At 39.0% G+C, this 72,089-nt stretch overlaps 1 protein-coding gene across 1 annotated transcript; it reads right to left on the reverse strand.

Annotated features, from left to right (window-relative positions):
- Positions 1-3,346: 3,346 nt before the first annotated feature.
- LOC106092845 (DNA-directed RNA polymerase II subunit RPB9) lies at positions 3,347-52,092 on the reverse strand. The gene is made up of 3 exons (XM_013259773.2): positions 51,756-52,092; positions 40,152-40,188; positions 3,347-3,951 (listed from the first exon to the last, which is right to left on the reverse strand). The coding sequence occupies exon 3, from the start codon at positions 3,900-3,902 to the stop codon at positions 3,513-3,515; it is 390 nt and encodes a 129-aa protein (XP_013115227.1). The 5' UTR covers positions 3,903-3,951; positions 40,152-40,188; positions 51,756-52,092; the 3' UTR covers positions 3,347-3,512.
- Positions 52,093-72,089: the final 19,997 nt, after the last annotated feature.

The following is a 72,089-nucleotide window of genomic DNA, read 5'->3' on the forward strand; positions in this document are numbered from 1 at the left end:
TTTCATGCATTAGTATTTGACAGATCACGTGGGATTTCAGACATGGTGTCAAAGAGAAAGATGCTCAGTATGCTTTGACATTTCATCATGAATAGACTTACTAACGAGCAACGCTTGCAAATCATTGAATTTTATTACCAAAATCAGTGTTCGGTTCGAAATGTGTTCAAATTTTGACAAATTTTGTTCAGCGATGAGGCTCATTGCTGGTTGAATGGCTACGTAAATAAGCAAAATTGCCGCATTTGGAGTGAAGAGCAACCAGAAGCCGTTCAAGAACTGCCCATGCATCCCGAAAAATGCACTGTTTGGTGTGGTTTGTACGCTGGTGGAATCATTGGACCGTATTTTTTCAAAGATGCTGTTGGACGCAACGTTACGGTGAATGAACACATTTCGAACCGAACACTGATTTTGGTAATAAAATTCAATGATTTGCAAGCGTTGCTCGTTAGTAAGTCTATTCATGATGAAATGTCAAAGCATACTGAGCATCTTTCTCTTTGACACCATGTCTGAAATCCCACGTGATCTGTCAAATACTAATGCATGAAAATCCTAACCTCAAAAAAATCACCCTTTATATAAAGCTTTTATGGGCTTCAGACTCTTAATCGGGAGATCGGTCTATATGGCAGCTATATCTAAATATAGTCCGATCTGAAGCATATTTGGGTCCTATATTAGTAGGCGTAAAACTACCCACTGTTTTAAATTTCACCCAAATAGGTTAAAAAATAAAGATTTTATGTGCTTCAGACACTTAATCGGGAGATCGGTCTATATGGCCGCTATATTTAAATATAGTCAGATTTAATCCATATTTTGATCAGATGTCAGGAGGCTTAAGATTACCCTTAGCATCAAATTTCAGCGAAATCCGGTTATAAATAAAGTTTTTATTCGCTTCAGACCCTATATCGGGATATCGGTCTGTATGGCAGCTGTATCTAAATTTAGTCCGACCCGACCCATATTTGGGACGGATGTCGGAAGAACTAAGACTACCCACTGTTTCAAATTTCAACGAAATCGGGTAACAAATAGAGCTTTTACGGGCATCAGACCCTTTATCGGCAGATCGGTCTATATGGCAGCTATATCTAAATATAGTCCGATCTGATCCATATTTGAGTCCTATGTTAGGAAGCGTAAAACTACTCAATGTTTCAAATTTCAGCGGAATCGGTTAAAAAATAAAGGTTTTAATAGCTTTAGACCCTTTATCGGCAGATCGGTCTATATGACAGCTATATCTAAATATAGTCCGATCTGAAGCATATTTGGGTCCTACATTAGGAGGCGTAAAACTACTCACTGTTTTAAATTTCAGCCAAATCGGTTAAAAAATAAAGATTTTATGGGCTTCAGACACTTAATCGGGAGATCGGTCTATATGGCAGCTATATTTAAATATAGTCAGATTTAATTCATATGTTGATCAGATGTCAGGAGGCTTAAGATTACCCTCAGCTTCAAATTTCAGCGAAATCGGGTTATAAATAAAGTTTTTATTCGCTTCAGACCCTATATCGGGATATCGGTCTGAATGGCAGCTGTATCTAAATATAGTCCGATCCGACCCATATTTGGGACGGATGTCGGAAGAACTAAGACTACCCACTGTTTCAAATTTCAACGAAATCGGGTAACAAATAGAGCTTTTACGGGCATCAGACCCTTTATCGGCAGATCGGTCTATATGGCAGCTATACCTAGATTTAGCCCGATTTGATCCATATTCAGGTCAGATATCAGGAGGCTTAAGATAACCCTCTGTTTCAAATTTCAGCCAAATCGGTTAAAAAATAAAGATTTTATGGGCTTTAGACCCTAAATCGGGAGATCGGTCTATATGGCAGCTATATATAAATATAGTCCGATATGTACCATATTTGGGTCAGATGTCGGGAAGCCTTAAACTACTCACTGTTTCAAATTTGAGAGAAATCGGATGAAAAATAAAGCATTTAAAAGCATTAGACCCTTTATCGGAAAATCGGTCTATTTAACAGCTATATCCAAATTTGGTCCGATTTGGCCCGTTCAAGATTTTAACCAGCGTGAATCTCAAAATAGTATCTGTGCCAAATTTCAATTATTTTGTTTTTATTTTTAACCGATTTCGCTGAAATTTGAAACAGTGAGTAGTTTTAGGCCTCTCAACATAGGATCCAAATATGGTTCAGATCGGACTATCTTTAGATATAGCTGTCATATAGACCGATCTGCTGATAAAGGGTCTGAAGCCCATTAAAGCTTTATTTATTGCCCGATTTCGCTGAAATTTTAGACAGTGAGTAGGTTAAGGCCTTCCAACGTTCGACCCAAATATGGTTCTGATCGGACTATATTTAGATATAGCTGTCATATGGACCGATCTGCTGATAAGGAGTCTAAAGCCCATAAATGCGTCAAATTTTAACCTAAACCGCTGAAATTTTAAACAGTAGGTTATTTTAAACCTCCCGACATCTGACCTAAATATGGTTCAGAACGGACTATATTTAGATATAGCTGTCATATAGACCGATCTCCCGATAAAGGGTCTGAAGCATATAAATGCTCTAATTTTTAACCGATTTCGCTGAAATGTGAAACAGTGAGTTGTTTTAGGCCTTCCAACATAGGATCCAAGTATGGTTCAGATCGGACTATATTTAGATATAGCTGCTATATACACCGATCTCCCGATGAAGGGTCGGAAGCCCATAAATGCTTTAATTTATAACCGATTTCGCCGAAATTTGAAGCAGTGAGTTGTTTTAGGCCTCCGAACATAGGACCCAAATATGGTTCAGATCGGACTTTATTTAGCTATAGCTCTCATATAGACCGATCTCCCAATAAAGGGTCTGAAGCCCATAAATGATTTATTTATTACCCAATTTCGTTGAAATTTAAGATAGTGAGTAGGTTAAGGCCCCCCAACATTCGAATCAAATATGGTTCTAATCAGACTATATTTAAATATAGCTGCCATTTAGACCGATTTGCCTATAAAGGGGCTGAAGCCCATTGAAGCTTTATTTATTACCCGATTTCGTTGAAATTTGATGTAGTGAGTTGTATTGAGCCTCCCGATATCCGACCTTAATATGGTTCAGATCGGTTTATATTTGGATATAGCTGCTAAAAAGACCAATATTTTGTTCTACAAAATCGAACAGTTTATTAGACCACTCAATATCCGTGCCGAATTTGAGTGCTTAAGTTATCTAATTTTCACCGAATTGTTACGAAAGGGGCTTAACATATATACTCGAGGTGGTGGCTATCTAAAGTTCGGCCCGGACGAACATAATGCCTTTTTAATCGTTTTTTTATTAATAAAACGCAGATGCTCTTTCAATGTCCAAAAGGTGTTTATTTATTGATTTTAAAAGAAAATAAAAAGAAATGTAATTAGCTGGAAAATAAGGTTTATATGCATGAGGTAGCTTTCCAAATAGCTTGACAGATTTAAAGGAAAGAAATTCTGCAAACTTGTAAATCACGGCTACCCGGCTCCTTTATTCTGTCCAGCGATGGGTGCAATTCTGATTGGTGCACACATAGTACAGTCTCATTTCCTCTTCAGCACGTCGAGTCTGGGCCTGGAAAAATACTGACTCGCGATGTCCACATTTGGGGCACTCATGATCTTCAGTGCGCGGCAGTGTTGGATCTGATATGACATCAGGACAGATGTGAGTCAACTCATCGATTTCGTGCATAATTTTGTTCACATAAATGCAATTGGAGTCGGCTTCCTGGCGATAATCACAATTGCGGCAGGCATACATAAGAACTTTGGCCTCCTTGTCCTCTTTGGGGTACAACATGTTGTTGCACTCTTGACAGAAACGAATGCCAACATAGCCGGGACCTTCACTGGCAGCAGCATCAAATGACAAAGACATTGTTGTAATGCGTATGGGTTTAAGGTCAAAAAGTGTTGATCTCCAAGGTCTGCAATTGAAAAAAGAACATAATTGCCAATTTTATTTGTATGATAGTTGTGAATATGGTAAACTGATTCCGCTGGCATTGATTTGTCTTTCCATAATGACTAAATCTTCTTGATAGTTTTTGAGAGTATCGGTCTTGAATTCGGAAAACTTGCTTCTTAATGAATTATTGAATTTTTTTGGCTTTTTGAGTGCACATTTTCTTCCCAATTTTGTTTGCAATATTGAATGTAAAGTTATGTTGCAAATGCTAACAATTTATACAATTCACTTCTTGCCTTTGTAGAGACTTCAATTTTCATTTAATTCGGTGGCTATTATATTCGTAGCGAACAAGATCCACTAACATAATTCTCCTTCTTTAGAAACTCATCTTCCAACTTGACTTGCTGGTCCCTAGAGTACATTCTTATGTGTGTTTCAGTGTAATATTGAATGTGATGTCTTGTTACGAACTTTGAACTTTCAACTTGTTTGAATAAGTCCTCCTTTCAAAATGGTTTTCTTGAGTAAATCTTCTTAGCCCCCGAAAAAGCAGCTTCTACGAGTATTTCATTTGACAGACATTTTGCATATGAAACTGTGTTCCCAACGCATTCACTATTTCCGCCTAAAGAGGTCGTTTATTCTGATTTAGACCACTAGATAGCACAATTCATATATGATTTTTCTGCAACTTTTTTCGGTGGTTATCCTCGGCGGAATTCCATTCACACTCGGCTGTTAATAGAACATTTTTTAATATCGGAAGGGGGGGCGGACCCTCCCCCATACCACAAAGGTACTAATCAAAAATAAAAGTGAAACGATCGGGATAATATGGGATTCAAATGAAAGGTATTGAAGAGTAGAGTACGAATTTCATATTAAACAAGTAAAAAGGCATTAAGTTCGGCCGGGCCGAACTTTGGATATCCACCATCTCGGGAGTATATGTAAACTCCCTTTTGCCACATAAATTATGCACCCAAATTCGGCACGGCCATTGAGTGGTCTACTAAATAAAAGTCACTGATGAATTTTGTATTTCAAATTTCAACAAAATCGGGTAATAATGAAAGCTTTTATGAGCTTCAGACCCTTAACTGGTGTATCGGTCTATATGATAGCTATATCTTAATACAGTCCGATCTTTACCATATTTGGGTCGGATGGCGGGTGGCCTAAAACTACTCACTATTTAAAATTTCAGTGAAATCGGGTAAAAAATAAAGCTTTTATGGCCTTCAGACCCTTTATCGGGAGATCGGTCTATATGGCAGCTATATCTATATATGGACCGATCTAATCCATATTTCGGTCAGATGTCGGGAGGCTTAAAATAACTCACTGTTGCAAATTTCAGCGGAAAGGGTTAATAAATAAAGCTTTTATGGTCTTCAGACCCTTTATCGGGAGATCGGTGTATATGGTAGCTATATCTAAAAATAGTCCGATCTAATCCATATTCAGGTCAGATATCGAGAGGCTTAAAATAACTCACTGTTGGAAATTTCAGCGTAATCGGGTAATAAATACAGCTTTTATGGCCTTCAGACCCTTTATCGGGAGATCGGTCTATATGGTAGTTTAGATCGGACTATATCTAAATATATTCCGATCTAAACCATTTTTGGGTCAGTTGTCGGAAAGCCTTAAGCTACTCAATGTTTAAAATTTCAGCAAAATCGGATGAAAAATAAAGCTTTTATGGCCTTCAGACCCTTTATCGGGAGATCGGTCAATATGGCAGCTATATCTAAATATAGTCCGATCTAAACCATATTTAGGTCAGATGTCGAGAGGCTTAAAATAACTCACTGTTGCAAATTTCAGCGAAATCGGATAATAAATATAGCTTCTATGGTCTTCAGACCCTTTATCGGAAGATCGGTCTATATGGTGGCTATATCTAAATATAGTCCGTTCTAAACCATATTTGGGTCAGTTGTCGGGAGGCCTTAAACTACTCAATGTTTCAAATTTCAGTAAAATCGGATGAAAAATATGGTTTTTATGGGCATTAGACTCTTTATCGGAAGATCGGTCTATATGGCAGCTATATCTAAATATAGTCCGATCTGAGCCATATTTGGGTCAGATGTCGAGAGGCTTTAAATAACTTACTGTTACAAATTTCAGCGAAATCGGGTAATAAATAAAGATTTTAATAAATAAAGCTTTTATGGCCTTCAGACCCTTTATCGGGAGATCGGTCTATATGGCAGCTATATCTATATATGGACCGATCTAATCCATATTTCGGTCAGATGTCGGGAGGCTTAAAATAACTCACTGTTGCAAATTTCAGTGAAATCGGGTAATAAATAAAGATTTTATGGTTTTCAGACCCTTTATCGGGAGATCGGTCAATATGGCAGCTATATCTAAATATAGTCCGATCTAAACCATATTTAGGTCAGATGTCGAGAGGCTTAAAATAACTCACTGTTGCAAATTTCAGCGAAATCGGATAATAAATATAGCTTCTATGGTCTTCAGACCCTTTATCGGAAGATCGGTCTATATGGTGGCTATATCTAAATATAGTCCGTTCTAAACCATATTTGGGTCAGTTGTCGGGAGGCCTTAAACTACTCAATGTTTTCAAATTTCAGCAAAAACGGTTAATATATAAAGCTTTTATGGTCTTCAGACCCTTTATCGGGAGATTGGTCTATATGGTAGCTATATCTAAATATAGTCCGATCTAAACCATTTTTGGGTCAGTTATCGGGAAGCTTTAAACTACTCAATGTTTCAAATTTCAGCAAAATCGAATGAAAAATAAAGTTTTAATGGGCATTAGACCCTTTATCAAAAATTGGTCTATATTAGCAGCTATATTAAAATATGGTCCGATTTGGCTCGTTCAAGGCTCAATATATCAATTTTTTAAGGCTCTAGAGTGATTACAACAGACGGAGGGACAGACGACCAGACACATGGACATCGTTATATCGTCTTAGAATTTTAAGACGATCCGAAATATATATTTTTTGCAGGGTCGGAAATTGATATTTCAGTGTGGTGCAAACGAAATGACTAAATGAATATACCCCCTATCCTACGGTGGTGGCTATAAAAATGGGTACATGTAACAGGGGGCCGCCCCAACCCCAAAAAACTCTAAAATAGGGTTTTTGACAATATGGGACTCAAATGAAAGGTGTTCGGGAGTAGATTGCGAATATGGACAGGAAGGAGAAATAGGCTTTATAATTTGTTGATTTCGGAAAGGGGCGGGCGGGTTCTCCCCCGTTACCCAAAAACACCACCCAAAATCAAAGTGGACCGATCGGAACAATATGGGTATCAAATGAAAGGTATTGGAAAACAGAATACGAATATGGTATTAAAATTTGGGTCTAAGTACCCGCCGGGCCGCTCCAATCCTAAAATTCCCCCAAACAAACATATTGGATGTTCATGTCAATATGGGCCTCCAATGAAAGGTATTCGGGAGTAGATAACGAATCTGGCATACAAAATCAGTTTAAAATATAGGGCGTCACCCTACCCTCCAAAAAGGCCTTAAATGGGCATATGACTCATCATGACTATATGGGACTCGGTTTGTTCCGTAGAATCAAACACGGCTGGACCGATTTTCTTAAAATTGTCACAGATTGTGTAAGTTTGTCAGGAAGAAAACATAGGTTATATAATTGTTACATATCGGAGGGGGCAGTCCCTCCCTTACACCAACAACGCCATCCAAAACTAAAAGTGGACCCATGGGCACAATATGGTTATCAAATCAAAGGTATTGGAGACTAGAAAACGAATATCGTATAAAAATTTGGGTCCAAGTACCCAGCGGGCACCTCCAACCCATAAACTCCTCTAAACAGATATATTGGGCTTTTCTATCCATATGGGACTCAAATGAAAAGTATTCGGCATTAGATTACAAATATGGCATAAAAAATTTGGTTCAAGTTATGGCAGGTGGCCCCACCTCCTAATACCCCCAAATGGGCATATTACCCAACCAGGGCTATATGAGACTCAAATGAAAGGTATTTTGGAGTAGATTACAATATGACATTAAAATTTGTGTTCAAGTCCAGGTGGTGTTTTTTCTCCTAAAAATACGTCAAATAGGTTAATTTGACCCATTATGACAATATGAGAGGTATTTGAGAGTAGACAACGAATTTGATATCCAATTTTGGAGCCAAGCGTTTGGGGGGATATGAAGTTTAGTTAAGGGGGTGCTTTAGTGCGTCACCCCCTAAACTGAACTTCATATCCGGCATGGCAATTTTGCAAATTGGAGCTCAAATCAAAAGTATTTGGGGGTAAAGAACGAATTTGATATCTATTTTCAGGGCAAAGTATGGGTGGCCGCCCCAGCCCCAAAACACCCTCCAAAAGGTTCATGTTTACCGACCATGGTAATATGGGGCTCAAATTAAAGGGATTTGGAAGTGTTGCACACATTTTATATCTATATTTGAGTTGAAATGTCCGAGCTGCCATCGCTCCCCTAAAAAGCACTTCTCATTACCCTAATTTTTAGAAACACCAGATATCGGAGATTGGTGATGCGATTCATTCGAAATTTTTTTGCATTCTTACAGTCACCAAGGAGTGTAAGAAGGAGATTGAAACCCTCTCTGAGGATGATACAATCCGCATCGTTTGAGTGCTGGGCCATAACGGAGTAAGAGAGAATGAAAGGGCAGACGATTTGGGTGAAGCCGAAGCCTTTCGGATCGACGCAGTCCGATTTAACCGCGTGGGCGAAAAACGCATGTAACACTGTGAAACAGCGAAACAGTCGGTAGGACGGCGAAAATCTTATGAGGTGATCCGGATCGTGAGAGGACGAGGCTATTACTGAAAGGAAGTAAGAAGGAGGTCAGTATAGCTTTTGGTGTCATAACGGGACATAAGACTACGAGCTCACTTACGCAAAATCGGTGCGGCAAATGATAGCATGTGTATGATGTAGGGAAAATGATGAGGCGTTGGAGCATTTCCTACAAATTAAAATTTTCTTCTTTGAGTTTACTTTGTAGTGTTTAGAGCGCACAACAAGCCGATTACTGGCTAAGGTGTTTGTCTATAATGGCATGGGACAGATTAATATCTGCATCCTTTTTCCGACCTAACCTAACGTCACCAAAAACACAAAATGGTTTCCATTGTTGTAGTCTGGTGCCTCGGGGGCCGCATAAAACTCGCCAAATAGATATATAGACCAATCACGACAATTCAGCGTCATAGGCGGACATATGCTACAATGGCACGAATTCGAAATCCACATTCAGGGCGAAGTGTCCCCACTGTTAAAAGATATTAGAGAGTTAAAGAAGGCGCAGCGGAGCAGAGAGACCAGTTTGGCTAGTTTAGAATAAAACAACTAAAAACGAGCTAAGTTCGCCCCGGGCCGAATCTTGGGTATCCAAGATATCAGAATATTATTTTTGTCTCAAAATATCAGGATAACGGCCTATATCACCATATCGACCGATTCGGATATAACTTGGCACTCATATATCTGTTTATGCAACGAGTCGGATCATACTTGAAGTGGATGTTGAAAGTCATAACTCAAGTCTTTGTTTCAAATTTCAGCCACATCGGTTGAAAATTGAGTCTTCTCAGGGCTTAAGAAGTCAAATCCAGGGATCAGTTTATATGTTGGCTATATCTGTTTATAGACCGATTCGGATCCTACTTGGCATGGATGTTGGAAATCATAACACAAAAAATCAAATCCGGAGATCGGTTTATATGGGGTCTATATCTGTTTATAGACCCATTCGGATCATACTTGGCACGCATGTTGGAAGTAGCAACACAAGTCTTTTTTCCAAATGTTATCCTCTTCGGATGAAAATTGAGGCATCAAGGGGCTGAAGAAATCAAATCGAGGGATCGGTTTATATGGCAGCTATATACAATACAAATCTGAACCGATATGGGCCATTTGCAACCCCAACGATCTACATCAATAGGAAGTATCGGTGCAAAATTTCAAGCGTCTTTCTGTACATGTTCAAAGGCTATCGTGATTTCAACAGACGGATGGACGGACATGGCTGGAGGGACTCAGGAAGTCGAGACGATCCAAAATATTTATACGTTATGGGGCCACCCATCCTATGGTAGTGGGTATAAAAAAAATTATTATTATAGTAGACTATTGCCTTCAATTTTGCTGTTTTTATACCCTCCACCAATATAATGGGGGTATACTGACTTCGCCATTCCGTTTGTAACACGTCGATATATTGGTCTAGGACCCCATAAAGTATATATATTCTTGATCGCCATGACATTTTAAGTCCAGCTAGCCATGTCCGTCCGTCTGTCCAACTGACCGTCTGTCTATCTGTCTATGGATAGCACATTTCGAAGGAGTAAAGCTAGGAGCTCGAAAGAGTAGAACTAGGCGCTTGAAATTTTGCACAAATACTTCCTATCGGTGTAGGTCGGATGGGTTTGTAAATGGGCCACAGTGGTCCATGTTTTGATATAGCTGCCATATAAACCGATGTTGGATCTTGACTTCATGAGCCTCTAGAGCGCGCAATCTAATACGATTTGGCTTAAATTTGGCACAAAGTCTTTTGTTTTGACTTCGGTTCATATCGCAAATTGTACGAAAAATTTGGTTTAAGTAATTAGGGAGCCACCCCAGGCCCAAAACCCCCCCAAAATCAAAACTGGACCAATCGGGACAATGCGGGATTCAAATGAAAGGTATTCGGGAGTAGAATATGGATATGATATTAAAAACTGTATCCAAGTAACTAGTGAGCCGTCCCAAGCCCAAAACCGCCCCAAACGTACCGCCGAAAATCAAAACCGATCGGGTCAATATGGATCTCAAGTGAATGGTATAGTTTTCAAGGTGTATACGGTGTCTCACCAACCCCAAAAACCAGCAAAACGGGCATGAATATCCAACGTCACAAAATGGATATCAAATAAAGGGTCTTTGGGAGTTGACTACGGATCTGGATCCTGCCGTTCAGCAGGACATGAAGCTATCGACAGTAAAGGACTAAAATATATTGTCTTTTGGGCCTTTGCGTTGGGGGGACCGACTCTCTCCACCCAATAAAATCATCACCAAACAGTCATGTAGGACGACCGAGAATATATTGTACTCAAATGAAAGGAAAGGGATTGCCCTCTGACACGGGAATCCCCCCCCCCCCCCCCCCCTCAACCTACCCAAAAACAGGAATCAAAAATAATATATGAAGGCCTATCAGGATATAATAGGACAGCAATAAAAGGTCTTTCAGAGTGGAGTACACTTTTTGCCCTCAAATCGGGATAGACACAGGAGGACCTGTGGATCTTTAAAAATGTGGTGTCACAAGTGGTAGCTTTGAAATATGATTTTGAATGTTGATAATTAATACAAAACAAATTAATTAGTGTGGATCTGAACGAGATGCCTAGTCCTGAATATCTTGATCGCCACCTTAAAAATGCTTGACATTATGGGGCTCAAACAAAATCGTTCTCTAGCGCAATGCTGATATTATTTCAAACTCCGCCCCCTAAACTCTCTTCAAACCAGCCATGTTTGCCTACTATGGCAATAAGGGGCTCAAATAAAAGATATTAATAGAACACCTTGTGTGTGTGTGTGTCCCGCACTAGCAGTAAAAAGGAGTTCCACGAATCCACTTTAGGTTCTCATTTCTTTGAGAACCTATCTGATTTAGCGGATGGGAACATTCCCAAGTTATTGGACTTTTTAAAGCGATCTGGATGATCTGAACGGTAGGAACTAGAAGGCATATTCTTCTTGTGTTCTTGTGGTATTAAAATGGATGAAAACGTCTAAGTGAATCTGATGGCAGACTACCACTTAAAACTAACCTAATAGGTATTTTATAGTAGATCACAAATTCGATATCCAATTTCGAGGTCAAGTGTTTGGCAACCGTCTCACCCCATAAACTCCCCAATGACAATTGGGGCTCAAATAAAAAAGTAGAGCATTGATATTTTTTCGGGGCTAAGTGCTTGGGTGGATTTCCCACCCTACATACCCCGCAAACTGGACATATTTTTGGACTATGGCAAAATGGGGCTCCAAACTTATATCTGCTTTAAGGCCAAGTGTATCAGGAACGAATGACCGTACAAAATCTCCCTGAACCACATATATATGTCGACTATATCAATATGTAGCTCAAGCTTTTTTGGGAGAAGAGTATGAATCTGATATACACTTTGGAGGCACAGGGTTTGGCTACTCCAATCCACCAACAAAACCAAGAGAATAAGGTAGATCCAATATCCAAACTTTAATGGCGGACCCTCCCCTTAACCTATTTTCAAAAACGCCTCAATAAACCTCATACACTCCCCCTAAACCACACATATATGCCGACTATATCAATATGTAGCTCAAATGAGTTTTTTTTGGGAGTAGAGTATGAATCTGATATACACTTTGGAGGCACAGGGTTTGGCTTCTCCAATCCACCACCAAAACCAAGAGAATGAGCTAGATCCAATATCAAAATTTTAATGGGCGGACGCTCCCCTTAACCTATTTTCAAAAACGCCAGATTTCGGAGAGGGGCGATTTAAGCGAATTCTGGATAGTTTATAGTAACTCAAAAATAAACGTTTGATATCCTTATTAAGAGTGTCATATGGGGGTCATAAGGAGGCCGGTCCATGGCATAGGGGGGCGCCCCACCTCCAAATTCCGCCAAATGGAAAGATATACCAATAATGACAATATAGGGCTCAAACGGAAGGTATTTGAGACAAGAGCACGAATCTGATATATGGGCGTCCACCTCACCCCAAAAATACCCCCATACCGGACATATTTACCGACCATAGCAATACAAGGCTCAAATGAGAGGTATTTAGAAGTAGAGTACCACTAGGATATACACATTGGGGCGAAATATTTGAAAGGCCGTACCAGCACCCCCAAACAGGACTTATTTCCTGATTGTGCCAGCATAGGGCTCAGATAAAATAAGGGAGTGAAAGGAGGAGCAAAGGATCGGGTCCTGTCCAGCTAGTTGTTATATAATATACTGTAATTACTGAAAAGATCGGACATTTTTAGCTCTTTTCCACCCAAAACTTTAATTTTTTTTTTTAAGCCCATATTAATATTTTCTAGGGAAATTTTGAACTTCCACAGAAATTAAGAAATATGGTACTTTGGATGAAGTTGAAACAGCGACTTGGTTATGGAATAACAAAGTGTTCAAAGAAGTGACCATTTTATCCTCTAATTGATGTTGCATTATTTGTCACCACTGTGGTACAGGGTGTTATAACTTAGTGAATTAGTTTGTAACATCCAAAAGGAAGAGAGATAGACCCATTGATAAGTATAACGATTGACTCAGAATCACTTTCTAATTCGATTTAGCTATGTCCGTTTGACCGTCTGTTCGTCTGTCTGTCTTTCTGTCCGTCTGTCCATGTTAAATTGGGTGCAAACTACAGGTCTCAATTATCATCCGATCGTCTTCAAATTTGGCATGGGTATGTTTTTCGGCCTAGAGACGAAGCCTATTTAAATTGGAAAAAATCGATTCAGATTTGGATATAGCTCCCATATATATGTTCGACCGATTTGCAGTAATACTGCAATAATATGGTCATTTGTTAACCAATTCTCTTGAAATTTGGCAAGGAGGATTTTCTTGTGACTCTCGACAATACAGGTGAATTTCGTAGAAATCGGTTCAGATTTACATACAACTCTCATATATATATATCACCCGATTTTGACTCTTGGAGCCACTGCAAGCGCATTTATTGACGAATCTTACCAAAACTTTGCACAACGCTTTCCTCGACGACTTCCAAAATATCTGCAAAGTTTAGTCGAAATCGGTTCAGATTTAGATATAGCTCCCATATATATGTTCGTCCGATTTGCAGTAATAGTGCGATAAAATGGTAATTTAATAACCGATTCTCTCGAAATTTGGCAAGGAGTATTTTCTTGTGATTCTCGACATTACAGGTGAATTTCGTAGAAATCGGTTCAGATTTAGATATAACTTTCATATATATATATCGCCCGATTTTGACTCTTGGAGCCACTGCAAGCGCATTTATTGACGAATCTTACCAAAACTTTGCACAACGCTTTCCTCGACGACTTCCACAATATCTGCAAAGTTTAGTGGAAATCGGTTCAGATTTGGATATAGCTCCCATATATATATTCGTCCGATTTGCAGTAATAATGCGATAAAATGGTTATTTAATAACCGATTACCTCGAATTTCGGCAGGAAGGATTTTATTCTGAATCTCGATATTATTGGAGAATTTTGTAGAAATCGGTTCAGGTTTGCATACAACTCTCATATATATATATCACCCGATTTTGACTATTGGAGCCACTGCAAGCGCATTTATTGACGAATCTTCCCAAAACTTTGCACAACGCTTTCCTCGTCAACTTCCACAATATCTGTAAAGTTTAGTCGAAATCGGTTCAGATTTAGATATAGCTCCCATATATATGTTCGTCCGATTTGCAGTAATAGTGCGATAAAATGGTCATTTAATAACCGATTCTCTCGAATTTCGGAAGGAAGGATTTTCTTCTGAATCTCGACATTATTGGAGAAATTTGTAGAAATTGGTTTAGATTTAGATATAGCCCTCACATATATATATCGCCCGATTTTGACTCTTGGAGCCACTGCTAGCGCATTTATTGACGAAACTTCCCAAAACTTTGCACAACGCTTTCCTCGACGACTTCCACAATATCTGTGAAGTTTAGTGGAAATCGGTTCAGATTTAGATATAGCTCCCATATATATATTCATCCGATTTTGAGAAATATTGCAATAAAGTGCTCATTTGTTAACCGATTCTCTCGAAATTTGGCAGGAAGGATTTTCTTTTGGCTTTCGACAATACTGCTGAATTTCATAGAAATCGGCCCAGATTTACTTATAGCTGTCATATATGTATATCGCCCGATTTTCACTTTTAGAGCCACTACAAGCACAGTCTTTAATCAATCTTGCCAAAATTTTCCACAAAGCTTTTTTCGACGAGTACCACGTTATCGGAGAAGTTTGCTTGAAATCGGCTTAGAATTAGTAATATTGGGATGCCCAAAAAGTAATTGCGGATTTTTCATATAGTCGGCGTTGACAAATTTTTTCACAGCTTGTGACTCTGTAATTGCATTATTTCTTCTGTCAGTTATCAGATGTTACTTTTAGCTTGCTTTAGAAAAAAAGTGTCAAAAAAGTATATTTGATTAAAGTTCATTCTAAGTTTTTCAAAAATGCATTTACTTTCTTTTAAAAAATCCGCAATTACTTTTTGGGCAACCCAATAGCTCTAATATATATGTTCGTCACATTTTGGGAAATTTGCAATAAGGTTGTCATTTGTGAACCGTGGACTGGGGTTCATTAAACGCCACCGTGGTGCATAGGTCGGCATGCAGCTTTTCAGTGACACGCTGATCGGACTCGGCATAAAACAGGAGCTCCCCTTATCATTGAGCTTAAATTTGAGTAAATTGATAATGTGAGGAGTTAATTTCCCTCTAATTTGTTCCACAATGGTATGTTTGGGAAGCACTAAACTCTTACAGTTCATACATTTCTAATTTGTTTTGCTTAAGACTTAAATCAATTATAGTGACATAGATCATCTAGCACAAAGTACAAATTTGTTCCTTAAAAAAGGACTAATCCCTTTTTAAACAGTTGGACAACATGCGAAGAAGTAAGTAAAAACAATACATCAAACATGAGTGCCATCTCTAGAGAGCAGCACTTAGTAAAGACCACCTTGAACCTTAAAGTCGCACAAAAGCGGGGGAAAAAACATCAACCTAAGCTTAATTTGCCATTCTTGGAAAAAGCCAACCAAGCAGCCTTCTATTAAATTCCAAAGATCAACAGTAGTGACATTTGTCATGAAATGGATTGGCATGTGGGATTGGTTGGTGGTGGTGATGGTGGTACGTACACCTTGTTATTGGAACGACGACAGTAGTGGTTAAGGGCCATGTAGCTCGCTTACCTCAACTCAGCTCACCTCAGCTAACATGTGAAAACCACATGCACTCTCGCCCCAGAAGAATGGCATGAGTGATGATGCCTTCTATTCTGCCGACCGGCGACCCATGCACATCCATAGCCATTCTCCATGGAACAGACCATCATGCATCATGGTCTGTTTCATCACTGCGGTTGGCCCTCCTGCTGAAGGGGCGCATTGTGGCTGGCTCAAGTATTTGAATATTTCTTTTGTTTCATAATAATTTATGACACGATAGAAAAACACGAAGACCAACCTGTCCATATGACATCAAACTGTCACAAAACTGACATTTGATGAGTGTTTCTTTTCATACTTAAACAATTTTTCAGCTATTTAACCATGGGGACAAGGAAAAAATGTTTTCTGTTTCTTTGGAATAACAACAGATAATTGTGTCGTTTTTTTTGTAGTTGTTGTTCTGTTTTCTTTTTTTTTTTCAAGCATTTTCACATTTATGTTTTTTTTTATTCCTATAATTTTGTGGTCATAGCAAGATGATGTGTACAGTGATACACACAGTGATGTGTGATGGCATAGAAAACTTGCCAGAGAACCATTGGCAAAAGTCGGGGGTTAAGACCGCGTGTCATGCATTGGTATCAGACCTATAATGCACAGTTATCAGACCTATAATGCACAGTTATCAGAACTATAATGCTATATGGTGTTGTGGTCTGGTGGACGGCGCTTCAAAAGTCCACCTACTGCTCAATATTTAACCGGATCCAAAGGATGGCTTGTTTGTGCATCTCAGCCGCACTGAGGACGACATCATCTGATGCACTGAATTTAATGCTACATCTTATGCCTCTGGACATTGTGGCTACCCAAATTGCAGCGAACACTGCCGTGAGGTTAAGGGAGTTTTCTGATTGGTTATGTGGCGGCTATGTTATCCTTGATACAATATCCGTTCTAGGCAGTGTGGATTACACCCAAACTGAGCAGCTGTATGATAAAAATTACTGAACCACTATTCCAAATAGAACCGATTGGAACTACGATATCTGTGGTAACAGAAGTTACATAGACTTCTATACGGATGGTTCCAAATTAAACGACCAGGTGAGCTTTGAGTCGAACTCTAAAGATCTAGAACTGGTCATATCGAAAAGTTTTCCCGAAAATTGGCATAAATATCTTCTCAGACAGCCAGGCAGCCATTAAATCCCTGGAGAATGTATTTCTGAACACAAAAAACGCCCTTGACTGTCGCAGATCTCTCAACGAGATGGCTGAACAGTTCAAAATTCACCTGCACTGGGTGCCGGGCCACAAAGATATCACAGGGAATTGTAAAGCGTATGAGTATGAGCGAGACTAGGAACTACCCTACACATTCCAGGTACACTGGAATCTGTGGGTATGCCTCTAGCGACATGTAAGCTAAGTTTTCAGGACCAGGCCCGAAGGACAATGAATGATAGATGGTCACAAAGAGGGGGCTATGAGTATTCCAAAACTATGTGGCCTAATCTAGACTTGAAGAGGTCTACTGTTTTGCTGTCCTTGGCTAGAACAGACGTCTCAGTCATTGTGTCCGTCATGACAGTTCACTGTCTAATCGGAAAACATGCTGACAGACTGAAGGTTGCCAGCAACGACTTTTGCAGAAGCTGTAGAGACATCGAAGAAGAAGAGACTATAGAACACCTTCTGTGTGTGTGTCCCGCACTAGCGGTAAGAAGGAGCACCACTTTAGGTCCTCATATCTTTGAGAACCTGCCTGATTTAGCGGATGTGAACATTGGCAAGTTATTGGCCTTTTTAATCGATCTGGATGGTTTAACGGTAGGAACTAGAAGGCATCTCTTTCCTCTGAAAACAATTGAAGAAAACGTCTAAGTGAGTCTGATGGCAGACTGCCACTTAAACTTAACCTTACCTAACCTAAGGCCTCAATAAGTTAAATCGGGAGATCGGTTTATATGGGAGCTATTTCAGATTATAGACCTTTCAGACTGTATTTGGCACAGTTGTTGGAAGTTATAAAGGAACACCACATGCAAAATTTCTGCTAAATCAGGCAAAAATTGCGGCTTATAGGGGGTCAAGAAGTCAAATCGGGAGAACGGTTTATGTGGGAACTATATCAGGTTCTTGACCGATTTGGACCGTACTTAGCACAGTTGTTGGAAGTCATAACAGAAGATTACGTGCAAAATTTCAGCCAAATCGGACAAAAAGTGCGGCTTGTAAGGGCTCAAGAAGTCAAATCGGGAGATCGGTTTATATGGGGGCTATATATAAATCAGAACCGATATGGCCCAGTTGCAATCCCCAACGACCTACATCAATATTAAATATCTGTGCAAAATTTCAAGCGGCTAGCTTTACGCGTTCGACCGTTATCGTGATTTCGACAGACGGACGGGCGGACGGTTATGCCTAGATCGAATCAGAACGTCGATGCGATCAAGAATTTATATACTTTATGGGATCTTAGATGAATATTTCAAAGAGTTACAAATAGAATGATTAGATAAGTGTACTCCTATCCTACGGTGATTGGTATAATAAAAGTGTTGCCCTTGGTTTATTTGTTTGTTCCGAATAGACTACTTAAAAACGGCTGAACCGATTTTCATGGTAGAGTGTAGCCCCCCGATAAATTAGGGTACTTCATTTAGTGATATTCGCGAGGGGGGCGGACCCTCCCCCTAAATTCAATTATCGAAAACGCCAGATCTCTGAGATGGGGGCATCGATTAAAGTGAAATTTTGTATGCCACTTTATGGTAACCCAAAAACATAAAATTGGTATTCAACTTTGGGGGGACGCCCTACCCCAAGACCCACTCAAACGAACATATTCACCGATTGGGATAATATGGGTATTAAATGAAAGGTATTTAATTGTAGAGTACGAATATGTCATAACAACGTCGACCTCACGTACCGGGGGGCTTGCCCCACCCCCCCCCCCCCCAAAAACCGCCAAAAAATTACATGTTTACTGATTGGGGGAATATGGGTATCAAATAAAAGGTAATTGGAATTAGAATACAAAACTTGTATAAAAATTTGGGGTCAAGTTCTAAGCGGGCCGGCCTATCCCAAAAATCAGCCCCAAATGAACATGTAGGCCAATGGGGTCAATATGGGATTCAAACGAAAGTTACCTGAGAGTAGAAAATTATATAAAAGTTTGGGATCTATTTATTTCCTGGCGGTGTACATGTTCATTTTGCACGAAATGAACATGTACACCGAACGGAATAAGATAAGACTCATACGAGAGGTATTTGGAAAAAAAAGCGAAAATTATATAAAAATTTGAATCAATACCCCCCCCCCCCCCCCACATAAAAATATGCCCAATACGGACATGTATACCAGTATACCAAACGGGATAATATAGGATTCTAGTGAAAGTTATTTTAGAGTTAAATACGAGTATCAGTGATTTTCAAATTTGGACCATGTCAAAGGGGACAAAGAATTTATCAAACAAATAATAATTGGACAATCATCTATCATTGCTAAAATCCTACGAATAAGAAACAAGTGTTAAGCTCGGCCGTGACGCACTTTGGATACCCACCACAATGGATATATGGCAGGTATATCTAAATAAAGTCTGATATGCATCATATGTTGATCGAATAACGGGAGGCTTAATATACGTCACTGTGTCCATTTCCAGCGAAATCGGGTAATTAATTCAGCTTTTATGGGCTTAAGACCCTTAATCGACAGATCGGTATATATAGCGGCTATATCTGAATAAAGACCGATCTGACCCATATGTGAGTCGGATATCGGGAGGCTTTAATCAACTCAGTGTTTAAAATTTCAGCGAAATCGGATAACAATTCCGGCTTTTATGGGCTAAAGACCCTAAATCGGCGGATCGGTCTATATCTTAATATAGTCCGATCTGAACCATATTTAAGTGTGATGTCGGGAGGCGTAAAACAACTCAGTATTTAAAATTTCAGCGAAATCGGATAATAATTCCGGCTTTTATGGGCTTAAGACCCTAAATCGGCGGATCGGTCTATATCTTAATATAGTCCGATCTGAACCATATTTAAGTGTGATGTCGGGAGGCGTAAAACAACTCAGTTTTTTAGATTTTAGCGAAATCGGATAATAATTCCGGCTTTTATGCTCTTAAGACCCTCAATCGGCGGATCGGTCTATATGGCAGCTATATCTGAATAAAGACTGATCTGAACCATATTCAAATCGGATATCGGGAGGCTTTAATCAACTCACTATTTCAAATTTCAGCGAAATTGGATAATAATTCCGGCTTTTATGTTCTTAAGACCCTAAGTCAGCTGATCGGTCTATATGAGAGTTATATCTAAATATGATACGATCTGAACCAAATTAGAGTCGGATGTTAGGAGGTTTAAAACAACTCACTCTTTCTGATGTCATTGGCTACCAAATCCAATAATAATAAATGAGACCCTAAACCGGCGTATCGATCTATAAGGCAGTTATGGGCCATGCTCGGTTTATTTTTTTTAAGGGCAAAACAGATTTTGAATATGGAAGCCATGATCTTTATTCAAAGTTTTTACAAATTACTTCTCTCATTCTGGAGGCCGCCGTTGAGTAGAGATTAGCATGTCCGTCAGAGATGATGAACGCCTGGTTTGGAATCCTGGCAGGAATTTCAGAAAAATTTTCAGCGGTGGTTGTACACTCCTAATTATGAGGTACCATGCCATAGTTGTCGTGGAAAAAACTTCGCCCCGCCGAACACCGTTCGTACTCGGTGGGCGCTTATCATTATTCTTAAAACTTGAATCGGAATGCTCCAACAGGTTCCGAAACCTTGTTTGGTATTAACTTGTTTGTAGAAGTTATTTCCTATTCTTACTGAGGAACGTGTATTAGCAAGCATTATCCTTAAAAGTCATAATAGTTTTGCAGAGATACCAAACTCAGACATGGCTTAAAATACCTATGAACGTATAGATCTGTCGAAGATGGCTTTGTAGTCAACCAAAAGATGATAGTTGTTGATTCGTTGTTCTCTGGTCTTTTTCAGGATTTGGTCCACTGCCGCACTGATGGGGCCCAGTAATTTTTTTTAATTTTTGAGTCTAGTCTCGATAGTATTTCGCATGCGATAGGGTGGAGACTTTTTCAGCTGTAGATGGCACATACTGTTTTGTCCCCTTTCTTGTGTACGGAACGTAGTATGCTGAGGTTCCAATCATGGGCTAAGCTTTCCTCTAGCCAGATTGTGCAGACTAACTGATGCATACGCCTCATTTGCGTGTCGCCTTCGTCTTAAACAGTTCAGCCGGCAACCCGTCGGCTCCTGCTGCCTTATTGTTTTTCAGCCGGGTGTCTGCTACGTGGACCTCGTTCGGACTAGCTGGTATATATACTATACCATCATCAGGGATTGGTTCTGTGGTATACTCATGGCCACCATCATCGGATACCAGCAGCTGGGAAAAGTGTTATTTGGATATCCTTACCACACTATCTGTATCTGTTACCAGATTTCCTTCTTTGCCTCTGCAGGAGTATTTGCCTGTACCAAAGTCAACGGTTTGACATTTTATTCTTTGGAAGAATATTCAGACTTCATTCCGGCTCCTGAACATCTCGATTCGCTCACACTCGCACTCGTCTGAGACTGTCGGATGAATGTTCAGTATTTTGGATGTAGATTTGTGTCACTACGATGGCCGCAAACGAAATGATGGGCTTTATGGCGACGCTCAATGCTTTGAGTTGGACAGTTCAAAATACCGATTCTGTATTGAGAAGCACTGGGGCATTAGAGACGATTTGGGAAGTCGGGATTGAGTGGATGAAACCCTGGCACTAGTATCACCTGGTAACTATTGCTTTCCAGGTGGCACGAAGTTTGGGAAGAGAACGGGAAACGAGAAGCGCTCAAAATTAAAATTTGACCTTTAGGGAAATTATGGGTCTCAAATGAGAGGTATTCGAGATTGAAATACGAATGTGACACCACGGGGGCCACCCCGACTTCAAAGCGTTTCAAAAGCACCGCCCAAAATCAAAAGTGGACCGATGGGAACAATATGAATGTCAAATGAAAAGTACAGGAGAGCAGAGTACGAATATGATATTAAATTTTGGATGATCATGCCAATATGAAATTCAAATGAAAGAAATTCGGGAGTAGACGAATATGACATTAAAAATGAGATCCATGTAATTTGGTTCAGAAGGGGAAGCGGACCCTCCTCCTGATTTGCAAAATCTCCAGATTTCGGAGGTGGGTGGTGGGATTCAAATAAAATTGTGTTTGCACACTTACAGCCATCTAAAAACAAAGATTTCGTATCCAAATTTGGGATGAGGTACTTGAGGGAACCACCCAAACCCCAAAACCCGCAGACGGGATGTATGGATCAATCATGATAATATGGAACTTACATGAAAGGTATTTTGGTAGACAACGAAACTGATATTCACTTTCAGTGTAAGCACATGGGGGACCTCCCAATCCCAAAACCCGTAAACGGGATATATGGACCAATCATGATAATATGGAACTTACATGAAAGGTATTTGGGTAGACAACGAAACTGAAATTCACTTTCAGTGTAACCACCTGGGGGACCTCCCAATCCCACAGCCCGTAAACGGGATATATGGACCAATCATGATAATATGGAACTTACATGACAGGTATTTGGGTAGACAACGAAACTGAAATTCACTTTCAGTGTAACCACCTGGGGGACCTCCCAATCCCACAGCCCGTAAACGGGATATATGGACCAATCATGATAATATGGGACTTACATGAAAGGTATTTGGGTAGACAACGAATCTGATATTCACTTTTCGGTGCAAGTATTTGCCCGAATAGGACATATTTACCGGCCACGACAATATGGGGCTCAAGTTAAAAGTTCAGATCACAGAATTGATATCCAGTTTTGGAAGCAAGTGTCTGAGGGTCCACTCACCCCCAAACGGGACTATTTTACTAACCACGACTATATGGGACTTAAATGAAATCACGAAGTTGATATCTTCATTTGGACAAAATGGAGTCGTTCCACAATAAAACACCCCCAAAAAGCACCGACTATGGCAATATAGGGCTCAAAGAAAAGGATTAAAGATGGAAAGCCCTGATTAGCAATTTTTTTCTAACATTTAAATTTCATACTAAATAATTCATAAGCTCTGGATAGTCCTTAAGCTCTTTGCACCACTGTGCCCCCCGAAACACAAGTGAAAAAACGGATGTTACCTCTTGGAAACTATGAAATAACAACGACATCTACTCCTCAAACACACACTCTGTGCATAGGTTTTTTGTGCCATTCGACCAACAACATTATGACCATAAATTATAACAATAGTCATAATTGAAAAACATTAACGAAACTTAAAAAAAAACTCACTTACATACACACACACACACATGCGAACATAGGAACTCAACACGTCATTTGTTTATTTAAAAAGTTGCTTTGTGTTGTTTGTCGCTCAGCAAAGGAAAACACAACAACAAAATTAACATGGAAAATATACACTAAACGAGACACTGCCAGAAGTAGTCCCAAATACCATGGCCTAGCGACAGAAGTAGGAACCAGGAAAAGAAAAACAAAAACAAAAACGCAACAGCAACACCGAGTTTGCGTGTCTGCTATAATTGATGATAAATGTTATGTAATTAGAAAATGTCAAGTTTTTTGTTAATTTTTTTCTTTTTAGTTTTCGAAAAAAAAATGCAAGAGCACACTCTCTCTCACACATGCTAGAAATTTGGTGTAGAACAAGACTAATAAGCACATATGTAGAGGACCTCGTCTTACAGTTTGTTTCAATTCTCTAATGATAATTAGATATGGGGGGGGGACATCAATGACAGTAACCCTGAGTTGTGGTTTGAGAGGTGGTAGACCACAACAGCGAGGCGGGCAGGAGTGATCTGTTTTTTATACCTTCCACCATGGGATGGGGGTATACTAATTTCGTCATTCTGTTTGTTACTCCTCGACATATGCGTCTAAGACCCCATAAAGTGCATATATTCTTGATTGTCATGACATTTTAAGTCGATCTATCTAGGTGCGTACGTCTGCCCGTCCATCCGTCCGTCTGTCCGTCTGTCTTTCGAAAGCACGCTAACTTTCGAAGGAGTATAGCTAGCCGCTTGAAATTTTCCACAAATACTTCCTACTAGTATAGGTCGATTGAGATTGTAAGTGGGTCATATCGGTCTATGTTTTGATATAGCTGCCATATAAACCGATCTTGTGTCTTGACTTCTTGAGCCTCTAGAGGGCACATTTTTCGTCCGATTTAACTGAAATTTTGCACAAAGTGTTTTATTATAACTTCCAACTACTGTGCTAAGTATGGTTCAAATCGGTACTAAAATCTGGTATAGCGGTCACAAAAACCGATCTTGGATCTTGACTTCTTGAGCCTCTAGAGGGCGCAATTTCCATCCGATTTGGTTGAAAATTTGCATAAAGTGTTTTGTTATGGTTTCCAACAAATGTGAAAGGTACGGTTAAAATCGGTCCATAACCTCATATAGCGGTCACATAAACCGATCTTGGATCTTGACTTCTTGAGCCACTAGAGGGCGCAATTCTAATCCGATTTGGCTGAAATTTTGCATGAAGTGTTTTGTTATGGTTTCCAACAAATGTGCCAGGTACGGTTAAAATTGGTCCATAACCTCATATAGCTGTTATACAAACCGATCTAGGGTCTTGAATTCTTGAGCCTCTAGAGGGCGCAATTTCCATCCGATTTGGTTGAAAATTTGCATAAAGTGTTTTGTTATGGTTTCCAACAAATGTGCCGGGTACGGTTAAAATCGGTCCATAACCTCATATGGCGGTCACATAAACCGATCATGGATCTTGAATTCTTCAGCCACTAGAGGGCGCAGTTCTAATCCGATTTTGCATGAAGTGTTTTGTTATGGTTTCCAACAAATGAGCCAGGTACGGTTAAAATTGGTCCATAACCTCATATAGCTGTTATACAAACCGATCTAGGGTCTTGACTTCTTGAGCCTCTAGAGGGCGCAATTTCCATCCGATTTGGTTGAAAATTTGCATAAAGTGTTTTGTTATGGTTTCCAACAAATGTGACAGGTACGGTTAAAATCGGTCCATAACCTCATATAGCTGTCATATAAAACGATCTAGGGTCTTGACTTCTTGAGCCTCTAGAGGGCGCAATTTCCATCCGATTTGGCTGAAATTTTCCATAAAGTGTTTTGTTATGGTTTCCAACAAATGTGCCGGGTACGGTTTAAATCGGTCCATACCCTGATGTAGCTATCATATAAACCGATCTAGGATCTTGACTTCTTGAACCACTAGAGGGCGCAATTCTTATCCGACTTGGCTGAAATTTTGCATAAAGTGTTTTGTCATGGTTTCCAACAAATGAGCTAGGTACGGTTAAAATCGGTCCATACCCTGATGTAGCTATCATATAAACCGATCTAGGATCTTGACTTCTTGAGCCTCTAGAGGGCGCAATTCCCATCCGATTTGGTTGAAAATTTGTATGAGGTGTTTTATTTTGACTTTCAACAACTGTACCAAATATGGTTTAATTGGATACATAACCTGATATAGCTGCCATATAAACCGACCTGGGTTCTTGACTTCTTGAGCCTCTAGAGGGCGCAATTCCCATCCGATTTAGTTGAAAATTTGTATGAGGTGTTTTATTTTGACTTTCAACAACTGTACCAAATATGGTTCAATTGAATACATAACCTGATATAGCTGCCATATAAACCGATCTGGGTTCTTGATTTCTTAAGCCTTTACAGGGCGCAATTATTGGGTTGTCCAAAAAGTAATTGCGGATTTTTCATATAGTCGGCGTTGACAAATTTTTTCACAGCTTGTGACTCTGCAATTGCATTCTTTCTTCTGTCAGTTATCAGATGTTACTTTTAGCTTGCTTTAGAAAAAAAGTGTAAAAAAAGTATATTTGATTAAAGTTCATTCTAAGTTTTACTAAAAATGCATTTACTTTGTTTTTTTAAAAATCCGCAATTACTTTTTGGGCAACCCAATATTATCCGATTTGGCTGAAATTTTGTATAACGGCTTCTCCTATGACCTTCAATATACGTCTCAAATATGGTCTGAATCGGTCTATAGCCTGATATAGCTCCTATATAAACCGATCTCCCTAATTTACTTCTTGAGCACCTGAAGTGCGCAATTCTTATTCGAATTGTCCACAATGACTTCTTCTGTGGTCTCCAACATTCAATTGCATTTGCATCTGACCATAACATGATATAGCTCCAGTACATCGAAGCTTGGTGTCAGAGTTTTTAGAATGAGCGCAGAAGATTGAGTCGCTGGGAACGCTATTCTACGTTCGGCTAGCGGAACAAATATTCTGTCATAGCCAATTAAAGTGATTTTTTCAATTCACTATAAACAACACAAATGATGGTCTTGCGTCAAAACGTTCTGAGTACGATTATGCAAGAAAATGTCAAACTTTCCAATGAAAATGTCAGATTGTACCTGGCAACGCCCAGGCAACAGTAAGCCTGGGCCAGAAACTTATTCAGCAGCCCTCGTACCAGACTGAAGCTTTATTACTTTTTCGACATAGGCATTTCGACTTTGGCACGGAATGGCTAACCGGACTGTGTTAATTGTTAGGTGATAAAATATATATCGCTTTTCATTAAAGCATCTTCATTTCAAAACCCAACCACATACACAGCTGGTTGCATCCATCCACATTTCAATATTAGACCGTTGGGGCAACCTTGTGGAGTTTGTTGATTTGAGTTGCGGTTGCTTTCGGGTACATATACAACGACCCTTATGGCAATTCAATACCGTTCATTTCCAAAAATTTTACCAAAAACATGTTTTTGGTTAATTTCTTGTTCATTCTTTGCAGTGCTATGTGTTTCCTTTCAATTCCCTAAAATAACATAATGTAATTTAAGCCGTTGTTATTTCTAAAATTTCCAAAACAAAAATAAGAACACAGCAAGCAGGATAACCTTTCCAATCATATAAATTTTTGCTGTAGTTTCTTTGAAGTTCATTGTTATTTGTGCACTTAATTAGATAGAGCATGGTGGGCACAGTGGAGTATATGAAATGGGAAATGGTATAAACAAGTAAAAAGTCTCACTGAGGGGCCAGGTGGTGCCTATGATACTCGAATTGTTAAGGCGAGTTATTGGCGCCTTTAAATCTTTAATCCCTCCCTAATCTTTATACCATCTACCATAGGCTGGGGGTATATTAATTTGTAACACCTCGAAATATGCGTCGGAGACCCCACAAAGTATACATATTCTTGATAGTCAGGACATTTTAAGTCTATCTATTCATGTGCGTCCCTATGTCCGTCCGTCCGTGCTTCTGCCTTTCGAAAGCACGCTAAGTTTCGAAGGGGATAAGCAAGGTGCTTGAAATTCTGCACAACTACTTTCTATTAGTGTAGGACGGTTGGGATTGTAAATGGGCCAAATCGGTCCATATTTTGATATAGCTGCCATATAAACCGATCTTGGGTCTTGACTTCCTGAGCCTCTAGATGGCGCAATTCTTGTCCGATTTGTGTGGAATAGTGCAAGCGGTGTTTTGGTATCACTTCCAACAACTGTGCTAAGTATGGCTCAAATCGGTTTATAACCTGATATAGCTGCCATATAAACCCATCTTGGGTCTTGACTTCCTGAGCCTCTAAAGGGCGCAATTCTTGTCCGATTTGTCTGATATATTGCACGCGGTGTTTTGTTGTCACTTCCAACAACTGTGCTAAGTATGGCTCAAATCGGTTCATAACCTGATATAGCTGCCATATAAACCAATCTTGGGTCTTGATTTCCTGAGCCTCTAGATGGCGCAAATCTTGTCCGATTTGTGTGGAATAGTGCAAGCGGTGTTTTGGTATCACTTCCAACAACTGTGCTAAGTATGGCTCAAATCGGTTTATAACCTGATATAGCTGCCATATAAACCCATCTTGGGTCTTGACTTCCTGAGCCTCTAGAGGGCGCAATTCTTGTCCGATTTCACTGAAATATTGCACGCGGTGTTTTGTTGTCACTTCCAACAACTGTGCTAAGTATGGCTCAAATCGGTTCATAACCTGATATAGCTGCCATATAAAACGATCTTGGGACTTGCCTTGTTGAGCCTCTAGGTGGCGCAATTCTCGTACGATTGGACTGAAATATTGTACGCGGTGTTTTGATATAACTTCCAACAACTGTGCTAAGCGTGGTTTAACTCAGTTCATAACCTGGTATAGCTGCCATATAAACCGATATGGGATTTTGATTTTTTGAACCTCTAGAGGGCACAATTCTCACCCGATTTGGCAGAAATTTTTACAACGGCTTCTCTCATGATCTTCGACATACGTGTCTAATATCGTCTGAGTCGATCTATAGCTTGATACAGCTCCCATATAAACCGACATTAAACATTCAATTCATTTATGGTCCAAATCGGACAATAACTTGTTTTATTTGATCCTTTGTTTGCTTTAAAAGAGATATCGGGAAAAGAACTCGACAAATGCGATCTATGTTGGAGGGTATAGTTAGTTCGGCCCTGCACGCTTTTACTTGTTTTTTCTATCAAACAACACGCAGGGGATGTCCCCTATGAATGCAGGGGACATCCCCTGCGATAAGAATGTAGTGTTTATTGACATTTGTCTTTAATCTCTAGATGTCATAGTGGGTGGAAAAAACATTCGAGGGAAATCGAACGGTTCGGGCGAAATAAGAATTCTCTCTATAATGCATTGTCCGGTCCGCTGGCCAATCAATTACAAACGGGTGTGAGTTTCTGGAATGTCTAGTATTGGGTTGCCCAAATAGTAATTGCGAAATTTTCATATAGTCGGCGTTGACAAATTTTTTCACAGCTTGTGACTCTGTAATTGCATTCTTTCTTCTGTCAGTTATCAGCTGTTACTTTTAGCTTGCTTTAGAAAAAAAGTGTAAAAAAAGTATATTTGATTAAAGTTCATTCTAAGCTTTATTAAAAATGCATTTACTTTCTTTTAAAAAATCCGCAGTTACTTTTTGGGCAACCCAATACATTTATACCCTTTATAGACAAAGATGATCGTAATGGGTCAGCGAGTCGTTTGTGTGACAACAAACAGCACTGAGTCTTCCGTGAATTAAAATCTACTCGATTCATTCGATCCCACTCAGAAATGGCCAGCAAATCCTGGCAGAGTATATCGTCCATAACCTGCCTTTTGTGCTCAATCCTTCGAAGACTCGGTCCATGGTGGAATGAGTACGAATGACAGAGATAACTTTCATCCGCTAATGAGTAGATTGGATTCGGATTCGAATATGGAAAGAGAAGGAGAAAGGACAGAGCCCTTCTGTCAATTTATGCTCATTGGATGAGAACCCATCTATTTATAACGACTCGTATGGTGCGATCTCTGAGAAAGCTCGAAATAAATCGAACGAAGCCATTACCGACACCAAATGCGACAAGTTTTGATAGTAGTATACCGTGCTAGACCCTATCAAATGCCTTGGAGATATCCAGAGCCACAAACTTACTCTCACCAAATTGGTGGATTGAGCGAATCCAACGTTCCGACAGAAGTGCCATGAGGTTGCCCGTAGAGCGATTTCTGTGGAATCCATACTGTTGGTCGCTAAGAAGGCTTTAAGACTCTAAATACCTCACAAGATGGTGATTAGCCATGCTCTCCATGACCTTGGAGAGAGCAGAGCATATCACAATTGGCCAATAATTCGCAGGGTTGTTTGTCTCAACCTTCTTGGGTATTGGCTGAACGATCGCAACCCTCCAATGCGTCGGGAAGACTTCCGCACAGTAGGCAAGGTTGAAAAGGGTTCGCCATGGACGAGCAAGCGTAGAAGTGTTGATATGCCATCCGGGCCCGGGAATTTATTTAAGTCTAGATTCTCAAGAACCCTTTCAATTCCACGAGTTCGAAAAAATATCTGCGGCATGGCGCCAGACGCTAAAACAATGCACTGGTTGGAGTTACCAAGAGGTGCAAGAATATTAACTTCATACTTTTCAGGTTGTGAAATCAAGAAAAGGTCAAGTGTATTATTTTGGTCCCTGTCTATGGTCAAAAAAAGAATCTGTGCAAAGTTTCAGCTCAATGTCTCTATTTTTAAAGACTGTGTCGTGATTTCAACACACAGACGAACAGAAGGACGGACATGACTAGACCGCCTTAGATTTGTACGATGATCAAGAATATAAAGGGTGACTTCTTAAGAGCTATAGGAAATTGTTGAGCGTGACTGCTCCTCAAATGGTCCAACCGCTTAGTCCAATTTTGGCAAATTCTTTCCAACATTTCGCCCGGTATCTCACGAATAAATGCTTCAATTTTGTCTTCCAATGCGTCAATTGAAGCGGGCTTATCTGTATAGACATGAGCTTTAACATAGCCCCACGACGAGGCTATTAATGACAGGATGTAAGAAGGAGGTCAGTATAGCTATTGGTATCACGACGGGACACATAGGACTACGAGCTCACTTATGTGATAAGGACGAGGCAATAGCATGTGTAGGGCATGCAGGGAAGATGATAAGACGTTGGAGCATTTCCTTTGTCATTGCCCGGCTTTCGCGTTTAACAGATACCGGGACACTACACCAGACATGAACCAACTTAGGGGAGTGGCATGGGAAGCATTTAAGAACTTTGTAAGTAGCACGGAATTCCTAACTAATATTTTCCATTTTCGAGCTTAGTTTTTTGTTGTATTTAGAGCTCGGACCAAATTTGGATATAGCTGCCATATAGACCGATCCTCCGATTTAGGGTCTTAGGACCATAAAAGCCACATTTATTTTCCGATTTTGCTGAAATTTAAGACAGTGAGTTGCGTTAGGCCCTTCGACATCCTCCGTCCAGATCGGTCCAAATTTGGATATAGCTGCCATATAGACCGATCCGCCGATTTAGGGTCTTAGGCCCATAAAAGCCATACTTATTATTCGATTTTGGTGAATTTAAGGACAGTGAGTTGTGTTGAGCCCTTCGACATCTTTCGTCATTTTAGCCCAGATCGGTCCAGATTTGGATATAGCTGCCATATATACCGATCCACCGATTTTGAGTCTTGGGCCCATAAAAGCCACATTTAATATCCGATTTTGCTGAAATTTGGGACAGTGACTTGTGTTAGGCCCTTCGACATCCTCCGTCAATATGGCTCAAATGTGTCCAGATTTAGATATAGCTGCCATATGAACCGATCCTCCGATTAAGGGTCTTAGGCCCATAATAGCCATATTTATTATCCGATTTTGCTGAAATTTCGGAGAGTGAGTTGTCTTAGACCATATAGACCGATCCGCCGATTTAGGGTCTTAGGCCCATAAAAGCCACACTTATTATTCGATTTTGGTGAATTTAAGGACAGTGAGTTGTGTTGAGCCCTTCCACATCCTTCGTCAATTTGGTTCAGATCGGTCCAGATTTGGATATAGCTGCCATATAGACCGATCATCAGATTAAGGGTCTTATTTTGTCGATTTTGCTGAAATTGGGGACAGTGAGTTGTGTTAGGTCCTTCGACTTCCTTCGTCAATTTGGTTCAGATCTGTCCAGATTTGGATATAGCTGCCATATAGACCGATCCTCCAATTTAGGGTCTTAAGCCCATAAAAGCAACATTTATTATCCGATTTTGCTGAAATTTGGGACGGGGAGTTGTGTTAGGCCCTTCGACATTATTCGTCAATTTGGCTCAGATCGGTCCAGATTTTGATATAGCTGCCATATAGACCGATATTCCGATTTAGGGTCTTAGGCCCATAAAAGGCGCATTGATTATCCGATGTCGCCGAAATTTGGGACAGTGAGTTCTGTTAGGCCCTTCGACATCCTTCTTCAATTACACTCAGATCGATCAAGATTTGGATATAGCTGCCATATAGACCGATATCTCGATTTAATGTTTTGTGCCCATAAAAGGAGCATTTATTGTCCGATGTTGCCGAAATTTGGCACAGAGAGTTAAGCTAAGCCCCTCCACATATTTCTGCAATTTGGTCTAGATCGATCAAGATTCGCATATAGCTGCCTTATAGACCGATATCTCGATTTAAAGTCTTGGCCCCAAAAAGAACGCATTTATAATCCGATTTAACTGAAATGTGACATGGTGATTTATGTTAGGCTTTTCGACATCCATATTGTATATGATTCAGATCGGTTTACTTTTAGATATAGCTACTAAAAATACCAATATTTTGTTAAACAGAATCGAACAATGACTTGTACTTATTAGTATTTGGTCCAAATCGGATCATATTTCGTCCAATTGTCCGGTCCCGAACGTGAAATTGAATATTCACCGAACTCGCCTCTCAATAAGTTCATTGTAATTCATGCTGAGTGGCATGTGCCACCATCTTGTTGATGGTGCCACATGTGTATTTCATCTTACAGTAACGCTCACCATTACGTTACGATTTGCATTAACTTTGAAGAAGTACGGTCCAATGATGCCACCAGCCCATAAACCGCACCAAACTGTAACTTTTTCTGGATGCATTGGTAGCTCTTGCAATGCTTCTGGCTGATTCGGTTCAGGTGTCGAGAAGACTTGTACAAGTCACAGTTTCAAACTTTAGGGAAAACGGGATATAAATGAGGAATGGCTTATGATCACAAATCGGTCCATTTGGCAGCTATATGCATATATGGTCTGATATGGACCATACGCTGTTCGGATACCGGATGGCTTAGTGCAATTCCATGTTCCAAATTTATAGCAAAATATGATCTGCTCTGAAACAAATTTGGTTCGGCCAAATTGGAAACTCTGTCCAACTCAGTGTTCTAAATTTCAGCGTAATGGGGAAATATGGCTTTTTATGAGATTAAGAATTTAAATCGGCATATCGGGCTATATAATAATTATATCTATATGAAGTCCGATCTGGACCATGTTCAGTTCAGACAAGAAAGCCTAGACCAAACCACTGTCTCAAATTTCGTGTAATAAATGTGATTCAGTAAATCGTATGTAGCAACTATACCCTAACATGTACCGACCTGGACCAAATTCGGTTTGGATGTTGACGGTCATATTAACACTCACTGTTCCAAATCGTATTGAGACCTGGTAATAAATGAGCTTAAGACCCTTAATAGGCAGATTGGTGTATAGGCCAACTAAAACTTGGTGCACTTGTTTGTAGCACCCAAAAGGAAGAGAGATAGACCCATTGGGTCTATCCCATTATTACACAGTACCTCCGTAATGGTGTAGTGTATGCAAATTCAACAAGAAAGGAACATCTTCCTGAAAAGACAACGAATGAAATCTGGCAACAGACACAGGTAGTGTGCTTAGGATATGACGAGAACATTTTCCAGCTACTGGTATTCAATTGTGTCGGCGACCAGGATGTTCCACTTAGACAGAATGAGGACTATAAAGAAGTAACTGAATAATAACAAGGCAGCAGGAGCCGATAGGTTACAGACTGAGTTTTAATTGCAGGTGGCCGGGTGATGAACTTAAGCTTGTCTGTGTGCAATCTGGCAAGAATGGAGACAAGACAGCAGTACACATTAGGACCACTATATAAATGGCATACTTCGGATCCAGTTTGAAGAGGGATTTGATCCCGTCTGCTATGTAGACGATACACATTGGGATAGAATCGTAAAAAATATGCCACTTGAACACGAATTCTTTGAAATTTGAAATAGTTTGAGCACGAGTTCTCGAAATGCAGCAGAAAAGTATTTTGGAAATCGGACCACAAATAAAGATTTGGCATTCGAAATAATTTTTCCAAATGCTTAGGTTATCAAATTTACGTCCCTGACAAGAGACACACGAACCACTTAGGGCACAGGACCACGCTAAGGACTCAGCTCTAACCATTTAAAATTTCAAAGTGATATCTATAACCACTCTTAAACGGCATCTTTACCGACAGTAAAATTGCCATAAGGGCAATAACAATCAGGACGGTAAGGTCACGAACAGTCTTGCAGTTTAAGAAGGAGATTAAGGCCTTCTCTGAGGATGGAAAAATCTGCATCGTTTGGGTGCCGGGCCATAACGTAAGGGTCAATGAATAGGCAGATGGTTTGGCGGTGAAGGCCAGAGGACTACCGTCAATAAACTTGGGTTAACCCGAAGCCTTTCGGGTCGACACAGTCCGAGTTAAGGGAGTGGGCGACGAATGCGCATGCAACATTGTGGAACAGCGAAATGGTCAGTACGACGGCGAAAACCCTATGGGAGGATCCAGATACTGAAAGGAAATAAGAAGGAGGTCAGTATAGCTAAAGGTATCAAAACGGTGCGGCAAGTGATAGCATGTGAAGAGAATGCGGGGAAGTTGATGAGACGTTGGAGCATTTCCTTTGTCATTACCCGGCTTTCGCGTCTAACAGATACCGGCACTTAGGTGGGGACACATTACCAGACATGAACCAACTTAGGGGAGTGGTATTGAAAACAGTTAACGATTTTGTAAGTAGCACGGAATTCGCGTATGTCGTATGAAGGATGCTTTCTTCATACGACTGGGCTAGACCTAGGAGTTTGAATGTTTACCCATAGTGAACTGAAATCTGCCTCTTTAGGAGGAAGATGAAGGTAGTCCAATTAGAGGCGACATGTTTCCCCAATATAACGATTTCCATACACAACATGGTACAATACTTGGATGTTATTCTGGATAGAAATCTGAACTGGAGGTCTCACATACAGGACCCTACTGAGAAGACTCACAGCTTTGCAGGTCGCTCTCTATGTAGTGTAAGCTCGAAATGGGTCCGATATTCCACTGGCTTTACAAAAGCGCAATTAGACTAATATTAACTCACGCCCCCGTAAAGTTGGTATAGGGCGATGGAAAAGAAGTGGAACGTTATGACATTTAAACAGGTTCAGAGGGCATGTTGCTGTCATGTGGCAATGGCGGGATAAAAGCTAGAGTACAGAGTGAGACTGAAGCCTGCATTGAGTACCCAGGGCTGAGATCAGTTTCCGACTGCCTGATCATAATACATTCCTGCGCAATCCCATGACAGCGGGTTGTACGTACCGTAATGACCCGATAGATTCCATCATCATCCATCACAACAACAACAACAGTCCTGCAAGCGGAGTTCCGGGCTATCACGGATTACGTGAGGTGGTATTGCATAAACGCAAGGACTTCAACTGTAAAAATGTTAACGGATAGTCAACTAGATCAGGGTTATAACAACAAGAACGGTAAGTTCACGAATTGGAGTGTAAGAAGGAGATTTACACCTTCTATGAGGAAGGAGATGGCACGATTCACATAATATGGGTGTCGGGCCACAGCGGAGTAAGGGGGAATGATAGCGCCGCCACAACAACAGTCCTGCAAGCGGATTTTCGGGCTAACACGGATTGTGTGAGGTGGTATTGCACATCCGCAAGGACGTCAACTGTAAAAATGTTAACGGATAGTCAACTAGACCTCAGGGTTATAACAACAAGGACGGTAAGTTCACAAATAATCTTGGAGTGAAAGAAGGAGATGGCACGATTCACATAAATATGGGTGTCGGGCCACAGCGGAGTAAAGGGGAATGATAGATAGGAAAGGAGGCCCCTTATCAGTGAGCTTAAACTTGAATCGGACTGCACTCATTGATAAGTGAGAAGTTTGTCCCTGTTCCTTCGTGGAATGTTCATATATTGGGTTGCCCAAAAAGTAATTGCGGATTATTTAAAAGAAATTAAATGCATTTTTAATAAAACTTAGAATGAACTTTAATCAAATATACTTTTTTTACACTTTTTTTCTAAAGCAAGCTAAAAGTTACAGCTGATAACTGACAGAAGAAAGAATGCAATTACAGAGTCACAAGCTGTGAAAAAATTTGTCAACGCCGACTATATGAAAAATCTGCAATTACTTTTTGGGCAACCCAATAGTTTATCATTCGTTGTCCAATTTCCGAAGTAAAATTCTTAAAAAATTGTACTTGCAGTACAAATGCTGCATAGCAACCACTGTACGACATAGTTGCATTTGTCGCTGAGTTATTTGTTGGCCTTTCATTTGGAATCCTTTCGTCAATTGTGCCATTTTTAAAAGAATGCTTCAATGCAAAAATTGAACCCTAATTATTTGCAGAATGTAAATTGCCATTGCATTAAGAAATAAGCCAAGACAAAGTAGAAAGTAGAAAAGAAAAAAAAGTAAAATGAAGCAACAAAACAATCGCTGTGGAACTTTAACGAAGTTTATGCACATTATGGTGGAATGTTCTCGTATAGCTTTGGTTCAGCCCATCATCAGCACATCTCGGTGCCATTTATTTATTTTTTGCTCTGAAGGTCTCTGAAGTTTAAGCGACGACAAGTGCACTGACAAAGGAATAAAAGACGGCAGCGACTGGCGAAAGGACAGACACAATATACCCCCATACGTGCATTTACTCAATGAAGTTTCATAGAAAGGCTTGATCGGTCGGTCGGTCTGTCTGTCTGTCTGTCTGTCAGCATAGGATTGGTTTACCAGGTTAGAGCTACTTTCAACTACCCGTAATTCACTTGAATTGTTCGTCATAACTGAGCCTGGCAATAAAATTAACAATAATGCCAAAGATGAGGACGACGATGATGACAAAGGAGTAGGTCGACTCAAATTACTTTCGTTTCGATTGAAAACGGCATATGTGTGCCTTCCTACATACATTGCAATATGTTTTCTTGTGGGGTTTCTCCTTTTTAATCATCATACCCTCTTCCTCATTATGGCGAATCCCATTGCAATGGCATCCAGTTTCCTTAAACATTTCACACAACCTTTCTTTTATAATTTCAGCGAAATTGTCCCATGGCTTACATTGTTGAAGCTCAAAGTCTGGATCCGAAAAGATTTGGGGAAAAAAAAAATTGTATTACTTTGGTACCGAGATTGTGGTCAAGGATAAAAATCTGCCGAGTGTCATGGACAAAGTTTCATTATGTTAGCATTTCATGTCATGTGTGGGCAAATGTAAACGAATACTTTAAAAAATATCATTTAATATGAACTTGATTAGGTTAAACGGAGGATGTATGACCGTAGGATAAGCTTACGCTGATAGAGTATCAGCATCGTTTATAACCATCCCATCTCAGACGGTGGTGACCACTACAAAGGCAGACAATGACAAGAATTCTAAGCAGAAACTCTATACCGGAGAGCTGTATGCACTTTAAAGGGTAATTTTTAAGAGCTATAGGAAAGTTTTTCAAAAAAAAAAAAAAACAAAAAGCATGAAATCTTTATTTGAATCGATAGTACGCTTAGTTCAATTTTGACATACTCTTTTCAACACTTCGGCCAGTATCTCACGAATAAGTGCTTCAATGTTGTCTTCCAATGCCTCGATTGAGATGGCTTGTCTGTATAGACATAAGCTTTCACAAAGCCCCACAAAAAATTGCCTAAAGGCTTTAAATTGTACGATCTAGGCGGCCAATTCACCGATCCGGAACGTGAAATAAAATGTTCACCAAACTCGCCTCTCAATAAGTCCATTGTTACGCGTACTGTGTGGCATGAGGCACCGTCTTGTTAAAACCACAAGTCAAGCTCTTGCATTTAGGGCAAAAGAAAAGTTGGATATCATCTCATGCTAGCGCTCACCATTCACAGTTACGTTACGATGCGCATCATCTTTAAAGAAGTACGGCCCAATGATGCCACCAGCCCATAAGCCGCATCAAACTGTGATTTTTTGTGGATGCATTGGTAGCTCTTGCAATGCTTCTGGCTGAACTTCACTCCAAAATCGACAATTCTGCTTTTTATGTACCCATTGAGACAAAAATGAGAAAAAAGACGTGTAAAGTAGGGCTAAAGTCGGGCGAAGCTGACTTTTTGATACCCTACACCAAATTGGATAAGCAGGCTAAGTCGTCGAATTGAAAAATTTGCTTACATTTAATATTTGGAGAAGATCGATTCATAAATGGGTTGCAAAGGCATTAAAACTGAAAATCGAGAGATGCATATTAATGGGAGCTATATCTAAAACTGAACAAATTTCTATGAAACTCATCAGTCATCAGAATAGCTATAAGTCAAAACCCTTGTGCCAAATTTTGTGAAGATCTGTTAACAAACGACTAAATTATTGAGTATTATTCAAAATCATATAAACCCATCTCCCGATTTGACTTCTTGAGCCCCGAAAAGCCTCAATTTTCATCCGAGTTGGCTGAAATTTGAAATAAGGAATTGAGTTATGACTTCCAAGCCCCCTTATAAATCGATCCCCGGATTTGAGTTCTTGAGCGCTTAGATGCCTCAATTTTCATCCGATTTGGATGAAATTTGAAATAAAGTCTGAAGTTATAACCTTTAACATCTAAGCCAAGTATAATCCGAATCGGTTAAGAAACATATATAGCTCCCGTTCCCCAAAATTGATTTCTAGAGCCCTCAGAAGCCTCAATTTTCATCCGATTGAGCTGAAATTTGGAACAACTATGATACGAATCGATCGATAAATAGACATAGACCCCTTATAAATTGATCCCCGGATTTGACTTCTTAAACCCTTAGATTTTCATCCGATTGGCCTGAAATTTGAAACAAAGACTTGAGTAATGACTTCCAACATCCGTGCCAAGTACGATCCGAATCGGTCTATAAATAGATATAGCCCCCATTAAAACCGATCCTTGGATTTGAATTCTTGAGCCTTTAGAAGCCTCAATTTTCATACGATTTGGCTGAAATTTGGTCCAAAAACCTATCTTATGACTTACAATATCATTGGCAAGTTTTATTCGGTCAATATGGTGATATAGGCCCCACCAAGGTATCGATATCCCGATATGACTTCTTGAGACCAAAATAGTTTCAGATCGAAATATCTAAATCTGAAGCGATTTTGATGAAATCTAGCAGATGTATTAAGATAGGTAACAAAACAATCCGTGACAAATTTTGTGCAGATCGGTTGAAAATTATAGTTACTACGGTCATTTAAGTGCACATTGAACGATACACATATATGGGAGCTATATCTAAACCTGAACCGATTTTTCAAAACCAATAGCGTTCTTCTTTGGGCCAAAGAAGTGACATGTGCAAAATTTCATGAAAATCGGACCAAAAAAATGCGACCTGTACCTTGATCACATGGACACGCATGGACAAGCAGACAGACAGACGGACATAGCTAAATCGAATAAGGAAGTAATTCTTAGGCGATCGCCACAGTGGTGGCATAGGGTATAAATATGGCCCCATGGGTGTTAGGGGTTGCCCTACCCCCAACAGGTCATGTTTACCGATTAGGATAATATGAGTATCTGCCGAAAAGAATTTGAGGGTAGAGTGCGAAATTGAGATAAAAATTTGACCCTCCATATGTGAGGGGCCATCCCACCCCCTAAGAACCCAAACATGGACAAGCACAGTGGGCCAAGCGGCGAAAACGGTTATTATCAGGTTATTGACCGATTTGAACCCAATTTAACACAATTGTTGGAAGTCATAGCGAAACACGGCATGCAAAATTTCATTTCAATCTGATAAAAATTGCACCCTCTAGAGGCTCAAGAAGTCTAGGCCGAAAATCGGTTTATAGGGCAGCTATATCAAAACATGGACCGATATGGCCCATTTACAATCCCAACCGACCTTTGCTAATAATAAGTATTTCTGCAAAATTTTAAGCGGCTAGCGTTGCTCCTTCGAAAGTTAGCGTGCTTTCGACAGACAGATGGACGGACGGACATGGCTAGATCTTTATGTGGTCTTAGACAAATTTTTCGAGGAGTTACAAACAGAATGACAAAATTAGTATTCTCCCATCATATGGTGGAGGGTAAAAAAAACACCACCACACAAAGTAAAGCACATGTGGTGGCTGGTTAGAAAGTTTTTTGTCTTGATTATGGATATATTGCCCAACAAAATAAATTGTTGCAGAAAAATTCACAAATTTCGTAGTTGTTTTTTCAACCAAAGTTGTTGCTTTTCAAAATTATTTTTATCTGTGAATATTACTATGTAGAAAATCAACTTGCTGATGCACATATCCTTATTTTGCCATTAAACGAATTGATGTTGCCCAATATTCAACATTAAGCCCTTTCATATTTTCCTACAAAGTGAACTGTTTCCACTTTGTTGCTAAGTGTGTCTCCCCTTTATCTACGCATCAGCGATCAATGATTGAAATGTTCACTTTTGACTTACCTGTGGAACCGCTATGGCTGTTATGGCCGTAAATTGCCTACAAATATAGAAAAGAAGAAAACGATAAAATCTTTTGGAGAGAGGATTAACCAAGTAATTTAAAGATCATTAAATGACTTTATTGATGTCTTACAATTTTTTATGGCTACCAACATCATTTCGTCAACATTTTCATTAAATTTAATTCAGCCAAAATGTGAAAAATTTACTCATAAAATATAATTTATAGTCTTCATCACATATCTAATCAATGGAATTAAAAACCAGATATAATAAATTCACTTTTATTACAGCCGCAAAAAGACGGTGGTGGGAGGATACTGACACAGATTAGTTGTAACCAGTAAAGAAAGGAAAGTCGGCGGAGCCGACCGTATAATAACCTACTCCGCTGAATATACGCTATACTTTAAATACATAGAACCAACGTCGAAATATAGTTCGACTTTAATATTGCAGATTTTTATACCCTTCACCATGAATTGGAGGTATACTAATCTAGTCATTCCGTTTGTAACACCTCGAAATATTGATCTAAGACCTTATAAAGTATATATATTCTGGATAGTCTCGACGTTCTGAGACCATTTAGCCAAGTCCGTCTGTCGAAATCATGATAGCTGTGGAACGCGTAAAGCCAGCCGCTTGAAATTTCGCACAGATACTTAGATATAGATCGTTGAGGATTGCAAATGGGCCATATCGATTCAGATTTAGATATAGCTTCCATGTAAACCGATCTCCCGATTTGACTTCTTTAGCCCTGGAAGCCATCACTTTCGTCCCATTTGGCTGACATTTTGCAGATAGTGATCTGTTATGACGGTTTAAATCGGTCTATAACCTGATATAGCTTCCATGTAAACCGATCTCCCGATTTGACTTCTTGAGCCACTGGAAGCCACAACTTTTGTCCGATTTGGCTACAATTTTGCGGATAGTCTAAAGTTATGGCTTCCAACAACTGTGACAAGTATGGTCCAAATCGGTTCATAATCTGACATAGCTTCCATATATGACTATCTTCTGATTGAACTTCTTGAGCCCCCGGAAGCCAAAATTTTTGTCCGATTTGGATGTGTTATGCCTTCCAAGACTGTGAAAAGTATGTCCTAAATTCCAATTCAGAGATGCCGCCTTCAAACCTTATGTTGGCGGTTGAAGCCGCTTTTGCTGGGAGAAGAGTCTCATTGCACATCACCAGATATGGCGAAGAATGGTTCGTGGACTAAGAATTCCGGGATTTGAATTACTCAAAGGTACGGCAGACAGAGAGCCTGTATTCTTACAAAGAGTAGTCTATTGAAGATTTAGTAGTAGCCAACCTTGATAGAAACAAGTCTCATTACCGACTGGCTTCCCTATATATGGCGCACTATTCAGAGATGCCGCCTTCAAACCTTATGTTGCTGGTTGAAGACGCTTCTGCAGGGTAGAAGAGCCTCATTGTAGGAAACGATGCTAATGCACATCACCAGATATGGGGAAGTTCGGATGTCAACGAAAGGGGTGAGCTGCTTATTGCAATCTGGCGATTTGTAATAAAGGGGATAAACCGATCTTTATTACCAGGAACAGGCAGGTGGTACTAGACATTACCTCTGTATCGGAAGATAAAAGCGCAAGAATACCCGACTGGGAAGTGTTGGATGACCACAGCTTCTCTGATCATCGTTATATTACTTTAAGCCTTAAAGAAAATACCAAAGAAATGGTCCCTCGACTAAACAGAAGAAAAGCGGATTGGGATAAATTTCGGCACGAATTCTGCACGTCTATCCCTTCTTGACCAGAAAAGAAAGTGGAAACTGCGGAGGATATTGACAAAATGGTCCAATGGATCACAAAGGCGCTGAATGACTCGCTTGTGTCAGCATGTCCTAATGCTAAGCCAAGGGGCAAACAGCGACCGCCATGGTGGACAGAGCTGGTTGGTCTAAAGAAAGACTGCAGAAAACTCTTCACACGATTGGCACATCGATAAGGCTGAGCTAAAAAAAAATATAAGGGCAAGCTGAGAAAGGTTCAGAACAAATCCCGGGTAGAATTCTGCAGCTCTATGGAGGATACATCTATGGCCTTTAGGCTAAGGAAGATTCTGTCCTCAAGACCTATTGCGGTGAGGTATATTCCGAAGTCAGAGAATGTATGGACAATGTCGAGTGAGGAAACACTAGAATTACTCTTTGATACATTTCCCGGGAAATTCTCCAACGGATAACGTGGCGCCAGTAGAGGTTGTCACTGGTATGTATTTGTCGGAGGTTATTTGAGATATGGTGTCTGAGCTGAAAATCTTTTGGGCAATAAGAAGTTTCGACTCTTTTAAGGCGCCAGACCTTGATGATGTATCACCGGTTGAATTACAAGATGTGTCTGATAGACTGGCTCCTAGGCTTAGGGAGATAAGCGCTGCTTGTATCAGAATGTCTTGAATACCTGTGGAATGGAGGGACACGAAGGTAAATTTCATTCCGGAAGCAGGAAAATCTTACCACACGAAGGTGAAAGATTTTCGTCCTATTAATCTGTAATCCTTTATGCCGGAGACTTTTGAGAGGTTGATAGAAACACATCTTAGGGCAAAAATCCCTGGAGATCGCCTGTCGCGGCAGCAGCATGCATATAGTCAAGGTAAATCCACTGAAACAGCCCTTCACGAATTAGTCGGCTACAAAGAAGGGTTCTCTCACTGTCAAGGAATATACAATGGTAGCATTTCTTGAGTCTGGTGACAGACCGTCACTTAAGCCTAACTTAATCTAACGATCCAAATCAGTCTATAACCTGATATAGCTCCCATGTAAACCGGTCCCTGATTTAACTTCTTGAGTTCTTACAAGACGCAATTTTTGTCCGATTGGGCTGAAATTTGCTGTGTTCTAATACGACTTTCAACAACTGTGCCAAACATGGTCCAAATCAGTCTAAAACCTGATATAGCTCCCATTTAAACCGGTCTCTCGATCATCCTTGTTCGGTTCCTAGAAGTTTTAATTTTTGCTGTGAAACCAGCAAAGTTTGGTATGTAGACTTAGTTTGTATAATTTTTTAGCAATATCCATGGTGGTGGGTTTTGAAGATTCGGGCTGTACAGTGGTGGGCGCCACGGTCGAGCTGTGACCGACCTACGATGTCGATGTCGTCGGCATAGAAGGGCGATTGTTCTCTTGTGATTAGTGTGTCATATCTATTCACATCTTCATCTCGTATAAACTTCTCCAGCAGGATATTAAAGAGATCACACGATAAGCTGTCTCCTTGTCTGAAACTTCATTTGGTGTTGACTGGTCCGGAAAATTCTTTCCTTTTCTTACTGAAGAACGCAGAGTGCTATATTGCGGGGACACCAAACTCAGACATGACTTGAAATACGGTTCAACGTATAGGGCTGTCGAAAGCGACTTTGTGGCCAACAAAGAGATGGTAGATGTTGATTTGTTCTTCTCCGGCCTTTTACAGGATTTGTCGCAGAGTGAACATCTGGTCCAGGGTGGTTTTACCAGTTCTAAAGTTGCATTGAAAGGCTCCAATTATCTCATTGATTTTAGGTTTCAATCTTTCACACAGTACGCTCGAGAGTATGCGAGGAGACTTATTCCTCTGTAGTTGGCCCTACAGAGTTTTGTCTCCTTTCTTGTGTACGGGACATAGTATGCTGAGGTTCCAAACATCGGGTATGCGTTCTTCTAGCCAGATTGCGCAGATAAATTAATGCAGACGCCTTATCATCATGTCGCCTCCGGTCTTATATAGTTCAGGGGGCAACCCGTCGGATCCTGCTGCCTTGTTGTTCTTCAGACGGGTCACAGCTACTTGGACCTCAGTCTTACTAGGAGGTAAACATTCTATACCATCATCAGGGATTGGTTCTGCGGTATCCTCTTCGCCGCAAACGTGGGACAATAGGAGTTGGGAAAAATGTTCTTTCCATATCCTCAGCACACTATCTGTATCAGTTACAAGATTTCCTTCGTCGTCTCTGCAGGAGAATGTGACCGCACCAAAGCCATCGGTTTGTTGTTTAATTCTTTGGTAGAATTTCCGGACTTCATTCTGACTCCTGTCCATCTCAATTCGCTAACACTCACGTCTTTCCATTTCCTTCTTCTTTCTGCGGAATAGACGTTTCTCTTTTCTCCCGATACCTCTCCTTCATCTGGCGCAATGCAGGGTTGCTCTGCATACTGCATTCTTGACTTCAGCAGCATCTCGACACTGTTGGTCGTACCATGAGCTTCTTGGGGGAAGATTCCGGTACCCGGTGCGGAATAGACGTTTCTCCTCTCTCCTTTTTTCCCGATACCGTTCCTTCATCTGGCGCGTTGCAGGGTTGCTCTGCATGCTGCATTCTTGGCTTCAGCAGCATCACGACACTGTTGGTCGTACCATAAGTTTCTGGGGGGAGGATTCCGGTACCCAGTTGGGTCAGTCGAATGGAGTATGCCATTGCCATCTGTTGTGTTCACAGCTTTTCAATATCCAGCTTCCGCGCAATGACAAATCGTATTTTCCTCTCCATGCTCAAACGGCTGCGAACCTTTACTGGAACAACGTAATGATCCGAATCTATGTTCGCTCCTGGGATAGCTGTGAGCACCACACAGTCTGGAACATTGAGCTCCGATTTGTGTGGTATTCTTTGCTGTCACGAGAAGCTTAACTGCCAGCTACTGGGCGCGTCCACATGCTGCGGATAGTGGAATGCTCCATACGTAGAGATGGGTTTCTACCGGGTAAATACCCAACGCTTGGGTATTTATTGGGGTATTTATAATTTTGCAGATATCTTGGGTACAAAAACAGTTTGGAAAATTTTTTTGATGATCTCGTATTCTTTGTATATAAACCTGATCTTCTGATCTCAAAAAATCGGATTTTAGTTCTATATAGCCGCTATATAGACCGATCTCCAGATTTAAAGTATTGAGGCAATAAATTTGTCATTTTTCATCCGATTTCGATGAAATTTGGCCCAGTGAGTTCTGGTGGACCCTACCAATTTTTGTGAAGTGTGGTTCAAATCGGACTATATTTGGATAAAGCTGCCCTATAGACCGACCGCCCGATCTCCCCATATAGAGTATTGGGGCACAGTGGACACCTACCGATATCTGTGAAGTGTGGTTCAAATCGGACTATATTTGGATAAAGCTGCCCTATAAACCGACCGCCCGATCTCCCAATATAGGGTATTGAGGCACAGTGAGTTCTGGTGGACCCCTACAAATTTTTGCGAAGTGTTGTTCAAATCAGACTAAATTTGGATAAAGCTGCCCGATCTCCGGATATAGGGTATTGAGGCACCGTGAGTTCTGGTAGACCCTTACCTATTTCTGCGAAGTGTGGTTCATATCGGACTATATTTGGATATAGCTGCCCTATAGACCGACCGGTCGAACTCCCGATATAGGGTATTGAGGCTATAAAAGATCCATTTATAACCCGAAATCGATGAAATTGGGCACAGTGTGTTCTGGTAGACCTCTACCCATTACTGTCAAATGTGGTCCAGATCGGACCATATTTGGATATAGCTGTCATATAGACCGATCTCCCGATATAGTGTAATGAGCCAATAAAAGGAGCATTTGTCATCCTATTGCGATGAAATTTGGCACAGCTTCACTTGGTTTCTACGGCAACTTTTGCACAAAGAGCAATACCAGTCACGTAAAGAAATTAAAAACGCAGACTTTTAATTGCAATTGTGATGTCTTAAATGAGCCGAAAATTTTATTTGTCACTCTCGCCGCAGACTACTATAAGAAAAAACTTAAAAAATATGTCAGTGCTAGTCTTTCTTGTACATTAACTTTATCGCAATTATATATTAAAGACATTTGTCGTTAGTTTCAGCATGCATACGCATCTAGGTAAACACATTGGAGAAAAACGAAAAATTAGCAAAAACACTTAGCAACAAAAATCAAACTCAAATAGAAAGTTAGTGGCCCGTCCGTTACCAGATTGTAACTGCGGCAAAGACTTTTCCAACGCTAGAAAACTAAAGTAGAGCGGAGTGGTGCAAAGTGGAGCGACGTATTTAAGAGCAAGTAAGCGACCATGGTTAAATTAATATAAAAGACAATAGCTACAAATTATAATCAATTACTGGTAATGAATTGTCTACAATTTGTTGTTGCATGATATCTGCACATTAATTAAAATTGAAACAGATCCAGATACTCTTGCGCACTGCTGCCACTCGAAAATCGTAGCGAAACGTTGTGGGTCGTAGAGCCAGCCGCATGGCGCATTAAAGGCGTTGGAGTTGGAGGCGACAGCAGCGCCTGCGTTTGTGGCGTTAGCAGAAACCGCAGCAACGTTATCAACAGTCCACCACACATTTCAAATTTTTGTAATTTGACTTTAGCGCTGTCAGGCATATATTTCATAGGCCGTACGTATACTATCTTCAGCATGATAGCTTTTTCTTCCACTTTACGCCTTTGCGTCTATCTGCCTCCCACAATCTTCTTTATAGTCAACTTCATATGGCTGGTTAACAGAAAGCGCAAGAGGAAGCCGAAGCGGGAGCGGTTGACCGGCGTTATACTAGGCTCTGTGTGTTAATTTAATTATAGCGCTTCATTGTTTTCATTTTTCGCTTTTATTTAGGAATTCCTCCTTCACAACATTGGTTTGAAAATGACGACGAAATTGAGTGAAGAATTTGGTCCCCCACTTTGTTATTGTTCCTATTTTTAGTGCTGTTGATAGTAGTACAGCATTTTATTCTTGTTCTTATTAAAATATATAATTATAATTGGCAATTGTGCTCAAAACATGTATTAATGCCTTTAAGTTCAGTCAGATCGAAATTGTAATGCCCTTCGCCATGGCTAACATTGGCCAGACTCACAAGGCAACACTGCAAGCAAAACAAGTAAAAAGGCGTTAAGTTCGGACGGGCCGAACTTTGGATACCCACCACCTAGGGTATATATGTAAACCACCTTTCATCATAATCCAGTGAAAAATGTATAATTTAAGCCCCCATAGCAGCTCTACCGAAAAATGGTCCAAATCCAAACTCACTGTCCCAAATTTCTGCGAAATCGCATAATAAAAGCGGCTTTTATGGGCCCAAGACCTTAAATCGAGAGATCGGTTTATATGGCGGCTACATCCAAATCTGGACCGATCTGGAGCAAATTGTCGAAGCGCCTAACATAACTCACTGTCCCAAATTTTGGCTTAATCGGACAATAAATGCGTCTTTTATGAGCCCACGACCTTAAATCAAGAGATCGGTCTATATAGCAGCTATATCCAAATCTGAACCGATATATGCCATATTACAGAAAGATGTCGAAGGGCCTAACACAACTCACTGTCCCAAATTTCGGCGATATCGGACAATAAATGCAACTTTTATGGGCCCAAAACCTTACATCTAGAGATCGGTCTATATGGCAGCTATATCCAAATCTGGACTGATCTGAGCCAAATTGAAGAAGGATGTCGAAGGGCCTAAGATAACTCACTGTCCCAAATTTCAGCGAAATCGGATAATAAAAGCGGCTTTTATGGCCCCAAGACCTTAAATCGAGAGATCGGTCTATATGACAGCTATATCCAAATCTGGACTGATATATGTCATATTACAGAAAGATGTCGAAGGGCCTAACACAACTCACTGTCCCAAATTTCGGCGATATCGGACAATAAATGCGACTTTTATGGGCCCAAAACCTTACATCTAGAGATCGGTCTATATGGCAGCTATATCCAAATCTAGACTGATCTAAGCCAAATTGAAGAAGGATGTCGAAGGGCCTAAGATAACTCACTGTCCCAAATTTCAGCGAAATCGGATAATAAAAGCGGCTTTTATGGGCCCAAGACCTTAAATCGAGAGATAGGTCTATACGGCAGCTATATTCAAATCTGGACCAATCTGGGCCAAATTGAAGAACGATGTCGAGGGGCCAAACATAACTCACTGTACCAAATTTCAGCGAAATTGGATAATAAATGTGGCTTTTATGGGCCCAAAACCTTACATCTAGAGATCGGTGTATATGGCGGCTATATTCAAATCTGGACCGATCTGGACCAAATTGAAGAAGGATGTCGAAGGGTCTAACACAACTCACTGTCCCAAATTTCGGCGAATCGGACAATAAATGCGTCTTTTATGGGCCCAACACCTTAAATCGAGAGATCGGTCTATATGGCAGCTATACCCAAATGTGGACCGATCTGGGCCATATTACAGAAATATGTCGAGGGGCCTAACATAACTCACTGTCCCAAATTGAAGTAAAATCGGATTATAAATGTGGCTTGTACGGGCCTAAGAGCCTAAATCGGCAGATCGGTCTACATGGGGGCTATATCAAGATATAGTCCGATATAGCCCATCTTCGAGCTTTACCTGCTAATGGACAAAAAAAGAATCTGTGCAAAGTTTCAGCTCAATATCTCTATTTTTAAAGACTGTAGCGTGATTTCAACAGACAGACGGACAGACATGGCTAGATCGTCTTAGATTTTTACTTCATAGGGTCGGAAATGGATATTTCGATGTGTTGTAAACGGAATGACAAAATGAATATGCCCCCATCCTTCGGTGGTGGGTATAAAAATAGAACGTTGTTTGTATTTCGATAGACTTAAACAATTATTCGTTTACCAGACCAATAATTATTTTCTTGAGTCTCTCTTACTAGTGAGAGTGAATATTTGAGAGTAGAGACACAATCTCATCACTTACATTTTTTTTATTCTTTGTCTGAGCGATTATTTCTTTTTGAATGGTAAACTCGGAAAGTGACATTTTTTAAAGTTTCGTCTTTGGAAGAAAAATGTCCAATAACAATACCATTAGGGCCATAGGCAAATGGCGCCAGGCACAAGCGATCATTTCTTTTTGAATGGTAAACTCGACAAGTGACATTTTTTAAAGTTTCGACTTTGGAAGAAAAATCTCCAATAACAATACCATTAGGGCCATAGACAAATGGCGCCAGGCACAAGAAATCACTTTTTGAATGGTAAACTCGGAAAGTGAAATTTTTTAAAGTTTCGCCTTTGGAAGAAAAATATCCAATAACAATACCATTAGGGCCATAGACAAATGGCGCCAGGCACAAGAAAGCATTGTACATTGTTTGGTAAGTATTTGAAGAAGCGAGAACAACAACTCCCATAAGTATTTTTTTGTATACCCTCCAACATAGGATGGGGGGTATACTACAATAATTTCGTCATTCATTTCGTCATTGATATGAAACCCAATAAAGCATACAAAGGATGATTTTAAGCTTTAATTTTTTTGGCAACACTGGTTTAAACAGCTCACGCACGTTTCGTGTTTTGTTTCACTGTCAAACATCTTCAGTCCCCCAAGTTATTTGAACCCAAAATCTTATACCTATCGTGTTTCTGGGGTACCATCGCTTGCACACATCTTCGAGATCTGACGTTTTTGAAAATTGGGGTAAGGGGGAGGGTCCGCCACAATTTCATTTCTATAGGAAATTTTGTCAAAATTTCATTTCTATAGGAAATTTTGTCAAAATTTTATTTCTATAGGAAATTTTGTCAAAATTTCATTTCTTTAGGAAATTTTGTCAAAATTTCATTTCTATAGGAAATTTTGTCAAAATTTCATTTCTATAGGAAATATTGTCAAAATTTCATTTCTACAGGAAATTTTGTCAAAATTTCATTTCTGTAGGAAATTTTGTCAAAATTTCATTTCTATAGGAAATTTTGTCAAAATTTCATTTCTTTAGGAAATTTTGTCAAAATTTCATTTCTTTAGGAAATTTTGTCAAAATTTCATTTCTTTAGAAAATTTTGTCAAAATTTCATTTCTTTAGAAAATTTTGTCAAAATTTCATTTCTATAGGAAATTTTGTCAAAATTTCATTTCTATAGGAAATTTTGTCAAAATTTCATTTCTTTAGGTAATTTTGTCAAAATTTCATTTCTTTAGGAAATTTTGTCAAAATTTCATTTCTATGGGAAATTTTGTCAAAATTGCATTTCTATAGGAAATTTTGTCAAAATTTCATTTCTATAGGAAATTTTGTCAAAATTTCATTTCTATAGGAAATTTTGTCAAAATTTCATTTCTATAGGAAATTTTGTCAAAATTTCATTTCTATAGGAAATTTTGTCAAAATTTCATTTCTATAGGAAATTTTGTCAAAATTTCATTTTATAGGAAATTTTGTCAACATTTCATTTCTATAGGAAATTTTATCAAAATTTCATTTCTATAGGAAATTTTGTCAGAATTTCATTTCTATGGGAAATTTTGTAAAAATTTCATTTCTATGGGAAATTTTGTAAAAATTTCATTTCTATGGGAAATTTTGTCAAAATTTCATTTCTATAGGAAATTTTATCAAAATTTCATTTCTATAGGAAATTTTGTCAGAATTTCATTTCTATGGGAAATTTTGTAAAAATTTCATTTCTATGGGAAATTTTGTAAAAATTTCATTTCTATGGGAAATTTTGTCAAAATTTCATTTCTATGGGAAATTTTGTCAAAATTTCATTTCTATGGGAAATTTTGTAAAAATTTCATTTCTATGGGAAATTTTGTCAAAATTTCATTTCTATGGGAAATTTTGTCAAAATTTCATTTCTATAGGAAATTTTGTCAAAATTGCATTTCTATAGGAAATTTTGTCAAAATTTCATTTCTATAGGAAATTTTGTCAAAATTTCATTTCTATAGGAAATTTTGTCAAAATTTCATTTCTATAGGAAATTTTGTCAAAATTTCATTTCTATAGGAAATTTTGTCAAAATTTCATTTCTATAGGAAATTTTGTCAAAATTTCATTTCTATAGGAAATTTTGTCAAAATTTCATTTCTATAGGAAATTTTGTCAAAATTTCATTTCTATAGGAAATTTTGTCAAAATTTCAATTCTATAGGAAATTTTGTCAAAGTTTCATTTCTATGGAAAATTTTATTTTTTTTCTTTTATTTCTTAAGCAATTGGTCCAAACAGTAATTGCGTACAATTTTATTTCTACAAAAAGTTTATTTTCTGTCTGGCAAAATAATATTTCTATCGAACGTGTTGTCAACATTTCATTTCTAAGAAAATTTTAAATGTTTTTCTATAGGAAATTTGTCAAGGTATTATTTTCATAGAGAACTATGTCGAACTGTTACATCTATGGATTTTTTTTTGTAATAATTTTAATTTTTTAAAAACTTCTGTCAAAGTTTTTATTTATATGTACCATTTTTTATTGTTTTTTTTTTTTTTTTTTTTTTGTATATAAAACTTGCTAAAATTGTTATTTAGTTTAATTTTTCATTTTGTGAAAATTCAGTTTTTATTAACATTGATAATTTTAAAGGAATTTATTTCGCCAATTTTTTCCTTTCTGTTTAAATTAATTATGTACTTTGTTTAACATCTACTTATGTCAAAAGCATTTGGCAATGCTTTCTGGCTTTCTTGAGCAAAAATTCCAAAAATGTATTCCTCCCCTTGGTGAAACTATTTTAAAAACATACAAATGGTAACTCTATACATTCGCGCACATTTTGCTTTGTTGATAATTGTCCATTCCCTCATTTCATGAACTTTCGTTGATTGCTACTATGCCTCCCTTACTTACCTCAAATGCACGAATACAAGAATAACAAAACACGCTGGTCTTTCTGCTGTGGCTGTGCAAAACAAAAACACTAAATACCGCACAACACTATGAAGCGAAGCAAAGCAAACACACCGAGCCACAAAGCAGTATTCTGTTTTTTGGTTTTTGTACAATTGCAGCTTATTTTTGTTGAAATTCACAAATCTTTCAATTCACTCACAAACTGTAATGTTTTCTTGCAATTGATATGCAATTTTTATTCAATTTCGTTTAGTTTTTACCGTGTTTTATTTAATTTAATTCAAGCAATTGTGAAATTACGACAAACGCAACAAATCGGTAGAAGTTAACTGAAAGAGAAACGTCAAATTTAGCATGAACACAAATCCACAACAACAGAGAGCCATTTGCCACGAAAGTGAAGCGGAGAGAGAGAGAGCAAAAACATTTGTTTACAACTGCGCTGCCCTTAATTTGTGGCTGGGTTTAAGTGATGCATACGTAGCTGTTGGGAAAAACGCTTTCTAGAAATGTTTTTTAGTTAAAGGGAAGTCAAGCAGCCAAACAACAAAAACACGGGGTTAAAACAAATAATGTACAAATTAGGTACGCCAAATTAATAGTCATTTGTCTTAAGAAAAAAATATAGGAAAAAAAGTGAAATACTTAGTAGATTATTCTTTAAATAAAGAATAAAAACAAAATTTTATGATCTTTAGTTGCCAGAATACAGCACGTTATAAAGTTTAAAGTACATTTGATAGGAAATTAAATCTTGCAAAAATGTTGAGCAAAAAGATTTTTTTTTAGTTAATTTTTTAAAGAATCTGGGTATTATATAAATCGAAGTGTGTTTGTTTCTCTGTTTTTATATCTGTTTGTTTGCTCCGAATAGACTCGAAAACGGCTGAACAGATTTTCTTGAAATTTTCACAGATTGTGTAGGTTGGTCTGGAAGGAGACATAGGCTGCATAATTTTTTGATATCGGAAGGGGGACCGGACCCTCCCCCTTGCCCCAAAAGCACCACGCAAAAATAAATGTGGACCGATCGGGAAAAAGGAACTCAAATGAAAGGTATTCGAGAGTAGAGTACTACATTTATAATGAACATTTGGTCCAGATACCTAGGGGGCCGCCCCGACCCCAAAACCCAAATTGGACGAAAATGACAATATATGACTCAAATGAAAGGTATTAGGGAGTATATCACGAATATTGTCTGGAAGTAGCAAAATGTATTTGTTGATATCGTAAGGGGCCGGACCCCTCTCCCGCTTACCACAAAGGCACCACGCAAAAATATAGGTGAACAGATCGGGACAATATATAACTCAAATAAAAGGTATTCGGAAGTAGAATATGGACTTGATAATAAACATTAGGTCCAGGTAACTAAGGGGCCGCCCCTAACCCAAAAGCCCCTCAAATAATGAACAATAATGGACAATAATGATATGGGAAGGGGAAAGTCATGGCAATATGGGACTCCAAAACCTCTTCCCAAACGGGAATATAGCCAATCATGGTTATATGGGCAACAAAGAAAGGGCATAGTGTTTGGGGCTAGATAAAAAAATTTTCCTGGGCAGATGCATATGGTATTAAAATATTTTTCGCGTGGTCCTAACGAAGATGCAGCGAAGCGAGCCGGGTTCAGCTAGTCTTACATATAAAACTCAATTTGGGTGTGTTTGTTCGTTCCGTATAGACTCAAAAACGGCTGACTCGACTACCTTGAAATTTTCACAGATTGTGTAGGTTGGTCTGGAAGAAAACATAGGCTATATAATTTTTTGATATCGGAAGGGGGGCGGACCCTCCCCCTTAAAACAAAAATATTACCCAAAAATAAAAGTGAACAATATGGGACTCAAATAAAAGATATTCAGGAGGAGAGTACGAATTTCATATTAAAAATTGGATCCAAGTAACTGGGCGGCCACTCCAACCCCAAAACCCCCTAAACTAGGGTTTTTGGACGATCATGACAATATGGGACTCAAATGGGGCGGACCCTCTCCTTTTACCCAAAATCAAAAATGGACTGATTGGGACAATATGGGTATCAAATGAAAGGTATTGAAGAGTAAAATACGAGTATGGTATTAAAAACTGGGTTCAAGTACCCAGGAAGTTGCCCTAATCCCAAAACTTCTAGAAGCAGAAAAATTTAACGTCCATATCAATATGGGTCTCAAATGAAAGGTATTCGGGAGTAGATTACGAATTTGGCATACAAAAACAGATCGCAGTGTAAGGATTCACCTCACCCCCCAAAAGCGCTTCCAAATGGGCATATAACCCATCATGACTATATGAGACTCGGTTTGTTTGTTTGTTCCGTAGAATCAAAAACGACTGAAACGATTTCTAAAAATTTTCATAGATTGTGTAGGTTTTTGAGGAAAGGAATATAGGTTATATAATTTTAAGATATCGAATGGAGGCGGACCCTACCCCTTATCCAAAAAACGCCAACCAAAACTAAAAGTGAACTGGTAGGCACAATATGGGCATCAAATGAAAGATATTGGAGACTAGAGAACGAATATCGTATTAAATTTTGGGTCCAAGTACCAAGCGAGACAAAAATTCCCATAGAAATGAAATTTTGACAAAATTTCCTATAGAAATGAAATTTAGACAAAATTTCCCATAGAAATGAAATTTTTAAAAAAATTTCCCATAGAAATAAAATTTTAACAAAATTTCCCATAGAAATGAAATTTTGACAAAATTTCCTATAGAAATGAAATTTAGACAAAATTTCCCATAGAAATGAAATTTAGACAAAATTTCCCATAGAAATGAAATTTTGAAAAAATTTCCCATAAAAATAAAATTTTGACAAAATTTCCTAAAGAAATGAAATTTTGACAAAATTTCCCATAGAAATGAAATTTTGACAAAATTTCCCATAGAAATGAAAATTTGATAAAATTTCCCATAGAAATGAAATTTTGACAAAATTTCCCATAGGAATAAAATTTTGACAAATTTTCCCATAGAAATGAAATTTTGACAAAATTTCCCATAGGAATGAAATTTTGACAAAATTTCCCATAGGAATGAAATTTTGACAAAATTTCCCATAGGAATGAAATTTTGACAAAATTTCCTATAGAAATGAAATTTTGACAATATTTCCTATAGAAATGAAATTTTGACAAAATTTCCTATAGAAATGAAATTTTGACAAAATTTCCTATAGAAATGAAATTTTGACAAAATTTCCCATAGGAATGAAATTTTGACAAAATTACCCATAGAAATGAAATTTTGACAAAATTTCCTGTGGAAATGAAATTTTGACAAAATTTCCTATAGAAATGAAATGTTGACAAAATTTCCGTGAAATTTTGACAAAATTTCCTAAAGAAATGAAATTTTGACAAAATTTCCCATAGAAATTAAATTTTGACAAAATTTCCTAAAGAAATGAAATTTTGACAAAATTTCCTATAGAAATGAAATTTAGACAAAATTTCCCATAGAAATGAAATTTTTAAAAAAATTTCCCATAGAAATAAAATTTTGACAAAATTTCCCATAGAAATAAAATTTTGACAAAATTTCCCATAGGAATGAAATTTTGACAAAATTTCCTAAGAAATGAAATTCAGACAAAATTTCCCATAGAAATGAAATTTTGAAAAAATTTCCCATAGAAATAAAATTTTGACAAAATTTCCTATAGAAATGAAATTTTGACAAAATTTCCCATAGAAATAAAATTTTGACAAAATTTCCTATAGAAATGAAATTTTGACAAAATTTCCTATAGAAATGAAATTTTGACAAAAAAATTCTATGGAAATGAAAATTTGACAAAATTTCCCATAGAAATAAAATTTTGAAAAAAATTTCCTATAGCAATGAAATTTTAAAAATATTTCCAATAGAAATGAAATTTTGACAAAATTTCCTAGAGAAATGAAATTTTTACAAAATTTCCTAGAAAAATGAAATTTTGACAAAATTTTCCATAGAAATGAAATTTTGACAAAATTTCCTATAGAAATGAGGGTTTGACAAAATTTCCCATAGGAATGAAATTTTGACAATTTTGACAAAATTTCCTGTAGAAATGAAATTTTGACAAAATTTCCGTGAAATTTTGACAAAATTTCCCATAGAAATTAAATTTTGACAAAATTTCCTAAAGAAATGAAATTTTGACAAAATTTCCCATAGAAATTAAATTTTGACAAAATTTCCCATAGAAATGCAATTTGGACAAAATTTCCCGTTGAAATGCAATTTTTGACCAAATTTCCCATAGAAATGCAATTTTGACAAAATTTCCTACAGAAATGAAATTTTGAAAAAAATTTCCTATAGCAATAAAATTTTAAAAATATTTCCAATAGAAATGAATTTTGACAAAATTTCCTAGAGAAATGAAATTTTTACAAAATTTCGTAGAAAAATGAAATTTTGACAAAATTTTCCATAGAAATGAAATTTTGACAAAATTCCCATAGAAATGAGGGTTTGACAAAATTACCCATAGAAATGAAATTTTGACAAAATTTCCGTGAAATTTTGACAAAATTTCCCATAGAAATTAAATTTTGACAAAATTTCCTAAAGAAATGAAATTTTGACAAAATTTCCCATAGAAATTAAATTTTGACAAAATTTCCTAAAGAAATGAAATTTTGAAAAAAATTTGCCATAGAAATTAAATTTTGACAAAATTTCCCATAGAAATGCAATTTTGACAAAATTTCCCGTTGAAATGCAATTTTGACAAAATTTCCCATAGAAATGCAATTTTGACAAAATTTTCTACAGAAATGAAATTTTGAAAAAAATTTCCTATAGCAATGAAATTTTAAAAATATTTCCAATAGAAATGAAATTAGACAAAATTTCCTAGAGAAATGAAATTTTTAAAAAATTTCCTAGAAAAATGAAATTTTGACAAAATTTTCCATTTAAATGAAATTTTGACATAATTTCCCATAGAAATGAGGGTTTGACAAAATTTCCTATAGAAATGAAATTTTGACACAATTTCCTATAGAAATGAAATTTTGACAAAATTTCCCATAGGTATGAAATTTTGACAAAATTTCCCATAGGTATGAAATTTTGACAAAATTTCCCATAGGAATGAAATTTTGACGAAATTTCCCATAGGAATGAAATTTTGACAAAATTTCCCATAGGAATGAAATTTTGACATAATTTCCTATAGAATCGAAATTTTTACAAAATTTCCTAGAAAATGAAATTTTGACAAAATTTTCCTAGAGAAATGACATTTTGACAAAATTTCCCATAGAAATGAAATTTTGCAAAATTTCCCATAGAATTGAAATTTTGACACGTGTAATTTCCCGAGGAAGATAAATTCCGAAAAAGTTTTCTATATAAATTGGATTTGTAGAAAATTTTCTTTGCTTGTTGAGTTATGCCACTCTTCCACATTACACCACTAGGTAGTATCTGTGTTGCTTCCTGACTGCAGAAAAATTTGCACTCTAAAACCGACAACCAACCACAACTTACTTTCAAAAACGTTTATCGTTCGATATTGGCAAAACAATTGCAATTATTTTATTATTCCAAACATTTCATATTTGCATATTGTGACCAGTCAATTTATACACTCACTCTCGTCAGTTAGTCGGTCAAGCTGGCAGGCAGACAGAGGAGGCGATGACTATGTCATGTCGTACCCCAGAACTCGACTACATGTGGCCTGTGTTCCATGATGGACGGACACATACTCGTATGTGCATTAATGTCCATTTGCAGCAAATGTCATTCCCTTGCCTTGACGACTGCCATTGTCAATATTTTCTACTCCATTTACATGCCAGCCTGGACGATTGTATGGACGGAAGGACGGAGGTGGTAGAAACATACTCGATGTAATTTGCAACCATTTGAACGAATATTATTTACAAATAAATACTCGACAGTATGGTAAATGCTCTACCTGTGAAATTATTGAAAGTGCAATTTTAAAATAATAAACGTATCAATTTTCATGAGTGCAGCCATCCCCTCCTGACTGGTAAAAATGATAGGCTATCATTTTCATTTGTTGGAATTGTGATGAAATTTTTTCTGAAACACACATTTCCTGAAAATTGCTATTATAAGGCAAAATGTCGTAGAAATTCTTTCTAAGGAGAAAATTGCAATAAAAACTGTTCAAAGAAAATTTTATTGGAATTCCCTACAAATTAAAATTTTCTCAAAAGAAAATTTTTCTCAAAATGCTAAGAGATTTTTTTCTAAAAAATGGATTTTTTGTAAAGTTTTCTTCATTGAAATTTTCTTTAAAGACAACTCTAGTCTACCCATCTCTTAAAGCAACACTAGTCTACCCTTCTATAAAGACAAAATTTCTTATACTTCAATGGAATAGCGGCAAGATATTTGGCTGGAAAGTCATGAAAAACAAGTTTCTCTGATCATCTTTACCTTTACTTCATCCTTGGGCTACAGAAGTGGTCCCTCTGCTAAGAGGGACAGGACGAACGCAGATTGGGAAAAGTTTCAGCACACATCATGTAACACCATCCCATGTAGTTGTGAAGAGGAAGTGGAAAATGTGAAGCACATCGATGATGATAGTCAAGCGGATCACGAACGCCCTAAACTATTCGCTTAAGTCTTTACTAAATTTCCCATGAACATTCCATTAAGGAACAGGGTATGCTTCTCTCATATAATTGAGTGCAGTCCGATTAAAGTTTAAGCTCAATGATAAGGGGCCTCCTTTTCTTAGCCGATTCCGGACGGCGTACCGCATAACGACATCACTTGGTAGAGAGGTTTTAACATGGCAGGATGCTTCACAAATGTAGCCAGCATCAGAAAGAAGATAACGATGAAATGTTTCTGATGTTCACGCCGGGATTTGAACCCAGGCGATCGGAGTCACAGGCGGACATGCAACCCTCTGCGCCACGGTGGCCTTCTCGCTTATATCTGCATGTTCTTAATCAGTGGTGAACATCTGCCGCTATGGAGAAACATAGAACCGGTTGGTTCAATGAATAGCTACAGAAAACTCTGGGCCAACTCGAAGTTGGAACAAGTAAAAGTCTGCTAAGTTCGGTCGGGCCGAATCTTGGGAACCCACCACCATAGATTTTGCTAAAAGTTTCTGCAAAATAATTTTAGTTGAACGGCATAATTTTGTTCTTCATACCAAAGTTCTGTCAAACCAGCAAAAATTAAAGCCTCTAGGAACCGAACAAGGATGATCGAATCGGTTTACATAGCAGCTCTATCAGGAGCTCTATGTTGGAAATCGTAACAGAACAACGCTTGAAAAATTTCAGCCAAATCGGACAAAAATTGTGGCTTCCAGGGGCTCAAGAAGTCAAATCGGGAGAACGGTTTATATGGGAGCCATATCAGGTTTTAGACCGATTTGGACCGTACTTAGCACAAAGGTTGAAAGTCTTAACAGAACACTATCTGCAAAATTTTATCCAAATCGGACAAAAAATTCGGCTTGTAACAGGTCAAGAAGTCACATCGGGAGATCGGTTTATATGGGGGCTATATCAGGTTGTAGAGCGCTTTGGACCGTACTTTGCACAGTCGTTGGAAGTTAAAACAGAACTCGATCTGAGAAATTTCAGCCAAATCGGACAAAAAAATGCGGCTTGTAACATCTTAAGAAGTTAAATCGGGTGATCGGTTTATATGGGAGCTATATCAGGTTATACACCGATTTGGACTGTACTAGGCAAGGGTTTAAGAAGTCAACTCGGGAGACCAGTTTATATGAGAGCTATATCAGGTTATAGACCGATTTGGATCGTACTTGACACAGCTGTTGGAAGTCATAACAGATTACTACATGCAAACTTTCAGCTACATCGGACAAAAATTGTGTCTTGTAAGGGCTCAAGAAGTCATATCGGGAGAAAGGTTTATATGGGAGCTACCGTACTGTGCCTAGTAGTTCGGTTCATTTGGATCGTACTAGGCACAGTTGTTGAAAATCATAACAGAACACTATTTGCAAAATTTCAACCCAATCGGACAAAAATTGAGGCTTGTAAGGGCCCAAGAAGTCAAATCAGGAGATCGGTTTATATGGGAACTATATCAGATTACTAGCCGAACCGGGCCCGGGTGGGGACACTTCGCCCTGAATGCGGATGTCGAATTCGGTCGAGAACATCGGACAGAGCGGTGGCTATCCTCTTTTAATGTTGTCGACATTTGCGAGGTACAGTGTCATGCATGGTCATTTAAAAATTTTTCCCCAAAGAGATGTCGCATTGCGGGACGCCGTTCGGACTCGGCTATAAAAAAAGGTCCCTTATCATTGAGTTTAAACTTGAATCGGAAAGCAGTAAAATAAGGGTAATGAGAATTGCTTTTAGGGGAGTGATCGTAGTACCTCAGACATTTCGACTCCAATATGGATATCAAATTCGTGCTTGCCATGAGCGGTAAATATTAACCGTTTGGAGAGTGTTTTGGGATTGAGGCGGCCACCGGCACTTTGCACTGACAATAGTTATCAAATTCGTTCTTAATTCCCAACGGAAATGAAGTTCAGTTTAGGGGGTGCGTTAGGGCATACCCCAAAACACTTGACTCCAAAACTGGATATCGAATTCGTTTTCTACTCTCAAATACCTTTCATTTTGGTCCCATATTGTCAAATAACCCATTTGACGTATCTGTAGGAGGAAAGGCGCCACCTTGACTTGAACGCAAATTTTAATGTCATATTCGTAATCTACTTCCAACTACCTTTCATTTGAGTCCCATTTAGCCATGGTCGGCTTATATGCCCATTTGAGAGTATTTGGGGGTGGGCGACCTCCCATTATTTGGACCTAATGTTTTATGCCATATTTGTAATCTACTGCCTAATACTTTTCATGTGAGTTCCATATTGACACGAATTTTGAATTTGCTCTTTTTAGAGAAGTTTTGGGTTTGGGGGGCTCACATATTCGTTTTCTGGTCTTTAATACCTTTCATTTGATACCCTTATTGTGCCCATCGGACCACTTTTGGATATGGGTGGCGTTTTTGGGGTAAGGGAAAGGGTGCACCTCCACCCGAAATCTAAATACTATTGGGTTGCCCAAAAAGTAATTGCGGATTTTTTAGAAGAAAGTAAATGCATTTTTAATAAAACTTAGAATGAACTTTAATCAAATATACTTTTTTTACACTTTTTTTTCTAAAGCAAGCTAAAAGTAACAGCTGATAACTGACAGAAGAAAGAATGCAATTACAGAGTCACAAGCTGTGAAAAAATTTGTCAACACCGACTATATGAAAAATCCGCAATTACTTTTTGGGCAAACCAATATTTAGCCTATGCTTCCTTCCAGACAAACTTACACAATCTATTAAAATTTAAAGAAAATCGGTTCAGCCATGTATCACATACTCATAATGGGTCTAATGGTGTTTTTGGCGTAGATTCGTAATCTACTCCCGAATACCATTAATTTGAGTCCCATATGAAATGAACGTCCAATATGTCTGTTTGGGGTTGGGGCGGCCCGAAGGGTACTTACACTCAAATTTTAATACCATATTCGTATTCTACTCTCCAATACCATTCATTTGATATCTATATTGTCCCGATCGATTCACTTTTGACTTTGGGTTGTGACATGGATATCGGAAGATTATATTGCCTATGTTTCCTTCCAGACCAACCAACACAATATACGAAATTTTCGAGAAAATCGGTTCTGCCCTTTTTCAGTCTATGCGGAACAAACAAACCGAGTCCCATATATCCGTGATCGGCAAATGTTCCCATTTTGGGGGTTTTTGTGGGGGTGTGGTGATCCCCCATACTTCGATATGAATTTGTATGCCACATTCCTTATCTACTACCGCATACCTTTCATTTGAGGCCCATATTGCCATGATCGTTAAATAAACCTATTTTAAGGGGTTTTGGGGGCCCCTCATGTACTTGGACCCAACTTTTATTATGAAATTCGAACTCTACGCTTGAATACCTTTCATTTGAATCCCATATTGTCCCGATCGGTCCACTTTTATTTTTGGGTTGTACTTTTGGGGTAAGGGGGAGGATCCGCCCCCCTCCCGTTATCAAACAATTATATAGCCTATGTTTCCCTCCAGACCAACGTATACAAACCAAACAAACCGCCGACAACCAAACAAACTGATTTGGCCCGTAATAGACACAGTTGATGAAACTTCAGCCAAATTGAACAAAAATTGCGGCTTGTAAGAGTTCAAGAGGCCACCGTAGCGCAGACGCTAGCATGTCCGCCTATGACGCTGAACGCCTGCGTTCGAATACAGGCGAGACCATCGGAAAAAATTTTCAGCGATGGTTTTCCTCTCCTAATGCTGGCAACATTTGTGAGGTACTATACCATGTAAAACTTCTCTCCAAAGGGGTGTCGCACTGGCGCACGCCATTCAGACCCGGCTTTAAAAAGGAGGCCCCTTATCATTGAGCTTAAACTTGAATGGGACCGCACTCATTGATACGTGAGAAGTTTGCCCCTGTTCCTTAGTGGAACAAATTTGTACTTGTATTGTAATTAGAGCGCACAACAAGCCGATTACTGGCTTAGGTGTATGTCCATAGTGGCATGGAGTGGATTAACATCCGTACCGCACCTTTCCAACCTGATCTAACCGAACCCTTTAAATTTGGCTAGAGTTTCTGGCTTGTTGCAGTATTCCTTGATGGAATTTTCCCACCTGCAATGCTTCGCACACATGATTCCTGCTAGACAAGTCCTGGTGGTCCTTTATGCAAGCCCCTGCCTCGTTGGCTTAATCCAACGCCCCCATGAACGAAACCAGCATGAGTACCTATTTCATACCACGTTGTTTGAACTTGATCCCCCACTTGGTTAGAAGCGAAGCACCATTTTAAACTCCTTCCGATCTATGGGTCACGCACCTGGTTAATTACATGCAACACCTCAACAAACATTGAACTGACCTTCCTGCGATTTTAGGTCTAAACCACAGCCACCACATTGCACGCACCATAGTCAGGCTGGAACCGAAGATAGTGTCCAAATCGGCATTTTTTAAGGAAATTTGCTGTGGGGGCTAAAAATATAACTGGGTGCAAAAAATGTTTTTTTCCTGGGTGTATCCCATTTCCCCCGTTTAAACTAAAGCCACCCCAAGTCCCCAAAAACCTCTAACTGTGGCCACTCTATTAAACCCCATTGGAGCTGTGTAAGTTTATGCAGTACGATAACGATTTGCAATAGTATCCACACTTTTATTTATGTGCCATAATTTTAATTAACACAAATTTTGAATTGTATGTTGTAAACATAAAGCGTAAACAAATTGTGTATACCATCCGTATAAGGTAACGGCTAAAACCATGGCCAACATTACCAACATCTGTGCCGCTGCACTATGAGACGATGATAGGCAACAAGTAAAAGCGTGCTAAGTTAGGCGGGGCGGAATTTTACGAACCCACAACCATGGATTATACAGGGGTTCACGAAGTCAAATCAGGAGATGGGTTTATATGGGATGTATATCAGGTTGTAGACCGATTTGGACCGTACTTGGCACAGTTGTTGGAAGTCATAACAGAACACTATGTGCAAAATTTCAGCCAAATCGGACAAACATTGAGGCTTGTAGGGGCACAAGAAGTAAAATCGGGAGATCGGTTTATATGGGAGCTATATCAGGTTATAGACCGATTCGGATCGTACTTGACACAGTTGTTGCAAGTCATAAAGGAACACCACATGCAAAATTTCAGACAAATCGGAAAAAAATTGCGCCTTCCAGGGGCTCAAGGAGTCAAATCGTGAGATCGGTTTATATGGGAGCTATATCAGGTTATAGACCGATTCGGATCGTACTTGACACAGTTATAGGAAGCCATAACAAAACACTATGTGTAAATTTTTAGCTAAATCGGACAAAAATTGCGGCTTGTAAGGGCTCAAGAAGTCAAATCGGGAGATCGGTTTATATGGGAGCTATATCAGGTTATAGACCGATTCGGATCGTACTTGACACAGTTGTTGCAAGTCATAAAGGAACACCACATGCAAAATTTCAGACAAATCGGAAAAAAATTGCGCCTTCCAGGGGCTCAAGGAGTCAAATCGTGAGATCGGTTTATATGGGAGCTATATCAGGTTATAGACCGATTCGGATCGTACTTGACACAGTTGTTGGAAGTCATAACAAAATACTTTGTGCAAAATTGTGTCTAAATCGGACGAAATTTGCGGCCTACAGGGGTTCAAGAAGTAAAATCGGGAGATCGGTTTATATGGGAGCTATATCAGGTTATAGACCGATTCGGATCGTACTTGACACAGTTGTTGCAAGTCATAAAGGAACACCACATGCAAAATTTCAGACAAATCGGAAAAAATTGCGCCTTCCAGGGGCTCAAGGAGTCAAATCGTGAGATCGGTTCATATGGGAGCTATATCAGGTTATACACCGATTTGAACCGTACTTGGCACAGTCGTTGAAAATCATAACGAAATACTTTGTGTAAAATTGTGGCTAAATCGAACAAAAATTGGGGTCAACAAGGGTTCAAGAAGTCAAATCGGAAGATCGGATTATATGGGAGGTATATCAGGTGGTTGACCAATTTGGATCGTACTTGGAACAGTTGTTGAAAGTCATAGCAGAACACCGCATGCAAAATTTCAGACAAATCGGAAAAAAAATTGCGCCTTTCAGGAGCTCAAGGAGTCAAATCGTGAGATCGGTTTATATGGGAACTATTTCAGGTTATAGACCGATTTGGACCGTATTTAGCACAGTTATGGGAAGCCATAACATAAGGGCTCAGGAAGTCAAATCGGGAGATCGTCATATATGGCAGCTATATCAGGTTATAGACCGATTTTCACAGTACTTGGCACAGTTATTGGAAGTCATTAGAGAACGCTATGTGCATTTTCAGCCAAACCGGGCAAAAATTAAGTCTCTTAGAGGCTCAAGTCAAATCGGGAGATCTGTGTATATGGGAGCTATATCCAATTCTGAACCGATATGACCCATTTGCTATCCCCAACAATCTTCATCAATAGTCAGTATCTGTGCAAAATTTCAGGCAGGCTAGCTTTACGCATTCGACCGCTATCGTGATTTCGTCACACGGACGGCCGACGGACGTACATGGCTGGATAGAATCAGAATGTCGAGACGATCCAGAATATATATACTTTAAGGGGTCGCAGATCAATATTTCGAGGTGTTTCAAATGGAATGACTCGATTAGTATACTCCCATTCTATGGTGGTGGGTATAAAAAATAACAATTTGTATACCCTGCATCATACGATAGAATGAGTGGTATACCATGCTTCCCACGTGATTCGTGAGTTACTATGCCATCTTAAAACTTCTCGCCATAGAGGTGTAGCACTGTGACACGCCGTTTGGACTCGGCTATAAAAAGAAGGCCGCTTATCATTGTGGCACTGTGACACGCCGCTTGGACTCGGCTATAAAAAGAAGGCAGCTTATCATTGAGCTTAAACTTGAATCGGATAGCAATCAATCACAATTCAATCAATTCACAATCCAAGCGGCGTGTCACAGTGCCACACCTCTATGGCGAGAAGTTTTAAGATGGCATAGTAACTCACGAATGTGGGAAGCATACCAGGGGATAACCACCGCTGAAAAAATATTTAACGTTATAGCCAGGTTTCGAACCCCTTTTTGCGCTACGGTGCCCTCCAGATGAATATGCCCGAAGTTTATTTGAAGATATTTTAAGCGGAATAACGAAGTTAGTATGCCACTCATTCTATCGTATGCTATGCTTCCAACATTTGTGAGTTACTATGCCATCTTAAAACTTCTCGCCATAGAGGTGTGGCACTGTGACACGCCGTTTGGACTCGGCTATAAAAAGAAGCCCGCTTATCATTGAGCTTAAACTTGAATCGGATAGCAATCATTGATATGTGAGAAGTTAGCCCCAGTTCCTTAGTGGAATATTCATGGGCGAATTTGTTCATCTGGCGATGCCCGTACCTAAATCCAAATTTAATTGTTAAACACTTGGACCAATATTTTAATGACATATTCGAACTTATCTCCCATATACCTTTTATTTCAGTCCCATTTGCTCCCCATCAGTGTATACATAAGTCCGCTCAAAGTTTTTGGGGAATTCGGCAGACACCAGAGACTTTTAGGTTAAATTTGTAAACGACTCCCAAATACCTTCATTTAAGTCCCATATTGTCTAGATCTGGGCCACGCCCACATCCATAGGCCCAAAGTGATTTTGACAAAATGACGGACGGACACAGCTATATAAGCTTGGAATGTCAAGTCCATTAAAAATGTTTAAACTTTTGAAGATCGCCGTTCGACACTTTCAGATGTGTTACAAGCCCCCTGGCAGTTCTCTAAGGCATTGTGATTATCTCAGCAGAATTGTTTGACTTAGACAAATTAAATTTGTATTTCCCATGTAAAATTGGAAATTCCAATACTGCGTGTTGCATCAAAAATTGCTGCAGTAGTTGTTTTTTTTTTTGTTTGTTTAAGTTGCCGCGCATTATTTTAAGGCACACTTGTGTGAAGATCATTTGGCACATTCACAACACACACACACACACACACACAAACGCCAAAACAGTTTTAAGGCATGGCCAAGGAGTGAAACTAACATTTGAAGACACGCTTTAATGTCGACTTGGTAATGCATTTTAATGAGGAAACGGATGAAAGAAAAACAAAGAAAGGTAGAAATATAAATCCCAGCAGCAAATTGAAATATGTTTTGGTAAATATGTACAGGGTGTTGCAGAAAATGCATTCAATAATCAGAGCATAATATATGCCGCGAAATGCAAACGCTTTCATAGGCTTTCTTCTGTCTGTATATATGAAAAATGAAAGCTTCTAGAAAGCGAAAAAGAACGATCGAGAGACCGATTTACATGGGAGCTACATCAGGTTACAGACTGATTTTGGCCGTACTTGGCACTGTTCTTGGAAGTCGTAACAAAACACTGCATGCAAAATTTCAATCAAAACGGACAAAAATTGCGGCTTGTAAGGGCTTAAGAAATCAAATCAGGCGATCGGTTTATATGGGAGCTATATCAGGTTATAGGGCGATTTGGAACGTACTTAACGCAGTTGTTGGAAGTCATAACGAAACACTACATGCAAAATGTCAGACAAAACGGACAAAAATTGCGGCTTGTAAGGGCTCAAGAAGTCACATCGGGAGATCGGTTTATATGGGAGCTATATCAGGTTATAGGCCGATTTGGAACGTACTTGACACAGTTGGACAGTTGGTGGAAGTCACAAAAGAACATCAAGTGGAAAATTTTGCCCAAATCGGACACAAATTGCGGCTTCCAGGGGCTCAAGAAGTCAAATCGGTAGATCGGTTTATGTGGGAGCTATATCAGATTATAGACCGATTTAGAACGTACTCAACGCAGCTATTGGAAGACATAACAGAACACTATATTCAAAATTTCATCCAGATTGGATGCAAATTGAGGCATCTAGGGGCTCAAAACATCAAATCGGGAGATCGGTTTATATGGGAGCTATATCAGGTTATAGGCCGATTTGGACCGTACTTAACGCAAATGTTGGAAGTCATAAGAGAACACCAAGTGCAAAATTTCAGCCAAATCGGGCACAAGTTGCTGCTTCCAGTGGCTCAAGAAGTCAAATCGGAAGATCGGTTTATATGGGAGCTATATCAGTTTATTGACCGATTTGGACCGTACTTGGCACAGTTATTGGAAGTCATAACAGAACACCAAATGCAAAATTTAGGTCAAATCGGACTAAATTTGCGACTTCCAGGGGCTCAAGAAGTCAAATCAGTAGATCGGTTTATATGAGAGCTATATCAGATTATAGACCGATCTGGAATGTACTCAACGCAGCTGTTGGAAGACATAACAGAACACTACATGCAAAATTTCAGCCAGATCGGATGAAAATTAAGGCTTCCAGGGGCTCAAGAAGTCAAATCGGGCGATCGGTTTATATGGCAGCTATATCATGTTATGGACCGATTTTGACCATACTTAATGCAAATGTTGGAAGTCATAACAGAACACTACATGCAAAATTTCAGCCAGATTGGATGAAAATTGAGGTTTCCAGCCAAAATGTACCAAAATTGCGGCATGTAAGGGCTCAAAAGTCAAATCGGGCGATCGGTTTATATGGGAGCTATATCTGATTATAGGCATATTTCAACTGTACTTGGCACAATTTTTGGAAGTCGTAAATTTCAGCCAAATCGGACACAAATTGCGGCTTCCAGGGTCACAAGAAGACAAATCAGGAGATCGGTTTCTATGTATGCCATATCAGGTTAAGACCGATACTTCACGCAGTTGTTAGAATTAAAAGTCATAACAGAACATTACATGCAAAATTTCAGCCAGATCAGATGAAAATTTAGGCTTCCTCTAACAACTACAAAGTGCGCTCTAAAAACTATAAAGTAACCTCTAAAAAGAAAATTTTAAGTTAGGAATTCCGTGCTACTTAAAAAATCCTTAATTGTTTTCAAATACCACTCCCCTAAGTTGGCTCATGTCTGATATTGTGTCTCCACCTAAGTGCCGGTATATGTTGGACGCGAAAGCCGGGCAATGACAAAGGAAATGCTTCAGCGTCTCATCATCTTCCCCGCATGCCCTACACATGCCATCACTTGTCGCACCGATTTTACATGAGTGAGCTCGCAGTCCTATGTGACCCATTATGATACCAATAGCTATACTGACCTAATTTTTAATTCTTTTCAGTAATAGCCTCATCTTCTCACGATATGGATCCCCCCATAGGATTTTCGCCGTCCTACCGATCGTTTCGCTGTTCCACAATGTTGCATGCGCATTCGTCGCCCACCACTTTAACTCGAACTGCGTTGACACGAAAGGCTTTGGGTTAACCAAGTTTATTGACGGCAGTTCTCTGGTCTTAACCGCCAATTCGTCCGCCCTTTCATTTCCCTTTAGTCCGTTATGGCCCGGCACTAAAACGATGTGGATTTTGACCTTACCGTCCTGGTTGTTATGCCCTTATGGCAATCTTACTGTCGGTAAAGATGTTCACACTCGACGTCCTCGGAATAGCACCATACCACCTAACGCATTCCGTGATTGCTAGGATATCAGCCTACAGGACCGTACTATGGTCAGGCAGTCTAAAACAGATCTCTGTCCCTGGGTTCCCAATATAGACCCCCAGGCCCGCTCTGTCCCCTAGCTTTGATCCATCCGTGTAACATGATCTTCCAGATGGCAATACTAGGGTTCCGTCAATTCAAGACTGTGCCGATGGCAGCAGTGCCTCGCACTCGACCTCAAAGTTCATCTCAGGTAACCCATTATATATACTGTCAAGGTGTACCTGTATCCCAAATTTTAGAGCTTTAGCTTAAATTGCAAAGAAAGTAACATTTTGTACGTTTTGGTACCTAAATGTACGAATTTCAAAATAGTCGCCCAATAGTCAAGGTTTCAATTATACCACAATAAGTACATTTCTTTCCACTTCTGGTACGATTTGTATTCCCGTTCGCTGTAGGCGAAGATAAACTCTTTCGTAATATTTTGCACTTTTTGCTACCAAAATTTACGAATTTTGAATAGATTATTTAGTCACCCATCATATTTTTCCTAGTGTCAAATTGCATACCTCTCGCTCCATGTGCAAATAAATTACCAACTGGTTCTAATTTCGGTACCAAAATGTACGAATTGCGAATTAATCACTTAGTCACCCATCATATATTTCCTCGTTGTACCTACATGCCATATGTCAGCCTCAAGTTGCATATGTAAAGAAAGCATCTAATGATACCAACTTTGGTACTAAAATGTACGAATTCTGAATATATCATCGTATATTTCCTAGTTGTACCTATATACCGAATTTCATACCTTTATATCCATTTATAAAGAATGTACCATTTTTGGTACCACAATGTACGATTTGCGAATAAATCACTTAGTCACCCATCATATATTTCCTAGTTGTACCTACATACCGAATTTCAGATCTCCAGCTCCATTTATAAAGAAGGTACCAAATGGTACTAATTTTTAGTACCAAAATGTACGAATTGTGAAAACAATCATTTTGTCATTCATCATATATTTACTAGTTGTACCTACATGCCAAATTTCAGACCTCTAGCTCCATTTGTAGAGAAAGTACCGAAATGGTACTAATTGCGTTACTAAACGTACATTTTCTCTTGCAACCAGCACTATTTTTCAATTTTTTTCTTTTCTCTTTCATAATTTTGCAGCATGTGTCTTTTAAGTCAAATTTCAAAATTCTAGCTCTATCCATCCGCCCTGTTCAATGTTCTCGCCTACCGTACATTCCGAATTTCAGACCTCTAGCTTCATTTATAAAGAAGGTTCCAAAATGTACGAATTGCGAATAAATCACTTAGTCGCCCATCATATATTTCCTAGTTGTAACTACATACCGAATTTCAGTAGGTCCAAATGGTACTATTTTTGGTACCAAAATGCGAAAATCCTATCATATATTTACTAGTTCTATCTACATGCCAAATTTCAAACCTCTAGCTTCATTTGTAAAGAAAGTACCAACTGGTACTAATTGCGGTACGTTTTCTCGCGCAATCAGCACTTTTCTTCAATTTTTTTCTTTTCACTTTCATTGTTTTTCATCACATGTCTTTTAAGTCAAATTTCAAAATTCTAGCTCTATCCATCCGCCCTGTTGAAAGTTCTCCCATATCGTACATTTTTGGTACATTTTTTAGTACCTAAATGTACAAATCTCCAAAAACTCATATATTAACCCAATAAAGGTCACCAAAGAGTACCCAAGATCCAAAATTCAAAGCTCTAGCTCAATTCGTAAAAAAGTACCAATTTCGGCACTACACGTACTATTTCTCCCAATTCGGGTACAATTTTTCAAATTTTTTTTCGAGACTAATTTTCTCGAGACGCTCTTTAATTTGAGTCGATTCTAGCCCTATCCGTTCGCCCTGGGAAAATTGTACCCATTTTCGTACTATTTGGTACTATTAAAGTAAATTTTTGGGGGAATCCATGGGGGTGAATACTAAACATTCCACCTAAGCCAGTGTCCTGTTATGATATTTGGGAGTAAATAAACAAAATGTACTGGGGAGATATACGTCTGAGTGAGTCTGATGGCATTCTGCGACTTAAACCTAACCTAACGGTGCCTTCTAGAATACCAGATGGGCGACCCATAGACAAACAGAAAGAATGGAGGTGACGATAAGAAACCTGTATAGAAGGGGTGAGGTTTCATATTTGGTGCCTGAGATGACACTTGAAGGCGAATGCCAGAAACTAATGCCCTCCGCACGGTCTTGGATTGTCAGAACTCAGGTGCTGCATTGCGGTAGTAAATGCTATACGGATGGATGAAAGCTAGCGGACATAACAGGTGTGGGCGTCTTCTGTGAGCACCCAGAGATTTGATTCTGTTTCCGGCCGCCTGACTATAATATGGTCCTGCAGGCCGAATACCTACGGCTTGAAAATGCATTCGGTTGTCTTTAGGCATAGTAAGTCGGCCATTAGGGTTATAACAAACACGGGTTTTTAGATGCTTAAATTTCAGTATTTCTTGTTGCATTGATTTCGGATTACCCTTTACTTAGGTTTGTTTCGCAAAAAGAAAAAAGAAAAACACCGTTGAAATTGCATTCACTCACCATTACCATCGTTTCATAGCGACTGCCAGTCTTTTATTTGGTCGTCCCGTCCTAGGCCTAAAAGCATTTGCTTGCGTTGTTGCCAGAGCACACACACGCGCACACACAGCTCCATGTATTTTGGCTAACAACAAGTTGCAAAGGGGACTTGGCCTGCTTGGCTATGGCATGGATGGTTGTGCCATTTGGCAAAGAACGTTAGTTTGATATACTTGCCATACAGTTACAACAACAACAACAGTTAGTTTTATGGACTAACCTGCGATCGCGGCGTCTGTTGTTGTTGCCCCGCCACTGTACGTACGTACGAACATAGGCAAGTCTGAAATAGCTTGGCAAAATTATTATCTGCGAAAAGATTTTTTAATTAAGATTCACACGATGTGTAAGCAACACAAAAATGATGCACATGCAGCGAACAACGAATGAAATAACGCGCGCGCTTTCAGTTGAACCGCTGTGCGGTGGTGCAACGAGGCAAAAAAGGCTTCCGCCAAAAGCTTCATTCACACGGCGACTTAGCTCGTGCGTTTGGTTAGCGCATCTTTAGGCCACCATTCATTCACCGTTGGTAATCAGCAGAATCTAGAGCCATGGCAACAGTGTTTACCGAACGGGTAAAGTTGAATAGAAAGAAAAATCACAAAAAT

The sequence above is a fragment of the Stomoxys calcitrans genome, chromosome 1, assembly GCF_963082655.1.
Source record: "Stomoxys calcitrans chromosome 1, idStoCalc2.1, whole genome shotgun sequence".
NCBI classification, from domain to species: Eukaryota; Metazoa; Arthropoda; class Insecta; order Diptera; family Muscidae; genus Stomoxys; species Stomoxys calcitrans.

Bases quoted from the DNA above. Each gene is read 5' to 3' on its own strand.
- LOC106092845 (XM_013259773.2), bottom strand. From the start codon at position 3,902: ATGTCTTTGTCATTTGATGCTGCTGCCAGTGAAGGTCCCGGCTATGTT.